Source organism: Aplidium turbinatum, chromosome 8 (assembly GCF_918807975.1).
Source record: "Aplidium turbinatum chromosome 8, kaAplTurb1.1, whole genome shotgun sequence".
Classification (NCBI taxonomy): Eukaryota; Metazoa; Chordata; class Ascidiacea; order Aplousobranchia; family Polyclinidae; genus Aplidium; species Aplidium turbinatum.
Window position 1 is genome coordinate 15,389,815 of NC_137479.1, and position 55,823 is coordinate 15,445,637.

The window sequence follows — 55,823 nt, forward strand, 5'->3', positions numbered from 1 at the left end:
TCTGTTGGAGCAAAATCTATGTCAGTGAAAATGTCTCTGTACACAGGATATATCCCTGTTGTTTCAAAACCGGTAGCAATATTTTTGTGGGAAAAAGCATTTTCATAGGCTTGGTTTGTAATGCCAGCCACATGATATATACTATAAACCTTTCCAGGGTTATTTATTTGCCAGGAACTCAATGCTCTGTTGTAGTAGGCCTTATCGGGCCATACACAGCCCTGTCCAAAGGCTGTAATTAATGAGATGTGTGAGGGTGTAAAACTAAACAGAAAAGTAGGCATAATGGATAATTTTTATCAAATAATAGCTCATTTTGTCCAAGTAACTGATTTAATAATGCACGTTTAGCAATTCAAATTCAGAAGTAAGATTTCAGCAGCCTGAAACTTGAGGTAGGGTTAGTTGAGTCACTGCCTCAACTAGCCCTGCAGCTATTGACTCAACCAACCCCAATCCTTCCTCGTGACTATTATTGAACATATTATCTATACGTAAAGCTTTAGCCTATAGGGCTTACACAAATCACAAATGTACTATGCTTAAGATAGCTATAAACTATATGAAACTTTGACGCTATCTTCGCTTACGCCTAGCATAGCTTCAGCATCCCAATACTATAACCTGTATAACTTGCACGGCTGCTAAAGCAAGATGGACGCAGTTACCCATAATGCTTATTGTTTTTAGCAATTAATCTTCACGAAGTCATGCTTGGTTAGTCAGAAAACAATGGTGACTCAACTAACCCACTGACTCAACTAACACCACCTTCCCCTACATCTGAATAAAATACAATGGTTAACTAAATCTATAAACAGAAAAAGACAAAAACTGCACAGTACTTCTGACTAGCTCAAACTCAACGATAGGCTCCACGAGAATCAAAGGCAACCAGCAGGCCCGTAGCCAGGGGGGTTCTCGGGTTCCCGGGAACCCCCCCCCCCTTGAGCCGAAACGGACCACATTTTGGAGAAGGTGTAGTGTACATACGATCACAGGATCAGCTACCTATGATCAGCTGAAACCTTCCAGATAGTTCTGAATAAACATGTTAATATATTGTTGCTTGTTTAGAACAGGGGTCCGCAAATATTTGTTGGCGCGACCCAAAAGACAATCGTTCGAAATCTTCGCTGCCCAAAGGTTTCAGAAGCATATAATTTTGCGCAAAATCTTTTGCAATTTAATATCAATTTCAATACGGTCGTCCCCGCTTATTAAGCCCACATCGGGACCGGACAATTTTGGGCTTATTGAGGGGGGGAGATTTTCTACCACTCCTATACTTTCAATAATTCAGGAATGGACCAAATTGGGCTTTATAAGCGAGTGGACCTACTAACTGTGGTCGTCGTCATGTAAGCCTCTGGGACCGAGGATCTACCCTTTTACCACCCCAGATTCACGATGTTCCAGGACTACACTGGAAGGCTGCTAGAGACCAGCCAGTCTTTGGTTTCATCATCCAAGACGCGCAGACCTTCCACTCCGTTCTACAGTCATTGATGATGTGGTCTGCGGTCTGCTCCTCGGCGCCACATTCACAGGAGGAGGAAGAGGCCATTCACCATTGGTGCATGGTTGAGCGGAAAAGCCCTACGCCCGTAAAAAGACTGTTGAGGCGCACCCATGCCTGTCTTTGTAGTGTCAGGCCTATGGAGCATGTGTCGGCGTAGGAAATGAACGAATGGAGTCTGGTAATAGGCTACTTGACTTCCGTTCAGAATTCAATAGATGGTCTGCCTAAGTAGCCGCAGAGATGTTTTGTTTATCAGCTTCGTTGATCAGAAGTTGAGCGGCTGGCACGAATGGGTGTCTTGATTTCAGTCGACGGGGTGCTCGTTTGGAGAGCAGAGATCTTGCGATGGAGAAGATGGTTAGGCTCCGGTGCCCGTCGACTGAGAGACAGAGTCGCTTTTTCACGACAAAGATCAGCGGATTGAATGCCAGCGAGAATGGGGAGATTGTCCAATGGTGTGGGATGCAGGCATCGGTCACTGTGCGCAAGGTGCTGTTTATGGCTGTGGCGATGTTTATGGCAGTGAGCACTGCGGCACCAAACAGGTGCATAGTAGCCTACTCTGCTGAAGAGTAGCTAGACAAGGAAAAAGGCTGCTATACGCAAAGTGTCAGCCCTCGCACCCCAGCTGGAGCCTGCCAGGCGCTTGAGTAGTTTAGTGCGGGATGTCAGTTTCTTGCGCAGTGACACTAAATAGTGGTGGTATGTCGTATGTGAGCGATCTGTCTAATGTCATCCTAAGATATTTTGGTTCGGGGCAGAAGGACAGAGGTTTTCCATTGTTCTGAACATGTAGCTCACGATCAACTTCCCGATGTTTTAGGTGGAAAGACGAAACTCAGTGCGTCAAAGAGTATATGATTGTATTTATTTTTGACATACAAGTGACATTCATAGTAAGTTTAAACCCTTTTGCGACCCACTGTGGATAGTCTCGCGATCCAAATTTGGGTCGCGACCCACTATTTGCGAATCCCTGGTTTAGAAGCTCGCATATTTTAGACAATTTAGGCTAAAAGCGAATAGCAGAAATTGTTATATTGCAAAATGTGCAATAGTTTACATGACCTTAAAAGGGCATCCGTCCCCTCTGCCCCTCGCTTACGGCGTCCCTGCAGATGTGAAGATGTGTTAATGTGAAAATTGTTTGTAGCCTATTTAGTTATTTTATTTTTGTAATGTTGATAATGTGAAGTTTCTTTTGTTTGTTGGTCTATATATTATGTACTGCCACTTCCTATGTTTGATTGCTTGCTTGGGGACAGGCAAAGAAGAAAGTGTTATCAAAAGGTCCATATTTTTGGATTTGGAAACCCCCCCTTGAAACTGTCTGGCTACGGGCCTGCAACCAGAGATGTACGTATAGCCTACGCGCAAATTCTACTCCGCATACTTGCGGCGTAAACTTTTTGTTCGCGCTAACGCTTGCGGACACATTTTTTTGGATAGTTTGCGCTTGAGGCTACGCCGTAAAGTTTTCGCGGTTTTTTAGCGCATAGCGTCAACGCATACTTTTTAATGTATTTTTTTCTCTACAACACGCCAATACCTTCCAGCGCTGCAGTTGAAAGAATGTTTTCAATGGGCAAATACACATTGGAACCAAAACACAGCAAAATGTCAGATGAACACTTTCAGATGCTTGTGTTTCTTCGTGGAAATTCAAAATAAGACTTGTGTGTTTCGAGTGGTTTATACCGTGTGAATGTTTGGCACCTAGCAAACAAAATTAGTTTACGCTAGTGTATGCGCTGATGTTGACGCCGCCAACTTTTTTACAAGTTGCGTTGACGCATACGGCGTATGTTTTTTTGAACGTTTGCGTTTACGCTGACGGCGTCAATATTTTATGTATGCGCGTACATCACTGAAGGCAACTGCATCAAAAGGTGTTAAACACTATAAACAGATCACATGATATAGTAGAAAGGCAAGGTGCGAAAAAACTAATATTATTTTAAAATACAGAGAGCAAGAAAGACGAGCCGCAAGCATACAATTGTCTGTTCAAAAGTGGATTGTGACGTTTTATGTACAAGTTTTCTTAACCATTGTTTTATTAACATATAGGATTACTTCAAATTTTTTCATTCTGACTTCTATTGTTTTATTCTAAATAGGCTACAGTAGATCATTCAACAAAGAAGTATTCAAAATAAATGTAGTTCTGCTTTTCAAAAACCTTCTGAACAGCCTTTTTTCACTTTGCTTTCAGGCTTGGTGGGTATTTCAAAAGGTTTTTATTCAAATAAAATGATATTTGAATTAAAAAAGAACTAAATAACATTTAAATAATCTTGTTTGAACTTAATCTAATTCAATCAAAAATCAGGGGTAACCTTATTCAAATAGAAAAATTTTGTACGAGATAATTACTGTTTTACCTAGTCCTAAACACTAGGTGCCGGTAGCACAAAACGTTTTTTCTCAGTTTTGGAATTAGCCACATACATCACGCTTAGATTGAAGGCCCTGGATGACGAGACTGTCGAGTGGCTAACAGGCTCGTAGCCAGCCGGGGGCCAAGGGCATCGCCCCCCCCTGAAAAACATTTTGCCAGCCTGGCAAAATTCCAACATTCTCGAGCAACAGCTACAATTATAATGATTCAATTTTTTCGGCCCCCCCTAAAAAAAGTCGGCCCCCTTGCTCTGCAGTCTGGCTACGGCCCTGGTGGCTAATGACTTCATGCCCAAACATAGTCCGAAAAAAGACAGCTCATACGACTAAGAAGAATGACTATGTCGAGTAGATTTTGTAAACTGGAGTTTGATGTGGCGATTAGTACCGTGTCGTCTGCGTATCTTATGTTGTTGAAACGTTGTCCGCCTACCGAGATGCCTTCTTCTTCTTCATCTAGATGTCGCAAGATCATTTTGCCGTATAGTGAGAAAAAGATCAGTTGAGACTACGCACCCCTGTCTAACACCTCTTTGAATTGGATGGTCATATTATTTTTTTGGATGCGAAACGTACATAAAACAAAAACGTACAGTGTGCATCCAATGAGAGAGTGCGAAAGACCGTAGCCCTGAAGGCGTAGGAGGTCGTCGAGTCTGCACTCTCTCACTCAAACAGTTATACGAAAGAAAGTAGGCTATTGCATTTTTTAATAGCAAATTGACACAAAAAAAGAGAAGGAAGGAAGAACAGAAAAAAACAATTACAGATAGGCCTACAAACGCAAGAAATAGCCTACAAAAATAATAACAATGAACATAAAGTCAGGTAGTGGATGTGGTTTCTATAGCTCTTGATTATTAAAGAAGTGTTTTTTGCACATTTTACTGAAACATTTGTAGCCTTTTTTCATGTTTTTTTTGGTTTGGTTTGGTTTTAAATCTTTATCTTCGGACTGACAAAGCCTTGATTGGTTATTTCTGGTAGTTTCGCATGCTTGTAGAGGCTCTTGACCAGGGGCGCCAGAAGCGGGGGACAGGGGGGCGGAAGCCCCCCTGCCCTCAATTTTTCTGTGGATGGAGAGGCAGGGGGGCAATGGTGCCCTTTTAAAGTCATGTAAGCTACTGCACATTTTGCAATACGATATAACCATTTCAGCTAGCCTACTCACTTTCAGTTTAATTATAATCTTTCATTTCTGCCTCAAAATAACATTCACGACACAAAATTCTATATCTCAGTAGGTCAACCTACATAATTTAGGGCTACCATATGTCCTCTTTTAAGAGGATTTGTCCTCTTTTATGAAGAAAAATAAATTGTCCTTCGAGGACACCCAAAAATGCTCAAATGTCCTCTTTTTTTACATTTTCAGTTTTCGTACTCATATTTTCAACAGGATTTCATTGTTATGTGACTTTTTAGTAATTTCCAACCATTTTTGTACCAATGCAACGTGTTGATTTATAGATTTTCAAAAAAACATTGGCGTACTATTTGATCTGTTGTTCTAAACAATTCTACACGTTCATTTAAACACTACATTTGCTTTGTCATTTGTACATTGGTTTGCCATTTGCCTACCTACGATTGTCGTAGGTAGGCAAATGGTGAGCGATGAGTGCGAGTGGAACTGCAAATTCACTTGTGAGGAAATTTCCTCATTTGAGGAGATCTGATCAACAAATTTATGAAAAAGAAAAATTGGGACAAAGTAAAAAAAAAATTGAGAAAAGCAAAAAATGAGTAGGCTAAATTACAAAGAAATAAAACATTAAAAACGCAAAAACTTGCAAAAGAGTTTGACGTGTTTACATTGCTTCTCACACTTTTACAATGAATTATTGTTTTACCCAGATCTATTTTATATTGATTCAGCGCTTGTAAACGTTGCTGATTACCAACTTAATAGTTTGGTTAATTTGTCAAGTGAAGCAAATCGAAAAAATAATCCAAAGTGCACTATGCAATGCATAATATATATAGGCTATACGGCAACCTATTTCAAAATATATCGTAGCATGCATATGTGGGTGCAAATGTAGAATGAATTTTATCTGCTGTGATGTAGCCACAATGGTATAAGGAGGGAATCAGCCTTTTAGTTGAGTCTGTCCTTAGCATCTCATTAACAGCTATAGGCTGTACAACTTCAATCATATTTCGTGCAAGTAATTTTATGATTTCGTTAAAGCTGATCCTTTTAGGCATGGCTACCTGCAGATACTGCTTGATTTGTCACATTTTTATTACATCATCACATCACATTTTTATTTTGTCACACAAATCGGCTTGCGAAAAACAAATTTGTCTGTTTTTTTGCTTTAACTTTTACTGCATAGGCTACGCGTATAATTACCCAAAAGGAAGTAAAAAAATTTTCATGCGTAACATTCTATTCCACGTATTTTGCTCGCTGGCGAAACGTGTCCTCTTTTTAGACGATGAAAATATGGTAGGCCTAACATAATTATAACATAGCAATAGCATGATGCCCTTCCGTCCTATTGTTCTTTGTATACCGAACACTTGTATCATTACTCGATGATGAGCTGATGGATGAGCATTATTGCTATATCTTATTCTAAAACTTAAAAAAAATTGGCCTTTCAGCAACAAAAGTGCCCTTTTTTCATAATCCAGCCCCCCCCCCCCCCCAGTAATAAACCGGTCCGGCGCCCCTGCTCTTGACGCAGGGCCGGTTACCGAGATTGACAGAGTGAAGTTTCCGATTGTTGAAGTGTTGTTGCCGGGGAATTATTCCATTCATTAGATACCGCTGAATGGAGAGCAGTCCTGAAATGCATTGCTCAAGCGCACACCCTGAGAGTCGAACCAGCGCCGCGTGATCTTGAGCCGGGCGCGTAACCACTGAGCTACCGGGCGGATAATTTTCATATTTTGGGGTAAACTGTCCCACACCTTGATTCCCATGTATTTTAAACTTTTTTGAAATAATTGGTATTTGTCTGTTTAGTATAAAGCGAATTGGAGCTTGAGCGTCGGGTGTTAAACGAATGAATAGCTGATACATGTGTAAAGAAAGTTTTGAAGTTTTCCTGTAGTTTGTTATTATAAAATTTGAACAAAAAATTTGCTTATTTTTAGTTTATAAGTGGAATTTACAGTTAGTATTTCATTTTCTTGATAGAGTGGCAGTAATTTTGTTTTCATTTCAAATGCTCCTGTAACGATTTTAATTATCTTATATTGTCTAACTTGGATTCTATTCGAGTATTTGTTTCCACCCTTTGAATTCCACTCTTTGAGTTTGTTTTCCTCTTTGAATTTGTTTCCACCTGCTCAGCTCGCCATCTATCCGGACTGCTGCAGATTGATTCCAGTAGCGATTTCTGTAAAGTCGGAGATCTTTACCACCTGTGTCTGTCAAGCATCTCCATAAGTGGCTCATGTCTAACACGGTCGAAGGCAAGGCCTATGAGAGGGGGGTTCGGAGGATACGGCGTACCCTTGAGGGCCCAGAACTGTGATTGTTGGCGGGCCCGAAATTGTGATTTTATAGTTTACGCGCAAAAATGTTTGGATAAAATCATCCTTAAACAACTAAATTCAAGTATAAACGTTGTTATTCTTTAGTCCCGGGGGGGGGAAGGGGCGTAATGTAGAAAAAGAGCCCGGAAAAGTAATTGAATGCATTGCGCGCAAATTAGGGGCCCAAAGTGTTGATTTCATGCTTTACGTGCAAAAATTTTTGTTAAAAACACCCTAAACTAAATCATAAAAGTTGGTTATTCTCCTGTCTGGGGGGGGGCATGGTGTAGAAAAAGCAGGGTTGAGAAAAAAACGATTTTTTTAAAAAGCACAACCCGCTAGATTTTTTTTAAAAAGCCCCGGCATTTTTGGGCTTTTGTGTTTTTTAAAAACTACTTGAAAAAGGTAGTTTTACGCTTACTGTATTTCACTTCAAAATGAATTTCGGAGCAGGGGCAGGAGTGAATACTTTTGGAGCAGGAGCGCAGCCGGAGTAAAAAAAAGTGACTTCGTTCACCTCCGCTAGGCCTAGGCATGTGGTGAATGCAAAAGTTAATGAAGAAAGGTTATTGGTCAGATGATTATTGATTAATTTGACTTCGTTCACCTCCGCTAGGCCTAGGCATGTGGTGAATGCAAAAGTTAATGAAGAAAGGTTATTGGTCAGATGATTATTGATTAATTTGACTATGTTTTAACAAAAAGTTATGTTTGAGCCTTGGTAGAGAGCTTGACTTGTTGTACTAGATACATATAACCCTCTGCTCAGTAACGTTTACGGATTTAACACTTTTCACTAAACACATACAAAAAAAAACCTTTTAAATCTAGCGTTTTTGACACCACATCAAAGAGAAATAAATAAATGAATTTGAAAATTTTACATCAAAGCTGTACAAGCGACACCTCTCAACAGCACCATCAACAACTGACACACGAATTTAATGCAGGATACCTACACAAATTGGCGAGGGACAGATCACATGATATGCACAACACAAAACACTAAATAATAGTTTTATTGTTGCCTAATACTATTATTGCGCACAAATGTCCAATTCTGCAGTAAAGTATTGTATGGTGTGCAATACGCCTAAGCAATCATCACTCGTTTTACCCCCGGTTTTACCCATTAAAAAGGGGGCCCGGAGTGAGAGGGAAGCCTAGAATGACTCTTCGTACCCCTAGTAAAAATTTCTCTCAGAAGCCCTGGTCGAAGGCTTTGCTGTAGTCCAGAAAACAGAGGTACAGGTCTTCCCTGCGTTCTATCGACCTCTCAGCAAGTGTCCTGATTAGGAATGTGGCGTTTCTAGTTCCTTTGTCTTTCACGAATCCACATTGTACATCTAAGACAGGGATTCATAAGGTATTACGAGTCTCTGATCTGAAATTTCGGGATTGATAGCCTACATTTTTCTACCTACCCTACAGTCCATGGAGTGTAACGGTCAGAAAATTTTTAATGACATGACTTATTATTAGACTGATTGTGCGATCTAGTTCGCAATCAATTAGACGACCTTTTGAGCTTCTTGGAGACACTTTTACCACTTGACCAGTTCTTAAACAAGACTGTTCGACCATACCAATACTTTCCGCACACAGGTTAGAAGTAAAAGATGTAAAATTTCATCAGAAACGCTTCAAAAAGAAGTAAGTTATTCGATAGTTTTGATGTGGAACAAGACAATTTCTTTCATTACGGTAATTAAAGTTTTACTTCGTAGTTAACGCAGATTTTAAAGATCCAGATCTACAGGTATCTGCGTTACTTATAGCCTGCAATTCTTACTGTTCTTGCTTGTGCTTTTCGCCATTAACCTATGAAAGTTCTCCGTGACATAAATCCTATACATCAGGGCTACTCAACTGGCGGACCGCGGTCCGAATCCGGACCTTCTGGGTGTTGAAGGTGGACCTCGGGCTTCTGGAAGAATAACCTCATTGCCACATTTTAGGGCCTCTTACAGATTTCCATTAGGGAAAAGCGATTTTTTGTGATTATCCAACGAGCTGGGCTCTTCGCCCCCAGACCCCCCAACGCATTGTCGTCTTCTCTGATGTGCGATCCACACAGCTACGCTACAAAGAAACACAATACATTTTTTCCTTTTTTATTTCTTTGTTTGTGTCAGACAAAAATCCACTGATTGTTTAATTTTTGTGGTTGCATATGAAACCGCCGGACAAATATTCACCGGACCGCAAAAATATTCAACTTGTAAAAATGGACCTTTGCTAACATTAGTTGAGTAGCCCTGCTATACATTATACAGTGTTTAATCTTGTACGCCTGGTCTGGACAGATGAGTAGCCTAATACACCATATAGACACCAAATCTATTTACCTGACTGATTTAATAATTAAAGTTAGCTTTATGTAAAAGACAGTTCGATAACTATTTTTAGTTAATTATATCTATGAAGATGAAAGTATTATGTTATTTTATAGTCTATGCTGGTTCTTTTATCAGTTAGCGTACGTCACCACAATGCCTACTGATGTTCATAAAGTGTTTTGTTTTTCAATAGTTTTTCGTCAAATACGAATTCACGTTTATTTTATGTCTTGAATATAAATCTAATCTTTGCAAGCTATGCAAACGTTGATACAGTGTGATTTGATAATTACAGTTAGTTTTAATAGATTGTAGGCCTATATTCCTTTGATCTTTACACGATTGCAATGCATCGTGTTATTTCTTCAGCTTTGGGGTGTTTTATCTCAGTTCTATCAACAATGATTATAAGGCTGGGAAGTGGAAGAGCCTTTCTATTGGTGTTTGTACCTGTTTTGTTCAAGATAATTGCCTTTGCCCAGACTGTCGGTCGCCCGATGCGCGACGTTAGGTGCTTATCTATATCCTCAAATGCGTTTGCTTGGTGAGCAGACCATACTGTGCAAGTTTAAACTTTGGGCAAGTGACCTCAAAACTACTTTGTGTTGCGATTCTGTTAAAAATTGATGTGTTTTCCTTCTATATAATGCCAGTTAATGTAAAATTGTTATGATAAACTTATCATTTTGTTGTTGTAAATAACATAGGTCGTTAGTATTTTTTCTCAAAACAAAAGCTCTTGTATAAACCTTCGAAATGCGCAGCTAACATTTAAATGTTTTTAAAAGCAAACGCAGTGAGCAACCGCTAACTCCTGATCGTAGATGTTGCTCGACTAATTGTTTATGCCATATCGACATAAACGACTCCTTTTCTTACATTTTATTGATGGACGGACAAGTTTGTTTATTTTTTAAGTACCGTGGGCTACGACTACTGGTGGGCTGATATCACTCTAGGATTCGAACAATCGTCATTCGGTCTTGCTATTTCCTTATGTAAAAGGTCAAGTGCTTTCCATTGAAATGAAATGCTCTGAAGGACCAGTGAGGTCAATTCAACTTACCTGCGTTGAAAAATCCATCCTTTGTAGTAGGCTTCATCTGACTTTTGAGGAGGAGAAAATTACAACTTAAAATACCAGCAAGATAAACTCACAAACATCGCCGAATGCGGCTTATGAGTTGAGGCAAAGCTGAGTGCATTGTGATACAAGTTTTTTAAGAAATCGTTTTTTGGGAAATGGATGAGTCATTTTTAAAAGTAGGTAAATTGGTGTGCTTGCTGAGTACATTATTTTCCCATTTCATTTGAAGCTGGTCGTTAAAGCACAGACAATAGAATAATACGGAAGCCGGATAGCAGAGAGCAAACCAATTGGCCAGATTGCTAAGCTATAGCGATTTTAGATAAAGAAAACAAACTCAAAGTAGACATTGGGTTCGTGGCCTGTTATTAAGAAATCGAAATGCATTTTCAATAAAAACAACTTTTCCCTCAAACTTGGTAAGGAAGCAATCCAATTTAACTCAAAATATACTTATCAGTGAAATTATTTGCACCAAAAAATAATAAGAACGGGAACTTTGCGCGTTTGAAATGATGCAGTACGCACTCTTCAAAAATATGAGCCAGTTGTGCGTTGAAAACGACTTGTTAATGCCATGTCAAGCGTATTTCAACATGCAAATGACTATTTTGCTTATTCAAGATAATCGCATTTAAAACCTTCTATTTGGCATCAGGTCATTGAGAGCCGCATGAAAACACAAGTTTATCCGACATTGCTTCGATATCAAATTGCGTAAGATTCATGCGTGAAAGCTAAATTGGCTACTCTTTTTATCACTAACTATTGCCTGCCAATTCTTTATGAAAATAACTAACTGCAGAACTTCAATGTGGCTTTTAATGACATATTACTTTGACAACAACAAAAACATTATAGCAACAATGAGAATTGGTTGACGTGATAAAATAATTAAAAAACAAAACAAAATTTTGATCCTGACGACCTGTGGCAGTCAGCAGTCAATAGCCAGACAGCAAATCAAACATTTTTTACATTGAACGAAAAAAAACGACAGATTTGCTATCTGAGTAGTTCCCACGTCTACTTGAAACTATCGCACAATAATGAAAACGACAAACTTAGGCTAAATGAAGACTGAAACAGGAATAACTTCAGAGAAAAACTGTAGAAGTAAACTTAGGCGAAAGCAAGCAAATATTACTTGCGAACTCAAGCAGAAAATACAAACGTCATAAAAAAGTTTTAAATTCCGTTCTGAAAGTCCGTCCCATGCCCAAGCAATGTGGTGTTTGGAATGGTGAAAGTATTGCAACGCTGTAGCTTTGTGGCTGCAAATGAAGAAGTGAAAACGACGAAAACAACACACACAGACTCGACATTGTGAAAAAGCGGTATAAAATACACCTTAAATAACTCTTGGATAACCAAGCCTAAAAAGCAGTTTTTTCATACAGTAAAAATTTTTGTATTAGGCTATTTTATAAAAAAACGGCTACGCAAAAACAATTTCCCATAAAAAATTAAAGATTACACTTCACTTTTTGCAGTGCAATCAAGTTAAACTGGTGATAGCCATGATAAGAAAATAAAACAAATTGAAAGAAAATATTTTGAAAGATATTTGTAGCGCCAACATTCCAAAAAAATCGTAAAAAGTTTGTTCGTTTTAATAACTGTAATGTAGCCCGTAACGATAAATAGCTGAACACCCCTGATCACAAGCAACGAAGGCTCAATAAACGAAGCACTCTATCGGATGGCCTTGTGTTCTTGTGAAGTGATGAAGATGTAACAAAGTTACATTGATTCAATATCAATAAAAAAAGAAATACGTTTGGAAGCGGAATCGCTTCGTTTGAGAAATATTACAAATTGGTATTGACTTGTATGAAAAACGAAAACGTCATCGAGATATTTATCAATGCAGAGAAGGCAACTTAAAACATGTAAAAAGTTATAGAATCATCAATAAGTTAAAGCACACATGACATTTCGAGTATAACAGTATAATTTAAGTTGAGAAGAAAAAAACCAACATAGCAACAACGTGCTACCGCAACGCCGCCCTGTTATTTAACATTAGAGTTCTTTCTTGTTGATGCTGAAAAGAAATCATACTACTTTGTGTTAATGGCTGTTTTGAAGGTGTCACAGTGTAAGCTGGCGAAAAAGATGTCAGCCACGAAATGGAGTTTATATAAACGCAACTGACCACAAGACATAAAATAACAGACCAGCACAACCTCGGGGTACCAGCTCCGCCGTTGTAGCTCTCTGTAGTGTCTTGTTTAGGTTCAGGTAGCATAGGTATACAGCCCGTTTCTCGAATGTTTTCAGGTTGCCATTGTTTTATTACCTCCAAGGACGCGCCTGGGGCTTGCTCACGTAACACATGGGTACGTTGCACATCTTCTAAGGCCGCTCTTGCAGCTAAAGTAAAATTGACGTCGCCTGTTGTCATGAGATCAAAAACGCAAGATTCAAAGTAGAAGTTGAAGGCAGGCATGTCATGTTTTGCTTTGCCGACACGCGGTGCTTCTTTTGTCGCTCTCGAATTAGCAGAGTCGCCACCAACTTCGGTATTTCGCTTATTCCGGTTTTTCTGCTTTCGTTTTCGGCGACTCTCAGCTCCGGGTTGTCGAGGTAAAGTGGCTACGGTTTCTTCTTCTTCGAAACCAAAGAGTTGTTTGAACGACGACTGGCTCATCTCGGCTTCTGGTCTCTTTGCTGCCGCCATGCGGTTTCTCTTTCTTCCCTTCCTGGAATTACGGCGAGTGGAAGGAATAAGCGACGAAAAAGCTTCGGAAGACTGCGAAGGAGCCAAACGACGCTGTTTATCGATATCATCAGAGTTTTTATCGTCAGTACTATCGACGTGTTCCTGAACTTCAGTTGTTCTTGCGAGCATAATTTGCTTACATTTTAGCCTAGCTTCCTTTTCTGTATAGCATCGTCGCGTTGGTTTGCTCAACGGGGATGCAGTTGGGGTAGAAAGTTCGTTTTGTAACATCTCTGGAGAGTTGATAAGGTCGTCAAGTGAATTAGGGACCTTATTAGTGGAAAAAGAATTCGTTTCATCGTTCTGACTTTGAAATGCAGTTTGCCGGTCGCTACTAAAAAGTGACTCCTTGTTGATATCAGTAGGAAGGATCTGATGCTTGGCTGGGCAACCGCCAGTACAAAGTTGAGTTTTTGCATCAAGGCCATTGATAAATTCTTCTGGCATTCGAATCGCAAATGTGAGGTAACGGCCGACTTTTCTGATGATGATAGTAGTTGCTATGAAACGAGCACGAATTTCAACTTGGCGGCCTGAGATGACTTCAACCACTGCAACGCTACCGGTAGTGGAACTTCCATCAGTGAACGCTCCAGAAAGTTGTTCACTGGTTGCGATGTAATGTTGCTGACCAGCACATTCTCCAGCTGGCTTTATCAGCACTGTGATCTGCAAAAAAATGCACAAATATTGCCATGCATGTTCAAGAAAAGGTTATTAATTGATAACCCCTGAGAAACATTCTACGGAGTTGTTTTTGGGGATCGAATTCAATTTGAAAACAACGGTACTGAAAATTGTGTTAAATTTTATACGAAGACTATGCTGACTTTACTAATTTGATTCATTCAGATGGTTAACTTTCCAATTTATTTTACATGTCAAGTCAACATCTTGATTTAAGCCTAAAATGGACATCTCGCTTGCAATTTGACGTAGTGTATCAATAAGGCGGTAAAAAAGTAGTGGGTTTGAAATTAAACAAAAACTGTTTTCTTGACATAATTCACGGTTGAGAGCATGAGAAACTTAAACACGGAAGTCGAACGTACGTCGTTCCCATTTGCGCAATAAAAGCGGGTATGCCAAGTAGCTGGCAGAGTACATGTTAAAATCACTGAGTGGTCTCTATGGATTCGGACGCACAAAATTAAGCCTTTCCACAAACAAAGCTTGTTAAAACACCAAACCTTGAAGTGGAATTTAATTCAAAAATACACCTGACCCTCAAATAAAAATGATATTCTTTTGAGTTCGCTCAATTCTTTATAAACGCCTTCAATTTTACATAAACCAAAATTTTTTTGTCATTTAAAGGACATTTGTCAGTCAGTCTCAACTCAACCATACAGAAGCCAGCTCAAAAAATCTGCAGTTTTAATGCTCATTCTTTCTCTCTAAACGTAAAATTAACAAAAACCTATGAATTGTCAGTTGAATCATTTTTAATTCATTCCAGCACCTGCCAATAGATTTCACAGGTGGTCAAAAGTAAATGATCACAAGCACGAAAAGCACAGCTGCTCTTTTTGCAAATAAATTCGCTGTTGAAAGATCCATTTCTTTTGTAGGCATTAAATCACTCGCAGTTGGTAGTTTTTTCAACCAGTTGGAAACCAATGTGGTATACCATTAGTCATTACTATCGAAAATATGTCTGCATTCAAGTTACAGACTTACAACAGGGGGCACTATTATGAACTTCCCGTGTACTGTTACATTTTTTAATACAGTTTATTCCACAAAAAACTTTTATTCGTGACTATACAGTAGGCCACTAAAATGACACTTGGCAGTTGGCACAAAACATGAAAAATACTCAAATCCAAAACCAGTTCTCAACAATTGAAACTACAAACAAAACTAAAGCTTTGAACGCTTCAAATCTTTTTATGCAGTTTAGCTACTACATTACGTCCAATTAATGAAGTGTAAGCATACATTTTTGTTGGGGCTTTCACGCGTTGGATCAAGTGCCATGACATTTCACCCAGCACTTGAGCCTCTTCTTATCGCCAACAAAACGCTGTGTGGTTCGAGAGGTGACAGACTGAAACACTCGAAAATGTCAGGCGTGAAGTGTTTTCACATCCACCATAGTCAGGTGCATATTATGCTCTAGTTTTCTTTGACGAACTTTTTCACGCGTTACACGGTTGCATAGGTCGCAATCATGAGCACAAAGAAAGGTTCGAAGATCGCAAAAGCTACAAGTAACCAATGATTTTACCAAACGTGGCTCGTGCTTGCAAGTAGGTACTGTTGAGACGTAAACCTACAGTAACCAACAATTTCGAAATCTCTTCGCTGTAAAAATTATACGTACCTAGTCGTAAACGTTTTGTTTGATTTGTGGGTATACAACCTTTGGGTGTTAAAGGTTCTAAATAGTTTTGAAATTGTTTAAAACAAACTGGAGTAGCACCCAATGCCATGCACGATAACACCCTTCTTACCCATCATTTACAGTAGGTACAATGAGCAAAGAAAAAACGCAATACCATCACAGACAAGCAAAACAACCTTTAATAAAAAAAACATTAAAAATGGTCAAGTATTGCCTGATCCTATGCTGCATACATAGTGTATATTTAAATCTCAGCAACTGATTTACGTAACAAGTTGTATGCAGTCAAAAGGGCTGTTAGATTATTACCAAGCTGTCGAACACGACATAAAAGTTGCTAACCCTCACCACTGCTTATTGACGAGTCATCCGTGTGCTATTTATAATACCAAAGGTAACGTAATGCACCGGATTTAACTTAGGTGGGCCTACAACTTTCTTCAACTTATGTCATCTTTTCGTTTTGACACAGAACAAAGTTAATTATATATACATGGAAAGATCACTTGTGCAACTTCAATGAAATGGCTTTTCACAGTTGTGCCAAGCACATGTAATACCACGATTTTATACCACGTCTTGCTCGTAATTAGATGAAATTAGAAAATGGAAACACCTGAACCACCGACTGAACAAAAAACAGAACGGCGCAGAAAAGCACCAAACCTGCATCAAGACAAAGCATTCTTTAGTACTTAAGACAACTTAACAGAAGATAGACCAAACCGTCTTGTAAAACCACAGCAGACATTATTCTTGAATATTGGAGTTAAGCCTTCATAATTAAAAACACCTGTTTTAAAACTAGCAATAAACTGCGATCAAGCCAGTGGTGAGACATTACGTCCAGTCGCTGTAAAGAAATGCGATTAATTACACAAGTCAACACACTTTTTGTGTCAGCATAGTAAATGTCATTCTAGGGTATATTTTGGGTGCTGAATTCAAAAATTACATCAAATTTTTTGTATCACATCAGGATTTTATGATATCTGAATGTTGTTTTGGTAAAAATGGGTAAAATCGACTCCTGATCTATATTGGTAGACTATGGCGTTTCATGGAATTTGAACTCTTTTTTGTCAACAAGGTCTGTGATAAAGTCTAAATTCATCATGATAAAGTCTAAAGTCTACACAAGAGATACAAACATAATATTAATAAAAACATTGAGGTATTTCAAGACCTGTTTTTTTTTTTTTTTAATTTTATTGAAGTGTGGTAACTTGAACCCAATTCTTCAAAGTTTATCTGCTAACACTAAACGTTCAACGTCATTTTTTTTACAAGAGTAGGCTACATTGTTATTTTTTTCGTGCTAAGAAGTAGGTTTGGTGGCTTTGCAATTCCCCAATCCATATTTTAAACCTTTTGGTTTTGCCATCTTTTCCTTTTGTTGGTGCTACAGTTGTGTGTTTGTAATGTCATTCGCTATTATGTTTGCGCCAGCAAAGAAAAATAAAATTGAAGAAATTGAATAGAATAGACACTTAAAAATAGGTTCAATTCTACAGAAAAAGGAAATTCACATGCACATTTAGGAAACATTACTCTGGACAAACTTTCGCTTGCATAATTTTTGTGAATGTTGTGAGTGGATTTCCATTGATCTATCGTCTTAGGTTTTCCACACAAGCTTTACATGCAGCATGTGTGGAGCCCATGATTTGTCCTGATCTACCAGGCGAATTTTAAAGTATGTAATCATGCTTGTTTCACAAAACTTGTTATGGTTTGCCTTTGGTTAGGAACAGTAGCCTATAAGAGCCACATATGTAACAAAGAACATCAGGGTCATTTTCACACTTTTTTGAAGATGTCATTCTGCTACTTATTCACACCACAAACAGAATTAACACTTTGCTAATATGAAAAAATCTGCATACATGAAAATTCAAATAAGAATGAGTCATAGACAAGTTTCACATAAGCTTAAATCTCCACGTTCAGCGAAAAAGATAAAACCGATGTTATATATCAAAAAGTAGAATGGTACTAAGCATTCAGGCGAAAGTGAATGTAACTCTGCCTGTAAGGGGTGGTTTATGGACAGTTCACATCTTACATTGCAGACACAAATTTTTTTATCTTTTTGGTTGGCCTGTGTTATCTATTTGGATAAAGTGACTTACTGTTTGCTCCTCAAAAGCTGAGCAGAAAAACGAAATGTGGAGTGTGGTTAAAGTTATTGCTATGTCAGCAGCCATATGAAACAGAAAACACTGAGAATGAAATCCAGCCAAGTTTTGAAGATGGAGACGATAGTGATATTGCCTTTAATAAGCTCGTTTCGACCATTGAAATTTGCCGTTTGGTTGCCAATTAAACTTTTAATTTAGTTTGTAATAAAAATAGAACCGTTCAAAAACTGACAAATGTTGAGTTTAGTATTGCTCCAACAGATATACAATAAACATCGTTCAAACACAACACGCTGTTGTAATTTACGCTTGTACTTACACAAAAAACACTATAATGAGAATATTGCTCTGAGAATCGATTGTTGGATGATGTGAAGAGATTCGGCTTGCAAATTTAGTCATGTTTATATCTTTTAAACGTTCGGTAACGTTGAACCAACGTAAAAAGAGAAACCATCTGATAGCTGAGAAAACACAGTTCTAATGCAAGGTCGCAAATGCATGACCGCTATTCCATTTATTCAACGTGCAGTTACGTTAGAGTAGCAAATACTGCTGATCTCAAAATGTGAAAAACTAATGAACACAAAAACCAAGGCATAGATGTAGGCGTGAATCTCCTGAGAGTACAAGCGGCTAAACTAACGTCTTACTTCCTTTCAATAATTAATTTCTCTGCTTCGGCAATATATCGGCAGATAAGTCCAAAACTTCACATCAATTCGGAATATTGCAACTTTAAACTTGCGCCAAAAACAACACCATTCGACAAAAGAATTTGAACACCAGCCAAAACAGCAGCAAAATTTTATTGAAGCAATGATTGGATTTGTTGTTTTCCTCTTTTTATTAGTACGGTATTGAAAACTTTTCTTATGGCAGCAAAGTTTTGACTTTCAACCATCCAATAGTAGTCTTTTTACATACATAACTAATTTCAAAACCAAACAAAAATACATGACCACTACATTTTCACTATTTTCTTACAATAGGCTACGTGGAAAGTACAACATCCAACGTTTGCCTTCAAACAGCGAAATGTTCAGTGTTTATTCGTTAATTTTCAACCAAGCGGCTTGTCAAATCATTGAAGGATAAAAGCAAATACCCGTTTGTCGAAATATTCTCGATGGTATTAAAATTCTTTTCAGTCTCGTGTAGTTTCCGCACCGCTAGGCGTGTAGTCAACGCAAATCGGTATTATCGAATTGCCCATGACAAAGTTTGTGAATGAAATACTGGCGCAAATTATTTCCAAAAAGTTGACATATAGTAAAGAGCTGTGTGTGTATGTTGCTTTGCAGACAACAAATCAGTCATTTTTGCATCATGTCCGCTGACGTTAAATCAATGTGCTGATTTTCTGCCTGGGTTGGTAATATTGTTGAAAAGATTGGCAAAATAACTAACACAACAATGGAAAATACGCCCAAAACTTCCAGAGATATGGAACACATTCAGCACGCTCAACCTCTTCCAGTAAATCCATGTCTCATACAGTGTGAATGCGAAGTTTGTCAAATCATAACTTCTAACAAGTTTCATCATCACCATTCTCTTCAATGATTCATGTTTCATACACGCGTTACATTTGTTACAAGACGTTAACTAACCTCATCCCAAGGGGCTGGCAGTTATAAGTGTGAAATTGTATTTCACCCTTCCAATTTATCAAATCAATCATCTTAAGATTGATTTAACGTCTGCAGACGTTGAGTCAATGTGAACAAGAACTGGTTTTTCAGGTCAGGTTACGACTGATCAAGAAGTGATCTTAAGTCAAGTCTTAACAAAAACTGTTCGTGCGTTACAAAAACACTCTGTTTTTAAAAACTGTTTGTGTGTAGTTCTAGTTTCAATGGAATCAGAATTTCACAAAACTTCTAGTTTACATACTTTTTTATTCAAAAATTAACGTTTTACAAGAATAAAACTCCAACTGGGCACGACCTACAAAGCAACAGTTATTTTAATCAATTTCACCTAAAACTTGCTTTCCATCAACGAAACTTATTTGAGTTTGTTTTATCAACTATGTCAATCATGCCTTCTACCCAAATGGCAAATACATCCTGTTTACGTTGATTCAATGCCTAAAAACTCAGATTTAGCTAGCTGGGACCGGTAAAGTATTGCTGTTATGAAATGTTGTTGCGGGAATGAGCAAACAAACCAGCGAGTTCTTGAGACGGCGGGAATTTTGATTTCCGTCGCCAAAGTTTATTGGTTTTGTGAAACATGTTAGTTTAAGGCACAAGAAAAACAACCAGTGGGCATCAACTTTTCACAAAGAAAAACATTTTAATCGAAAGCGTTTCGTAAACTACGACGTAAATTGGTCTGATGGGTAATCGCAGCAAAAGGCCTAAAGCTCAAGGCATGTGATTTTCAAGGTCGTAGTTGTTATTACGACTTCGTGCTGTAATTCATGCAACTCAATGATGTAGAGACATAGGCTAGCAGGACCATCTAACGGGCAAAATCAAGATTTAAAAAATCAAGTGTTTTTACTAAATAAATAAAAAATTAAACAAAGAGTTTTAAAAACTAGACACAGCCTTCGAAAAAGATCAACAATTTGGAAGAATTAATTTCAATGTTTTAACTACAAGATTGAATACTCAAAGCGTTAGTTTTGTGTTTAAAAAAAAAAAAAAAAAATCAGAGCAATTGGCCCTCTTCCAGCTCACTTTCGCAGTTAAGTATCTGCTACAAAGAATTAGGCTGAAAACGACTGTTATTTTAGCCTTAGCAATTCAATAAAGTTTTAGCTTACCTTGGTAGTTACAGTGGCGGAAGATCCTTCTCTGACAGGCACGTTGGTAACCATGACAACCATGTGGTCATTGTCGATGAGAGGCCAGGTTTTTTCGATTATGCACGTGAAAAACTTGTCGGAAAAAGTCCTCAAATGAGGATCGCCAAACATTCCGCAATGTTTGTAGTTTGGTTTGCCACTGAAGGCACAAGCTCCTCCTTCAGTCACTTCTCTTGGAAATGTAGTAGTTGAAACTGATGTAGAGTTGATGATTGGAAGTTCTGGGTCAGTTTTAGACGGGAAAAAGGACCCGACAATCGGAGAAATTTTCTTGGGTTTTGCCGAACAGTTGTAGGTGTCGAGGTCCCGGTCGGTCATGTGTTTCATGGCATGAAACGTCAGGTCACCCCGACAGGCTTTGCGCATCTTTTGTAAACAGCGATGCAGACGACTAAGGATTCGGCAACGTCTTCTTGGAATGTCGGCTGTAGCCGATGATCTTTCCTCCGCGACTTCCAATCGGTGATTTGCTCGTTTGTAAGGATTGATACAATTGTCCACTCTACAATTCGCACTCAGTCGACCAGTCGCTGAAAGAAAAAAAAAGAATGCATTAGCAATTATTCATCGTCACTCACAATAAATCCATTCCTCACACACATTAACAAAAACAGCTTATCACGTTGATTCAGTGTGTTCTCTGTGTTTAGCAAAACAGAAACCCAAAGAGGTCTGACAGTTCACAATACAACTATGAACTTTGTACAATCTATCTCTGTTGAAATGTTGACATAATCTAATTAAACTATGTGCACGCAACTACGTGGACGTAATTATGTTTTGCTGTAAAAAAAGATCTGTCTCATCACATGTACGTAATATTTGCTGGCGTTGAAAGAAAACAATTGATATTGCAGGCAGTGCCTTTTGGTTTGAAGTGAAGTGATCCATGAACTGGGATCAGTCGCTCGGAGTCAACATACGAAACGTGCTCGATGTGGGGTTGAAGGCACGAATCAAAACTTTAATAAACGCGGCTGAAAACCACTCAAGTGTGCGCAAAGTGACGATGTATTGCGCAAACAGGGAGCCCAGGTTTGTCTGTTTTAATTCAGACATAAAACTCGTAAAATTTGTTCCCCTACAGAGCTGTTTATCACAATGTGACTGGCATCCGGGAATGGTCGGTAAATATGTGACCTGGCGATTCGTCACACTGACGTGTGTGTGTTCGTTGTGTGATCTAAACGGGAAAAAAAAAATTAGGAGGCGGCAATAAAGGAAAAGTTAAGCTTTTTTAAACATTTGTAAAACTGTTGGGAAAGAATTACCCAATCACGTACCGTTTGACAACTTTAAAAACACTTGCCCTAATCTCACGTGGTTCGGACTTCTATACGATTTCGCGACGAAACTTGAAAACGATCCTATCGAAAGACGGTTAATCTTTCAAAACTAACTTCTCAGCGAGTAAACTAGTCCTTTTTACATTGATTCAAAGTCGGTAGACGTTAAACTAATGTAAAAAACTAATTAAAGAACTTGTTTGTCTGGCATTTGCAGTAGTACACTAACTTTTTACACCGGGTATATTCTGTCTACAACCAATCAACACATCAGATACAAGTTAAGAGGCCAGCATGGTTATCTGAAGCTTTAAGTGTCTGTGTGCTTGAGATGCCTTAGCAGCGATGACATTCGACTTAATGTCAGCTTGCAACTTAAGCCTAACGTTAAGATAAGGCAAGAGATAATGACAAGTGACAAACCCATTCAGCGACCTCCTTTTTGAAGCTATACAAGGCAACTTCTTAGTGTTATATCTTCAAGAAAGGTTGGGTAACGCTCAATCCCCTTCGTACGGGAGTGTGATATAATAAGTTTCAATGCAGGCTTGCTGAATCGCCATCTTATGTATGACGAGTGGCGACACATACTCCCAGACCGCACAACATTCACCACTGCTCTTGCCTAATGCTTGGTCGTGCGACACACGAAGAAGACTGCCTCATCTACCAACCTCAAGATGGATTTGTAATTTGGCAGCGCTTGGCTGCAGCGCCTGAATGGAATAGCGTGGGTGCTGCAACCGCATACGCAAGTATACGAAAAAACACACGTTGCTTCTGAAACACTAATCTCTCCTATCAACATTGCAAGTTTTACCTTGATGACCAACCTTCAAAGTAAAAGAATCAACAAACTCTTCGTCATTTCACAACTTTTAAACGTTGCTGTAATCGTAAAATTGTGACTCTGAAGCTCGAACACAAGAACAGAATCAACAATCGACTAACAGTTATACCCTGTCACTCAACAGAATCTAAACCCTTTCAGACATCAACAGAAAAGAAATTTTTAAGAAAATACCATCCATACTTTCAGAACCGCGCCACCTGGCAAGTGGCAAGTGCAATAAGTAACTGCCATTTTTACTTTTTATGAAATGTCCACACTGTACATCTGATAAATTTGAAAGTGAAAGCATAAACATTTATTCGCTTTTATTGCTTTACTGACGTTTGCGTACCATCACAATGCACATCTCAAACTGCCTATAACGTAACCGAACAATAACCAACTGATATGCAATTTTGAAACCATTTCGAAGAAATGAAGAAAAGTTACGTCAAAGTCAGAACACATTTACAATGGGGTGTGTAAGATGTGTGTGAAGATATCTGGAAACAACACTGATATTCTTAATATTTTCAAGAACTGTTCCACTGTCGTTGATATTGGATTGGTGCAAGCGGAAAACCCGTAATTAACCAAAGCGTCATCCACGGCATACGTTATCTTTTTTGATTGGTTTCACAATTATAAACTTTAGTAAGATAACGCCCAATTTTGTTAAAAGTTTCAAATATATGCTGCATCTGTAAAGCAGCCTCTCGGTGCTCCGAAAAAAAGATAAAGGGTAGTGTTTCTCAGTTTACAATAGCACTCCTAGTTCATTTATTGCTTTGACACGGCTTTAAGTGCTAACAGATAAAGCATTTTACTGGTGAATGGTAACTTGATTCAATAGTTGTAGAGGGAAACCAATTTTCAAAAGCAAAGCTTAAACAACAAAATATACCATCAACTACTAGTTGTGTCCCATATTACTCGGAGTGTTACAAAACACAAGTAATTCAGTCTAGTTGACGTTATCTAATGTCAATAACCTGTAAAAGTAAGATTTGTGCGGAACGATCAGGCATAATCTTTGTAACGTATTGATACGGCTATTTCAAAAGTATTGAACAAGAGCTTTTTTATATTATTGAAACTGTTGGAGAGAATTGAATTGTATCGTCATGCTTTGAAGCTGCCAATAAAAACTGTGACGTGCTATCTTTACAGCACCGTCCATCAATCATCACGTGAGTAATATTACAATAAGTGTGAAATTTTCTTTGTTCAGGCGACGCCCCGAAAGGTTCCCTGGTAAAATATTAAAACAAGCTTGGTACATAACGTTATTATATGACATCATATTTTGGCTGGACTCATTTCACTTCAGTGTGAAAGTGAATACGTTTGTATTAAAACGGTTGAATCAAAAACCGTATCATATAGTAAGTTGTTAATCGACAGTTTAGGAAATCAGCCATCTCTATCCTTAGTTAAACCATCGGTTTGCTGTTAAATTAGAAATTTCTAGAACGCGTCCACATCTCAATAAAAGTTCGTTGCACAAATGCAACAGGTGAAGTCCTGACTATGGAAATGCATCGTGAAATATTTTTACACCTGGGCATTTGTTTGCTTTTGCTTACAAACGACAGCGAACTAATTTCAAGCTAAATTCAAAGTCGAAAACGAGTAAACATTCCATTCCCTACGAAAAGACTATCAGTCAATTTACCTGCATTGATACAAAGTGATTGGTCAACTTGCTTGCCACAATACAAAGCTAAACGAAGAACGATGAGGCATACGAAGCAACGTCAGAAGAGAATGATAAAACATTCCCTAACAGTGGTAGACCGTCACGTGGTTAGTAAGTGTATTTACACAAGCTTTATGCTCCAAAGTTTACGTCATCAACAAATTACTTTTCAAAGTTGTTTTGCAATGCTCACTGAAAACGAATTCAAAGTGGAGACGAGGTTGCACAGTTAGCTTTATGGACTTAACACAACCAGGAAGGAAAACAATTTTCGGCACATCATGATTAACACTGCTCTAAACCAACTCATTAAAAATCGATAATACTATAACCCACAAAATTCACGAGCTGAACGTAGAGGGTGACACGTACAAGATACAAACACTAAAAATCTATTGATCCTTTTTGGGGCCCTTCTGTCAGATTATCCTACAACAGGTGAAATACATGTTTCTACACTTACCGGAGTGCAGAAGCAAGGATACGGTGAGGAGATAAAGGATTGAAGCAAAGCTCAGAGAAGCCAGTGTATTTGACGTCACTTTAAAGAGGAGTCGGCCAAACCCCATCACCATCCATTTAGGCCGGTCTTGCGACGACTTCGTTTGACGTGGGAAGATCGGATGACGTAAATAAGAGACGCAATACAAACTTGTGATGTAATTACGCGAATACGTGCTTAAAAATCTTTGATTTGAAGATCTGAAAAATAACAAAATACAGTAAATGTCAGTTGCACAAAATGGCAGTCAGTCTAGTGGTCATAAATCGATCATCTGAGGGTTCGCCTTAGTTAGAATATAAAATAGCACATTGTTAGTTCAATAGTTAGTTACGTGCATTTTGCAGGCAGCTGCTTTGGTTGCTTTAAAACTATTTTATCTCGATGTAGTGGGCAGTAAGCATGGTTTCAATCAAAGCTTTTGGACAAACAAAACTTTCGCCCCAATTCAACGAACATACACATCATATAATGGCAAGATTAAAACATTTTTCTTGGTCGTTTTTCCATGTTGTCACAGGCATATAAATAAGCTATCGTACGCCAGCAATGTTTATTTTAGAGCTCTGAAATATACTATTTTGAGCATCGTAATCGCCAAGTGGTTAAACACTGTAATTCACTTGATAGCTAATTACACTAGCTTTACACATTCTTGTCGCATCACATCAGACTGAGAGGCTGTTATCCTACAACAATACCAGCAGTTCATCACCACAAAGAAATATGTGCAAAACTGAAACAGTTGTGCCGTAAACTATCCGTTGAATTTATTTTTTGCCCTTCGAAGTAAGTTGCGATTTCAAAGAGAACGATCAAAGTACCGGTAATCTAAAGTTCCAGGCCCTTGCGCGAAATCAGTATTGGTGTGAATTACAAAACTACATGTCAATACGCGATTGAGCACGAGATGCACAGTTTGTACACATGTAAGCATTTTTTTAATAATCTTTCATATTCGCAGTGTTCGCTCTATGTTGTGGACTGTGGTGAAAAAACATCAGTTTGCTTTCCCAAGACCGCAAATTTAGATAATTTCAGTCACAACCCTGGCTCACTTATGAAGTGCCCATTGATGTGCCCTGAAAGCGAAAACAACAACCCTGGGGCTATAGCGTTGTCATTATAAAGTATCGTATCAGGTCAAACCATCTGCAACAAATAACTGAAATGCACAGGTTAAGTCCTTTGATATTAAATTGCTCAAAGAAATTGTTGTTTACCGCCATGCGATGTTGCTGAATCAAATCTGAACAAGTCAGGCTGCGCATTAAGATCTTGGCCTCACTGAAGATTACACACTTTAATCATTATATCAATTGCGCCCGTTAGTTAGATGATATTCAACACATGACGCTCGTGCCACTAAGTGTTACCTTTAAAAGTTTAAACCGACCAGTAATATTTCATGTATAACTCACAAGCATAATGGCTTAAAGTCTCCTTCAATTCGGTTTTATAAAAGGAAACTATTTCAATTTGAATAGTCGAGAAAATTATTCTCTCGAATGTTTAGCAAACAAGCTTAAACCGCAGACCGCGATTCACTGTCGCAAGCGATCAATATTAATTCTCTTCTAAGAACCAAATCTGCTGAAGAGCGAAGGATTACGACGGAAACCGGAAAGCAAAGGATTGAACTGGGATAATGTTTATGATTCTTTGCTAGTGGAAAAGCAAAGTTTTGTTTTTCAAACTCAAACGTTTTGTTAAATTTTTCATATAGATCAGTTAATCAAAGCAGTTCGATGTGCAACTTGTTGACTTTGTTGACAAGTTCGATGTGCAACTTGTTGACTTGCCGAATTATGCACCTGGGAAGTTATACCACACTAAAACAAGACACGCACTATCAGTGATTGACAGTTATACTATCGAAGTTTATTCAAGAAAAAGTAGGCTATATATTCCTTTTTCGTAAATGCAAAAATCTTTTTGTTTTGTCTTTCAAACTAGTCAATATTGTATAACGTAGCCTATATAGTCAATACTGTGTTATTTTAAACCTGATGGGCTAATACCGCTCTTGTAATTCGCCTTGGTTTATTAAAAAATCATCCTTACTTCATCACACAAGTTCTGCTGCCTGTAACTGCTCTTGTGACTGAACACAAAAATGTATTACTCTTTCAAATCTCACAGCTTGCTTTGCGGCTTGCGCAGGCCATACACATTACACACGACTGTGCTCTTTTAAATCTGCTTAGTGCAACGTACCACATGCCCGGAGGTTATATGCTTCACACCTAATAGTTTACAGGCAATAAACAGAAGACCACCAGCACCTGCAGACCAGTCGACATGATTGGGCTGTCCTGGACATGGGAGAACTTTGGCCACAGCTGTCGACAATTTTAAGGCAAATTAAGTCTGAAAAGGTTAATTAATGATCTCAGCAACCGATCATTATGAGCCCTGTATCTATTATAATCAAACTATTGTGGAAATAGATCACATAATTGGAAAATGACGGTGTCCGCTTCTGGTCAAAGAGTGCAATTTTTTCCCAATTGCATTACCTTCATACAAAAGTAACTAATGAATGTGTTGTCTGTAAATTGCAAAAAAATGCATTTTAGTATTGCAGTACTTTTAAATTTGGTACAAGGTCAACTTTTGATATTAAATGTATCAAATAAATTGAACAAAATGACTCAAATAACTTGTTTCTATCAATGAAAAACCAACAAGAATAGGAAGTAAAAGTTCTTTTCAACACTGAACTTAACAAAGCATGAAAAATCCATCATTTACAAAAACATAACATTAAAGCCATTTTAAATGAGTAGGCGGCGGCCTCATAAAAAGCAGAAAATGACAGCCCTTTTAACTTTTAATCTTGATGTTGCTCAAATGAGCAAATTGTTAAGACTGATATTAGAGCACCTGCGCTCTCTGATACTGTATATGCAGTGCATACATCATACAAAAATGGGTAGAAAAGCTGTTTGTAGATTAAAAATCTTAAGAGTAAAATGTCGAAATTATGTGGCTTCAAAATCGTATAACCGCAACAAGTTTTTATTCCAATTCTTGAAAAAATCACACCGAAGAAACTCTTATTAATAAAAAGATTGATTACAGTTACACGATATTATTCTAGTCGATAAGTCACAGAACAGACTTACTGTAGAGGAAACGTAACAAATTACACTAAGAGGTGAGATTGCTGTGCAAATGTCAGCATTTGATGATTGCAAAATAGCAGTACCATCTCTGTGAAGACTGTAGACTAGAGGAAATGTATTTAAATTCTCCTGTTCCATCATATTAGCCCAAGAATAAATAGAAAATAATTGCTGAAGCGTGCAAAATTCCGTCATGCTCAGTAACTTCTTATATGTGTCAAAAATGGAAATTATAATAAGCAACGCGATATGATAAGAATGGAACCTACTAAAGACAAGCCTAACGCCAGTGACGTTTCTATAATCTTTGCATAGATAAGACGTTTGAAGACGTTGATATCATCAACGAAACAACAAGGAGTAGGAAACTGGGTGTGACTGGTTATTTGAGAATTTTCTGGTTCGGTTGTTCAAGATAAAAGTCCAGGTGCAAGGCTGGCTTCGCCATATTTCATTTGTTCTTGGGAGCTTTATTCTTATAAATAATTTCTGAGGTGTACTGATAGCATATTTTTTTGAAATGTTAAATTTTAAGGCTAAAAATACGCTACCGACTCTTGGCAGCGATATTTTGCAAGCAGGCTACTGTGCTTCAAGAGAAATTTAGATTTTTTTTCAAATGTTTTTCTTCGAGCAGATATAATCCAATTACAAGCATGGTAACGCTAAAACTGGCATAATGCTATTTTCATAATAAACTTTTTAATTCAATTTTCTCAAGCAGCTATTGCACCCGTGGGAGCAACATAGGTTGCAATGTTTTCACACTCAGCCAGAAACCTATTGATGGTATTTTGCCAATAAACCAAGCACGCTTCCCTGTTTGAATTCGCATAAATTTTTGTGAAAGCTTTTCGCTTTTCAAAACACGAGACTTTGTCAAAAACTTTTAAAAAAATGTTTTCATTTTTTCCAGTACAAATAGAATTGAATCAGAATCTTAAATACCTTCAGATCACCCATGCAACAACACAACGCACCGTGCATATGGCAGTACTCTGCCATTTGCGTACGAGCACAGAGCTGATACGGCAACTGGCACAAGTACACGTCTCATGAGTGCCAAATTTAAATGGCTGAAGATATTGATATGCAACTCTACACAGATTAGAAAATCCTTGTTTCATGTGATATATCAGAGAAATAATTGTAAGAAGAACTAATGTACATCTTTGTTGATTGTACCTTGAAAACGATTTATTGCCAACGTTGTCAACGTCTTATAAACAACAGATTTACATATATTGTCAATCACATTTTGTGATAAACATAAAATTGATTAGCAACGAATAAATTTGATTAACTTTTACGTGGTGTAACAAATTTGCAAGTTTTTCGCATGTCAGTTAATCAAGAGGATTTAAAGCTGGACAATTTCATGCCCATATGCCTTTGCGTGGTCACTTCTTCGTGGAAAGAGAAACATCATGAAAAAGAAAGCGTCCCGACTTTAAATTGGATCGTACAGCTGAAGATTGTGGATCAGTTGCATAAATGTAAGATCACTAACTGATCGATAGGGTGATGAAAATATATGTTGACGACACATACTTTCTGCAAAACGCTCTGACAAAAATTTTTAACATAACATTGGTGACGATCGTTTGGTCTTCCGTAAATTTAACGTCTCACCGACGAAATTTTAACATAACATTGGTGACGATCGTTTGGTCTTCCGTGAATTTAACGTCTCACCGACGCATTATATTGAGTATCGACACGCTCTTTAAAGAACACGTGGGTAAGCTTGATCATTTATTCTTTTTCCAGTCTGAATGGAAAGGTTACTTGAATTACTGAGAGCGATCGTTCACTGAAAACGTTGTCTTGTAACTTCATCCCCATCAATTGTATGCGAATTGAATTCAATCTTCGCTTGTTATTTAGATTCCGGTTTAAAAACACTCAAAAAAGACAAGATATTCAAAACTGCTTTACAAATCCATCAAAGTCAAAAAGTTTTGGTGAGCATCTTAATCATAAACAATGCCAAATAACCATGGCTTAAAACTAATTGCAAAAGTCATTAGAAAGGCATTGGAAAAGATGAGATCAATTAATATGGATTATGATCAAGCACCTTCTAACGCCCTTTTCGTGTTTGTGAACAGTCGATCGCATTAAAAAATATTAACAAGGAAATTATCAACATTCCTAATTTTTCTTCAACGCAAAGCCGTCTGTTGTCAAACCTTCACAAAATTAGGTTCATAAATATAATCGGTTTGCAAAGAAATTGCGATAACTAATGAAAATTTATTCAACTTACGCGAACATGCATTGGTGACGTACCAGGTGTAAAATTCGTCATGATTAGCGCGCTGATCTATTAACTTGGTACTATATGCAAAACCTCTTCGGATTAAGGAAAACTTACACAAGCTCAACCTCGAGCTCTTATCAACAGCCATGGAGTCATTAACCAACTACAACCAAACAAACGCAGGTTATGAAGCAAACATAATATGTACACTACTATAGTTCAATCCAATTGAAGCTGCATTATTTTATTTTCGTGTCATTTAAATTGTAGCAAGGCAAATCGTTTATGTTTGTTGAATGGTGGAGATGGTTTGTTGCTATTAATGATACCAGAGCTTCGTCGGACATAAGATTCATACCAGAAGTTCGAAAAAATGTTTCTGTAGAATTCAAGAATTTACTCTATTTGCATCGGTTTTTGTGACATGTAATCTTACCTTTTACATGCAAAGTAACATGGAAATAGCAGGCAACATTGTTCAAAAGGTAACGAAAAAATATTGTGAGAAATTGGTCCACACTCGACAGACAACTAAGAAATTTGGAGTGTCTTTATTCCATTTCCAATATTTCTTCCAACAGACATGATTTCGAAAGTGCCAACGATACAGTTGCAAAGTTTAGAAGAAATTAAGTTTTTGTAATAGGATAAAATGAAATTGATATGCTCATTTATTTTTGAAGAATCAATACACGCCTAAGAACTAATGCTGTGGTAAGTCGGTAAGTCAGTTGTTTTCTCATATTAATACCAATTACAAATGGCGTGAGTGTAGCAACTTGAAGAAATGACTGACATCGGTATTCAAACTATCCATTTAATTGCTAACCTTTGCTGACAAGTGTTCAGTATCGACTTTAAACCTAATATTCTCTGTTAAAATCCTGACTTGAAAATGCAATATTGACACAGTTGAGCTTCATTACTTCAAAGCAATTTAAAGAGCAACAAAACATCTAACAATGAGGTTGTCTTTTTACATGAATATCCAAATGCCCTCTTTTGATTGATTCAACGTTTGCAGACGTTGTCTCATTGAAAAGGGGCCAATTTTGTTAAGTGAGGAGCTAAACTGACACTGCTGGCATAAATCACTTGTCAAACATGTTCTAGATTGACATGCATTTCTACTTGTAATTGAATCACTCAGAAGTTCAATGGAAATCGTTTTTCAACAATATTAACACTACGTACAGACCACAAAGCGTATATCATTGTAATGATTTTCAAACTTGTTGATATTCCAAGCATTAAATTCAGTGCAATGTCAGCTGTTCTCTTGGCTGGCTGCAAATACGTTCTTTTAAATCAAGGGTTCCCAACCTGGGGGCCACGGCCCCCTAGTGGGCCATGAGCCTTTTTCAAGGGAGCCATGGAAAAATTTGAAAAATGATACCGTAATTTTTTTGAAGTTATAATCTCTAAGTCCACTCCAAGAACACTATTTAACAAAAGAAATACATTAAAATTTAATAAAAATACTAGTACCGGTTACTGTATAAGCAATTTTTTTAATTAAAAAAACGTTTCTTAGTTTTTCAAGAGGTTGAAAAAAATAAAGAGGCCGTTGATTTTTCAAAATTTTCATAGGGGCCATGGTGTAAAAAAGGATGGAAACCCCTGTTTAAATCATGTCAACTGGAAAATTGGAGCTTACAAATGATCTTCCTATTCTTCCAAACAACCGCTTTACTAGTCATTTACGCTGCGAACATCACAGCACTTCAGATTCTTGAACATTTATGGCATGTAAAATGCATTTAAATAAAGTAGTTGTTGTTTTGTGTTGGCTTGAAACTGCTTTGCAAACCGATTGTGTTTTCGACCAATTGCCTCAAGCTGTACCCATACACTTTGGGTTCATAATCAAATCATTTCAACAACTAAGCGAATTGTAGCTTAATTAACAGGCTGTCTCCTACAGCCAACGAACTGCTTCATTTAAAAAGTCCTCATGCTGTATCTGCTATGACTCATCACAGTACCACAGTAGTTTGCTTCCTCGCATTCATTAAATCTGCGGCAATAGAACAACTCGCTCTCAGCAGATCTCCGAACACTGTCGCGATGGTAAAGCGCATTGGCGTTTGCCGCTCAAGACTGAAACAAACAAAATTTAAGTTTCTCAGCAAACTTTCATCAACAGCAGATTACATCATCACTGTACTTATTTTTTGGCAAACTATACGATATCGTATAGGCCAAACAAAGGAAGACCTGTTTTGTCATCGATGATATGATTGTGAAATACTGTCTAAATCTAAGAAGTGTTAGTAGTCTCTACAAAGCAGCTGCCATTTAAACATAGTATAATATTTTCTGCTGAGATACACACAGCACACGGTTAGCTTGTTGATAACCAATCTCGAAAAAATGTTTGGGATTACTTTATAATTTTACAAAACAATCTTGTAGTTGACTACGGTATGTACTGTAAATTCTGATTTTTCTTAAGACACTGATTGGGTTCTCTACCACAAGTTAAGTCCACTACTGATTTTCTCAACACAGTTCAGTGCACATATTTCATGAATAGGTCTTCTCGTGCAACGCTAAAGCTTCCGAAATGAGAACGACTGCGGTTTACATCACACTGCGAAGATCACCTGAAAAACACTTGCGATTTGCGAATATCGAACTGTTCTCTCCGCTATTTCGCGTCAATAGCTCGCTCTCTTTCATTCAACTCTCTTTATTATTCCACTGCTCTTCGCAAGTTTTACGGCAAACATAGCGAGTTAAAAGAAATAAGAACGAATCAACAAACCACCTGAAAGAAAGCAAAACCCAAGCTTGCGTTTGTTTACTTTGGATGAGCGCTATCTCTCGCCATCTCGAGAAGTATGATGTTAGCAGGTAAGCAAAGGGAAGCTAACACGCCCGCTGCATACCTGACAGCCACTGCTTTCATTGTTCAATTCAATTCAAACGCTAATAAAAAATTCCAGGATTTTTATCAAACATGCCGCTTTCCATCAATTTTACTGATCAATCTTGTACTGACGCAAATCAATTACGATCTTCCACACAAAAATGGCAGTTCCGCACAGGTGTTGCGGAATTGAAGAGTGGTTTTGGTGAGGATACAGCATGTGGATGTACTAGGGTACAAGCACTCGGTCAATGCTTTGTCGCAGTTTTGGAATGTTTTTTCTTCCCTTTATTGCATTTCCTTGTATGTATATTCAGACCCAACAATGTTAAACACTATGGAAAACCTGTTTTATCACGGCCTATTTGTGGCTATTCACAAAAGATTGGGCTGCTTGCTTGTGAATGTGTTCGAAACTAGGATACGACGAGAATATTTTCTTAGTTCAGAACATGTTCCCTTTGACTTGTTTTTGTTCCATTTTGAATTAAATATTTCTCAGAGCAGAATTTCGTTCCGTTTTCTGAAAATACAATTTATTCGAACAATCCCGACCACTGTTCTAAAATTATCCCAAGTGTTGCATTTTCGGTTGTGCATAAAAACACAGCCTCAAAAACCTTCCATCTTATGCACATTTTTCTTGGTCAATCCGAGACACATTCCTCACTCTGGGACTAGATTAACTAAAACTAATGTTGTGTTTTTCTGGTTGTCTAAGCAAATGCTTCCATTTTTTTTTCAGGAAAATTGTCCGCAATAGCGAAAGGCCACAATAAAGGGTGGGTACTGGGTAATAAACGGAAACTTCTGTCCATTGGATTCAACATCTGGCAACTTTGTACTCAAGATAATTTCTTTTATATGTAATGACAAAACATTAGGATGAACTGCAATTCAAACAAAACCAAATCTGCTGTCCGTTGCAAAATTGCAGCTGTGTAACAAATGGCCTTCAGTAAATACCAATCGAATTTCGATAACGTGCCTACCAAGAAGCTGATTAAACCAAAGTAAAGTGTATCACATATGCAATTCAAGTTTGCGGAAAATCAGTCTTAAAATTTAAACCATGACAACTGGACATCACACAGTTCCATAACGTTCATAAAAACAAACCAAAAGTCAATTTGTCGTTGTGTTATTTATCAAAAATTTTGACAGAAGCAGCTTTTAATTAATGTTAACATAAGATTATTTCGATTTTGGAAAGTTCATTCTTAAGCTAAAAGGTCTCATTTGAAGTTTAACCTCAGAAGTTGTGCAAACTTGGACGAAGTGCCTCTGATAAAGATCGAATCAGTGAAGACTTCAATTTCAAGACTTAAAAATAAAACAAAACTCTTGTGTTTTGATTGGGTTATACGACAATGCTAAGTGTTGACAAAGAAGAACGCACATAAGACTGAAAAATCAATATTTAAACACCTGCTGCTGGAGAAGTGTTGCGTGACATTTCCTAAATTAAAAGCAACCATCAAATGAAATTAAAAATAAAACAAAGCCATTAATGTGTAGAAATAATAAATTGCTAAAAATCTGAATAAATTTGGGTCTTCAATTTTTCTTCAAATGCAAAATCTATTTTGCAATGTCAAATAACAAATAAAAAATGCTACGCATTAGTTTAATTTTACCCTTTAAATGTACAAGCGTAAAAAACGAAATTTCAATGACAAAATATTTTAAACCAGCTGTGTTCTTCAAGTGAGGAAACTATCAGTCCTATCGAACTTTTATGAAACTTGTGTAGGTGTGCTCATTGCAACTGTATCAGCTCCTCTTGTTTCTTCTTCAGTTCCAAGGGAAAGCGATCGCAACCATCATCTTTACTAACGATTCCGGCTTCGCATAAAATGTTCCTGTTGCTGCGACCATAAAGTATTTAACATCCTATTCTCTCACTTGTGCAAGGCAGACAGCCTGTCCTCCGTTACATATAGCCTACAGATCTATTTTTTCTCTCTTGGTACCATAGCGAATGCAGCTTTCGATGTACAACAATGCTTGATTTTGATCAATCTGGTACGTTTTGCTAAAGTTGATTAGAATGTTTGATGTGTGGGTAACAGTTTTACAAAAGTATAGGTCTAATTTTTTTAACTCCTCTTGGTCGCTCAGATCTATTGACGATATGTTTAAAGTTTTAAACAATACCTAATATCTACATCTAAGCCAGCGTGGTCCAACTACAGGCCCGCGGGCCGCATGCGGCCCGCGGATAGAATTTTTGCGGCCCGCGAGCTTTCCCAGTTTTGATTTAATTTGTATTCATGTTATAGAAAGTAATTTCAATTAGAACAAGTATAGCATTTGGATAAAAAGTGTCAAAAATTTAATTCAAAGTTGTAGACAGCAGGGCTTATACTGTTTCAACCTATCAGGTCTCGTCAGTAGCCTACAACTGGGCTTCTTAAAGGCTGATATGAACCTAGTGTTCCGGACGTTTTTGTTTCCTTTAAATATTCCACAGTTTTCATGTTATGTATCTTTTAAATTGGAACCCTAATACTGGCTATTGCGCAACAGTCAGAAATTTGGCATAATCCAATAATTGCGACAGCACCATTGCATCGCATCATCCATTTCTTTCCAGAGGAAACTGCACTTTTTTGCTATATGCTTGAAAAATAACGATCTTTCACACTTTGATTCTTTGCATGCACTTGTGGTAGATGATTATGAAGTGGAATGCTCCGTTTTGTGAAAGATATTAAGGATTTATCTTGTGAATTTGAGAATAGATTTAAAGATTTTGACAGATTAAAACCTAATCTCCATTTGTATAACAATCCTATGGATGTTAATGTGGAAACACAGCTACCAGAACTTCAGCTCGAACTCCGCGAGCTTCAGTGCAACCAATTCTTGCTGTTAAGGGAAAATGAAACCTCAGAGTGCTTCTGGAAATTAGTCAGCAAGGATAGATTTCCCAAACTGAAAAATGTTGCATTAAAAATGCACTCAATGTTTGGAAGCACAAACATGTGTGAGAGTACATTTTCTAGAATGAAGCAAGTCAAGTCGAAAAACAGAAATTGAATGATAGAAGAAACACTGGAAGATAGTCTCCGACTTGCTACCACTAACATTGAAATTGATGTAGAAACGATAGTATCAGAGAAACCTCGACCACAGGCATCTCACTGATAGAGATTTGCAATAAATTTCTATTTGCTATTGTTTAACAATTTCGATTACGCACTCACTATTATTTTATTGGAAATGGCCCGCAAGTTGTCACGTTTTTGTAAAGTGGCCCGTAAGTCAAAAGTAGTTGGACCACGCTGATCTAAGCTATAACATTTGAGTTAAATGCATTTATACCATACTTTTTCAGCCGAATATTTTTAAACACAAACTACAAGTCAGTTGAAGCCATCGACTAAACTTCAGTAAAAACAGCAACTGCCCGATGCAACACACATTTAAAACCCGAAGCAAAATTGGTCATTTTTGACTGAGTCAAAGTCTGTAAATATATTTTTCGTAAATTTTAATTTGCATCCACATCTAACCAATAATGCAATAAATAATAATCAGCTCCTTTAAAATCAGTGTTAGACGACAAAAGTAATAGTAAAAGAAAACTAAGTAGCTAGCTTTGAAGTAACGCCCGTTTTGAATAAAAAGCACAATTAAACTTAATGGCAAATAACAAGACACGTTTTTCTGGTGCAACTAGATTCTAGAATGTTCTTTTGCACCAGAAGAACGTATCTTGTTATTTAAAAAATGTAGATATCAGTTATTTTTCTATACATTAATGGCAATGCGACAGGGCACATGCACACGAACACCTAATTTTCTTCATGGCTTATTTTCCTCACTCTACCCATTCTCATAAATTAATACTATCGTCGATGTAAAAGTTTTTTTTTAAATCAAAGCAAACTCTGTGTATTGTAGAAGTAATAACACTAACAATAAAAGTTTCTTGTGTATGTTGCTTTTTGTAGGATATTTGAGGGCCACTGTGGCTTGAAAATGTTGATTTTCAACTAAACACATGTGACTAGATGACCTCATCAAGATCAGGACCCAATGGATCAGAACATTAAAATTTCGGTTTCCGGATAAGCCGATCGCATTAGCTGTAAATGATTTTCTTATTAAGGTTGCGAAATTTGGCTGGCATCCACTCCATGAGGAGGCTTGTTTGTTTGCAATGTTACAGTTGTCTGATGTCACTTAAGGTTACACAAACATTGCAAAAAAGGTTTACGATGACGAAAATCCAGTAAAAATTAACGGCGATCCAGCAATGCAATATCTGAATTTTACGATTTTATTTTGAACATTTTGATGATGTGCCATAAACTGAATCACCATTAAACATCCTTTTAATGATCACATTTCGAGGTTTTTGGCATGTTTTAAATGCACTTAAACGTCTAATCATGGTACTATAGAATATAGATTATTAACAAGCCAACTCTGCAGGAGTCCTCTCATTAATTGGAATCGTTGAATGTTTGACATTGGTCTCAAAATTCTTTTCAGAAGTTCTTGTGCTGGCAAATTGTTTTCGCCTGTTGGACCATTTTGAAAGTAAAAAAAAATAGGAAAAATTTGTTTGATTTTAAATTCGCGCATTAAAAACAGAAAACAAAAAGAATCGCTTTGTACAAATATTGTGAAATACTTTAATATAATGTGATACTGTAAAAATGGTGTCTCATTGTGTCAAAAGAATCTTTGGTGACGAGCCATGTTGCTGCGTTTCTCCTTTCATTCTTGTCTTTGAACGAATATTGGAAAAGCTCATCACGGCTAAGAAAAGATAGCTTTTCACTTACATAATGTAGCTAACATGAAGGATCAACTTGTGCTGGGCGCTTAAAAAATAGATGTTCATCGCAACTTGCAATTACAATCGATGACATCTTGAAATAGTGTTTGACGCTGTTTCTGATCTCCCTTTTTGGTTGTTTTTGCTTAAATTATCAAACTTTGTTTACAAATAAGGCCGAGACTTGTTCTCTAATGATGCAACAGTAAATTCAACTTACCGATGATTCGTTGTGAGATCCATGTCGATTTTATGTACTTTCTTGATTACCCTTACGGCTTTCAAAGATTTGATGAAGATAAATTCTTACATTACTGCAACGTAGAATAAAAAGTTACAAAGCAAAATACTTCTCTCCTACAAAACAAGTCAATATTAGTTGTTGTTGCTTGCTGCTGTGCATTTCATATTTTCTGCATTAGACTCGATCGTAACACTTTTGTTTTACGCTAATTTTGCATCTCCTTGTATCTTATTTTTGGGAAGGATCGGTTTGCAAATAAATCTAGGTAAATCTCCTTACGGAAAAAATCCACCCTAATAAATATCGCCCCGGATAAAGTCCCTCGGGTAAATAGCCCTTTGGTAAAAAAATTAAAACTATTCAGTGGAAAGATGTGAACATTTTCGGGGGTAGAATTTTACCCATTACCTTTACATAATTAACCAAAGCTAGCAATAAAGTTTAAAAAATTAGGTGGTTGGAAATAAAACAAAATGAAATACTTCAGTTCAAAACATAAAACTGTTGTTTTAAATAATTGCAAGACTTGGTAATTGGCATTTCCTCGGAAGAACATAATTCTAGCTTCGCTACCTACTTTAATTTTCTGGGTGCTATGCAGACATGTTCATGCTTTTTGTTTCAAGTCGACAACAAAACGAAATTGTTTCTATTTTAAAACACAACATCACCAAAACAAAGACTTTTGGCATTGAAGCCAAATATTCTAAAAATCTACATCTGTCCTTTGGAAAGCAATGATGCCGTTTCGACTGATGTTCAATCAGTTTGCCTTAAACTGACTTTCTAACTCATGACAGCATAGAACACATCTGCAAATGTCTTCTACTATGATTATAAACTCGAACCAGGAGGGTTTGGACCTATTCTGTGACCTTGAATCAATAGAAGCGCCCGGTACGTGTAGGTAATCATTTATCTCGATATGAAAAATAAAGAGAGTAGACGCAGTGATTATCCAGGTGCAACGCAAAATGTTCTTTCAAATTAAACATTCTTTGGCCTTTCATCACGTACTTTCATTGTACTTTGCGACTCGCGATAAGAATAGCAGCCGACCATTTCTATTTGTTCTTATCACAGCTATCATTGTATTTCTCGATATCCATAAAGAAATCCTCTATTTGGTGAAGATAAGAATGTCAACTTAGCAAGTTTTGTTTTGCAGTCAGGTCCAGAATTAGAGCCGTCAACAGAATCAATGGGCAAATATAGTACCTAATTGGCATTATCCATAGCTTTTCATACAATCGCTGGAATGAAACCAGATCATCATTCATCAATCACCAAGAAGGTAGGTGATAATCTGGATATTCGTCAAAACATTCTTTCTCAATATTGTTTTAACGTTTTTAGGGCATTACAGCGCAAACTAGGATATGTGGTTGGATTATTATCAATAATGAAAACATATTTGTTTTTTGTGCTTTTGTTTTTATCTTTCATGGTTTTGTTTAAACCATTTAGATCAGTATTTTCAACAATGGTGGCAATGCCAAAATACCAAAGAGGAAAATTTAGCTTTTGCAAAAACAATCTTTTTAAAAAATACTTGACTCACCATTATTTCGTTGGACAGATTTTTTCCTGCTTGCAACGCTATATAAAACATTTATACGGTAGCCTACTGCAGTTTCTATTTTTCGTTGTAAATCTTCATTATATTTAAAGTCTTTGTTGATCATAACAGTGCTGTGTCATAAAAACTGTGCGACCAAACTCGCCGATTTAGGTCACTTGACAGACAGCAAAATCCGTCATTTCGTCTGCAGACGTTGAAGCAATGTAAAAAACGATTGATTTGTTGTCTGGGATAGGATATAGGTTACCATTATTTCGTTGAGCATGAATCAACAACGGTCTGGCGAAATATTATTTAGGAGTTAACTACAATAAGCTTGACTTTGTACAATTTTGTTTTAGCTTGACTTTAATGTTGAAATTTAGATGAAGTACGATTATACTCTATTTATATTTCGTCATGGGCAATTCAATAACAAATTTTATTCAATTGCGTGACATCACATAACAATGCATCCACCAAGTGACATATTTCAAGTCAATTATACAGTTTCGTGGTACTGATGATGATGCATCATTTCTGCAGAATTTTAAATCGGAAAACTTATCAAAAAGATGCCTACAACAGAATATTTAAAGCTTTGGTAAAGAGTTTGCTTTTTTGAACTATAGACAAGCAAAACAAAGCAACCTTAGCGGGTTTAACATTATGTATTACACAAAAAACAAAATATATAACGTAATAACCCAAACGTTTTCGACACTTACGTGTGTCCTCATCAGAAATTAAATCTACAATATACATAAAATGAAAATTTTTATGTTTATTGCAGAATATTTCAATGCTAACTTTACAACTGCTTAAAAACATTCTATGGTACAACAAATTAGTTTTTGTCTATCAATTTTGATAAAATGATGAAAAACATTTTGTTAAAAGTATATTGTGTGGTTGACCGATGTGCTGTGGACTTGGTGGAGTTCTTTTCTGAAGAGTGAAGGCCAACTCATTTAAAACTGAAGTTACGAGACCTAAAATGCAGGAGGCGACCTAATTTCTCATATGAAACCTTTCTATTGCTAATACAAGGAGGGTTGCAATCCATGAAATTAAATTAATGTTCATAGTGATTGATAACTTGTTTGCTCCTGTGCAAATTTAGCTTCCATCCCAAGATAACCATCTGATCGTTGCTAACTTTCCGAATAAGCCATGAAGTACGTTATAAATTCTTCAAGTTGATCTCATTCCATGCTGTTTCGTGCAATAACTTTTGTGATTAAACAACACCAAACTATCGAGTTCGCACTGACAATTTGCAAAATGCATTTCCTTCAAGAAACTGCTCGACAGAGCTTTCAATCGTCATCATGCTACGCTTGCTTCGACTAATTTTTCTCTGCACAAATCCGCTGAAATGAGCTCGAAGCAACACTCCCTCATGATGATTTCGCAACAATGTTTATTGTGACACAGGCGTGTGAAAATCTTGACTTAACGTCAAGAAAGAAAAACATCAGTTCAAAAGAATCAAAAGGGTTAGAAAGCCACCCACATTTACAAGCATTTTTATTGACAAAACGCCGCCTATTCTATCAAAAACTGATGTTCGAAAATACAAAACAACAAGAATAAAACACCTGCTTTGTTTATATGGTTGTAGCATCAACAAAAGGAACTAACCTGCAGCTGACAACAATATACTCCTGAACACGCAAATGAAAAATGATCTACATCGAACATAAGATGTGCTAGTAAACTATTTTACTTTAAAACAACAAGTACATTAAATCAACGTTCACAAATGCGGCAGCAACGTACATGGAAATATTATGAGAACGCTTATTCAGATTGCCTGATCAGAAAGGAAGCATACTAAATGTGACACAAGCCTGGTGTGACATGCTATCAGTCCTACATCCGACAAGATAAAATGCCGAAAGTGTCACCAGCTTGAAAATTCACCTGTTAACTATTTATTTAATGTTTCACAACGTCAAACTACTGAGGCCGCATTAGGTTTGCAACCTGAGCCCATAGTAATCAACTAAAACGTGGTAGGCTATTCGTGTTTTACTAAAACCATGTCATACATCTTGTCTTATGCAATAAAAGTAATTAGGATGTAACATTAAAAACATTGGCGCAGCATTTTTAGTTGCCGCTATTTTGTTAATCTAAAAACCTCTTTCGTAGGCTAGCAAACCACAACAATTTGCATTTCTGTTCAAATTAATTGAAAATACGTATCTTTGCTGCAAAGTGACATGTTCTTTGTCACAAAATGAAATCATCACGATTTCAGGCGATTTTTCGTTTTTTTTACAACATTACGTCGATTAAAGATCAAATATTTATCGAGTATTACGCCTTTGCATGACTTCTCCAACTTTCTATTATGACTGCAATAACTAAAATACCATTACCATTGGAACCCTTCAATAACTTAGCACCATGCTTCAACTTTCAAAGTAAAATGAAGTGGGCATTCCATGGGCCATCTAGACTAGTGTGAAATGAAATACAATAGGCAATAAACTGTGCAACAAGCGTTGCTTGAATAAATAAACAATCAGCACACAAAAATATTTTGCATAATTTACGATCTGGTTTCACGTTTTTTAAAAGGCCCTGCAACTTTTTTGGGAGTCTTTGCTCAGTTTGGAGCAGTTCAGTGACTGACTTTATCAAAATCTTTATGAAACAAAATTATTTTATTGCTGGAATTTGTAAACGTCATTAACAAAATTAAGCTTTGGTTTTTATCTTGTATTCACGACGCGCCACTTCGTCTGGAAGATCAAATGATTTTAAGTGGGAGGAGTATTGAATATGTCGAATGGAAAAAAATCGTTTCTTTTGCATTTTTCCAACTCTACTTCACAGAGATTGGCCAACAAACAAGATGGAAATTTTCGTCAGACACACTGCCTCTGCACCAGCGAATACAAGGCTTAGCTTTGTGTTCATCCATTCAAGATCTAACGATGTTCAAAGAAATAAAGCGATGGAGCAGAAAATTTAATGACTTTATTGAAAGGATCGGAAGAACAATTAATGCAAAGGAACAATTAGAGCATAGATCACTCGATTGTATCTTAAAATGGATCGCTGTGAAACCAGCGGAAGAAGACCCTAACCAATTGTCGTGTTAACTGTAGAGCTTGCGGAATCCGTTGCTTATGATTTCAAGCGTTTTGATCACTTGTGTCGTAGATACGGCTTTGTAAAGTGATGTATTTGTATGTGGGTTGCATGGGCTGCATCCAAGGGGGGGGGAGGGTGAGGGGGTGATCACCCTCCCACTTATTGGAGTGGTTTGGAATGACTAAGACGATTTTAGCCCACTGTCTAAAAACACCCCCCCCCCTCAAATTCTAAAAGTGGATAGAGCCCCTGGTGGGTTGTATTGATGCAAGAAATACTTTATCAAGCTGTGGCAATCTATATGATAATAATACATAACTAGACTGCATCTTTGTGTAGTAGAAACGTTCGCGTTCTTTTTTAGTAACTCTAACCAAAAACTATTCAAATATCTCTGCCACATCCGCAACATCTGTTCAACTCTCTGAGGATGGACCAGCAAATAACAAATAGAAGGCTTCTGCTGCACACTTTTAATTCTTTAACAAGAGAATAAAGAAGGTTATCACACAAGTTTATGCGCAGACTTATAGGCCTGTGGAATATTAGCTTGTAGATGCTAAAATTTATAATTTACAACTTAAATTCAGTTTGAAATTGGACAAAGCAAATGTGAAATCGAGAATTACTGCTCTTACGTCTCGCTCATAACCACAATTTCAAAAATACTATTTAAAAATAATGCAGAAAAATAGCTTACAAGTTCAACTCAATTATTGTTACAGCGTTATAATGGCCCAGAGAGATGAAAGTCTTATCTTATTGCCTAATCTGCAATTTAAACTGGGAAAGTTTCTACAGCATCTGTGATAAGCTATGTATCTTCTTCGTCAAAACCAAACTGTCTTTTTTAACAGAAATTAAATAGCGTTATGGCAAATTTGAAAAGTCGTCCGTGACTCTCAAAAGTTGCAAACAGTCGGTATTAGTTTTACGTAGCAGAAAACAAAATATTTAATTTTAAAGGTTAGATTTGTAGCTGCTTTCTCCACCTCCTGCTTCCACGTGTTCTTCTTTCAAAGCTGAAGAACATCGAAATGCACTTTATGACCAGAACGCGCGTGAAAGGATGACAGCAGGACACCCATTCATTACTGTCAGTCAATGAAATAAACGGAGCTGGTCGAAATAGCTTCTTAATTCAGAAACAGCAGGAATTCGTTGAAAAAAAAGCAAATTAGAACAGGTTTAGAAAAAACAATTTCCTGAACTATTGCAAGATATGAAAACTTTAGGTTTTAGGCCTACATTTAATTTTCCGTTGAAATTTGAGCAACTATTGGAAGACCGTTTTTCAGGTTCGAGAAAACTTTTTGTACATATTTGCAAGTTTTTGCATTTAGGCGCTTGTAAAAAATCACGAATGATTTTCGCAACTGTGCATCTCTAGCAGTCGTGTGAAATAGAGCACCATTAGAAGCCGTAAAATCTAATCATAGACATCCCATGGCGTAGAGAAGCGTAAACCCTCTTTCAGACCATTTCAACAATATCTCAGCAGGGCAAAGTGATGACAAGTGTCTTGACCCAGTTTAACCTCAGAAAATGGCATAGGATTTGAAAATCATTCAAAGAAAATAGTTGTGAAAACATTTCAGGCTTCTGCCGTTGTGGCTGACACATTTTTGTTTTGAAACTCAAAAACTAATAACACTTCGCCATGATAGCAACTTTTTTGGCTACTTCTTTGGTCATCACTAAGTTAAATAATGAAATTTTGTAGCAGGAAGAGTTGACATATCTGATAAAATTTAAAAAATATACAGTAGCAAATTGAAAAAATTTAAAGATATTTACTTCAAAGTTTGGAAAAGGCTAAATTGTTTGATTCGTAAAGTGGCGCTTTTAAAATTGGAACAGGGTCTGGGAACAACGCTTATTGCGTCCAAGCCAAATGCTTTGTAATGTTTCATATTGTGAGATCACATGTTTACGTCAAAAGGTAAGAAAATTATAGAAATATTTGCACTAGCCCTTGGGTAGAATGTTTGCCATCACGCAATCTGACATGCATTTCTCGAGAGCTCATGACATAAAAGACCTTTTTTGCTCAAATAAATACCTTGCACCAATTAGATACGTGTAGCTTTCAAGCTCAACAAATTGTCCTCAATATAAGGATAAAATCAGTTTGTAGTGAGTGTTTGTAATAATGGGATGCGTCACTACTCCATTATATCTCATCATGGGAAATTATCGGATTGTACGTTATTGTGATTTCTAAGATGAAAATAAATATTCAATTTAACCTCTTTATTGCACGTCAGCAAACAAAAAAACAACTTTCAACCAGTGGCTTTATGTTTAGGAAAACCCAAAATAGCATTGACCGCAGTTTCCTTTGTTTTTCACTTCATCTTTCGCTCATTACTGGTTACATTTCTTCTGTTGTAAAGCCGAAACGAAAGTTGCTGTTGAAAGTATAAGTTGATAATTTTCCAGAAACCTTGTCCCCATATTATTAATCGAGTTGTAGAGTTCGCAAATCGTAGCGAAATGGCTCTGTAACTTGAGCACCGCGTTAGCCAGCAAACGTTGCTATTTTTACATTGTTTACAGTACATTGCATTGACTATAATATAACTTTTGTTAGCTCCACAAAACCAATGTGGTAAACAAACCTCAATGGCTCTTTTTTTGCAACACCACAAGAAACAAACACACATGAAAAACAACCCTCAATCTTCTGTGTTTGTCACACGTTCGGTAACATTTTATCAACATGATTTTATTTGCAGGAATAACAGTAGCTGTTGCAAAAGTCAGCAGATGATTTGCTTGCAAATTTAAATGTAAAAATTGATTTTCGAATTAATATAATTTCGCAACACATGCTAACCGGATTCCCAGCCATGGAAACCATTTAGGTTAATAGACAGCATTCAGCCCGCAGGAGCGTAACCAACTGGCAAAATGAGACTTTAATTCTTGAATTTAGAAGAAAAAACGAAACCTTTGTAAATGACTAACAAATTATTTGGCTGATGATGATGATAATGACTAAAAGGTAAATGACTGTTGTGTGGTGCTCGTTGCAATTTGTTTCCTATTAGTACGTCATACGTCATCATGAAGAGAATGACAATATTGAAGCATGAAAAGGTAGAAAAGCTTTCTTTTCAAAATGCTTTTACATCACATGTATAATCAGCAGAAATCGTCAAATTTAAAATTCCTGTGTAAAAACATATATCTGATGAGGAGAAACTATACCATGCTGCGCACTGTGTGCAGATCACATCAAAACGTACGATAGCTGCAGAAGCAGGTTAGCTGTACACAACCTTTACAATCCAGTCCTAATAACAATGTTATGGTTTTATTTATTGTCGCTCTACAACAGCTAAGGTCTTTTAGCGACAGGGCTCATTTTTAATTTGTATCAGGTTTACGATGTTATCACATTATTACCCGACTCATTCTCACTGCGCTATGCAGGATAGAACACAATCGGTACCGTTTTTAAAGTCTTCGGTTTGACCCGACCTGGAATCGATCTCAGATCTACCAGCACCAGAGCCGAAGGCGAAACCACTCGGCCACTGAGCTGGTTACACACAATCCAGCCCTGTAACTTGGCTTACTACAAAGGACTCCATATTTGCCTAAGTCAAGCAATTCAATTTAGCAATTATGCTTTAAAGACACAAAATTGCTGTTGTTTTCTGCAATGACGACTCCTTCGGCAAGGTTACAATAACACGCCGTTGTGCTCTTTAGCTTGGAGGAAAAAGCTGTAGATATCACGAAACAGCGTTTGTATTCATGCTCCAGTAATGCTTCATTCACAATAGAATAAGTTCGAGCGATATCCTAGCATATGCTAAATTTTTACGCAAAGTAAGTTTACAGCAGGTGCAATACTCTCAGAAATTTTAAATTCCACAAAAAAAAACTTAAACAAAAAGTTTTCAACCAAATCACAAGATTAAGTTAAAACATTTGTTATTTTTTATCATTTTTACATTCATTGATGTTAAAACGATGCGAAAAAGCACAAACAGGCAACCTTGGTTGACTGGAATCATCTTAAGAACTGCTTCAGCTCACAAATCTTTGTCTTTTTTACATTGATTAAACGTCTACAAACTATGAATCTATGTAAAAAAATGATTTTACTTCCTAGGGCGTTGGAGTGAAGCACAGTTCGACTTAGCGTCAATGGAATACGATTAATGGAATGTTTATGAACATCAAGTTATCATCATCCAGGTAGTGTGGTAGCCCATTTTGAGTGTTCATCAGCTTTCTCTTCTTGCTTATGTGGCAGAAATTCAGGCAACATCCCCAACTGCTACAACCCGTGCACTGTCTCAGTGTTAGGGTATATGGAGTCCACGTGTCCTGTAGATTCAGCAAGTAAAACTTTTTTTTATTAATTGATTTAACGTTTGGGAAGGTTAATCAGCGTAAAAGGAACTAATTTCGCTAGATAGAATTGTATCCATGACATAAAGCAAGCCCTCAAATGTGGAAAGACAATATCAGGTCTGAATGATGCAATCTACAATTCTGCAGAGTGAAACACTTTGTCAAGCATTACTGTATACCGAATCCACATTGCATTCTTGACTTGGCATTTATTTTACCACATCAGCAACATCATCATCAGCAACAATAGGCCTATATACCAACTTCTTCCATTTGCAATTCCCGGTCGTTACTGAATGTTTAAATTCTTTCCGTAAAGTAACGACACAGGCAGTAAAAATCGCACGTTCAATGATGTCTAGAGGGGGAGATAGGGAATTGTGGTAAGCGCAAAGAAAAGGAAGCATCCGTGTGCACTGTGCATTCCCATCAGTTGGTCATATTGAAACGATTGCACATCAGTTGTGAATTCATGTTCATAAAGAGTTTGTGTTTTTTCTCATTTTCTTCGAGCTCATTAATTTAATTTTGTAACTTGATCCAAAGTACGTAACAAGGATGAATGAATTTTCTCTAAAATAAGACACGACGTATTTAGTAAAGAAATGACTCGCGCAGGTTTCTTTTATTCAAAGCTGCGCCAGCAAACAGCTTATGAAACCAGGAGTTTGAGTTATTTAACCACTTTGTGCAAAACTCTTTTCTGCTGCAATTTGTCTGGTTCTGAGGTAGTTTTAGACAACTGTAAATTTGTTAATTTTTACTCAAATGCTTTTTACTGTCAGTTTATTGGCTGTACTACTAGGACGTTACAAATGAACACATTTTGAGCTTCTGGTTGTCGTTTTCGTTTGAGTTTTTGGGACAGAGATATTTTCTACTTTATAGTGTTGATAATTTTGAAAGTAAGAGTTATTTAATTAATGACGCATTAAAAAACAGCATAATTTCACACGGCATAGAAGCAAGTCAATGCCATAAGAGTGCAAACTTCTTGCGTTCATTAAACAAAAAAGAAAACTTTTCACCTTTTTGCCTTTTCTTTGAAGTAATGAGAAAAGCGATATTATTTTACAGCTCCGTACAGCACCTTTGGACATGTTGTGAAACGCATTTTAAAGCATGAGTCAAAATTTTTCGGCTTTCACTGCAAGCACGTGTTTGTGTGAGACTTTAACAAAGTAGTTTCACTTTGCTTTCAGCAGTCAGTTTAACTCTTATCCTTGTAAAAAGAAAAGAGCCAACAAAACCAGCAAGCGCCAACAACTGACTGGTAAAAGCAAAGCGATGGTAAAACACCCTTGTGGCATGAATTAGTGGTGCGATACTGACGAGCCCAGCCTTATGGGCGAAACGCGATGTCTATCGCTATCAATTCTTGCTACAATCAGATGCCGAGAAACATATACGGTAGTTGATTGGATAATCTAAATTCTAAATGGCTAGCGTGGAAGCTACACCGTTATGGTTAGCGAATCGCAACTGCTCACTGTACCAGTGAGTGCTCACTGTACCAGTGAGTGCTCACTGTACCAGTGAGTGCTCACTGTACCAGTGAGTGCTCACTGCTCAGCCTAGTGCTGACAGCCAGAAAGAAAGCTCCCTTCTTTAAAAAGCTTTAAGCTGAAATCATGGAAAACAAGGATTGCTACCAGTTCTTGTTTCAATCAGAAGCTTTATATTGCACTCTTCAAAACGACAAATATGAAAATAACTGTGCCATTAATCTCTGTTCAATATATTTGGCAAGCTTATCTGTGCTGGCTGTTGAAAAAAGGTTTAAAATATCTAAAAGGAAAGAATTTTTTGTCAATAAAATTCACTCAAATATTGTTATGTTTAATTTAATGCAATACCTTTACTGCTTGAAAATTGGTACCAAGCAGTCAAGCACAGAGGGAAGGTTTTGTCAGTTGATGACTTTAGTCAGCTGTTATGCTAAAAAAACAGCTTGCTCTTCATCATTCTCAGTGTTTCTTGACTGTATATTTGCACAAGGATAAGGTTTCTGACGTCATGATGCGTGATGCATCGAATAACATAAAGCTGAGTGCACACTCAGTCAGTGACCTCATGCACCGCAAACGCAAAAATCGTTACAAATCACGTTTGGGAAGTGCGTAGGAAATGATTTTATGTGATAATTTTTTGCTTGTCAACGAGTCAAGTTGTTTTCACGGCTTTTGTTTGTTTCTAGATAAAATCAAACAAAAAGGTTTCATACTTCTGCGTTGGTGGATTGTGATGAAAAGTAGACGTCATCGATTGCATCATTGGTCCGTCGAAAACAGTTGCTGACTTACAGACGCTACTGAAATTTTTCAAGTAAACTATTCCATTGAAACTTTAAAAAAGGCTTTAGCCTGCATATTTAGCCTGCTCGCTATTTCGCCAAACATGTAGGCCTAATTAATTTGACCAAACTAACCTGCTATAAAATCAAGTAAGAATAGTTGATGTGCAGGAGCAAATACGTTTATAGATTAAAGAACAGTTTGTTTATTTTTTCAAAGGACCAATAAAACGCAAGTAGACTGAAATAGCCTCATAGCTTTTTTGCTCCAGCTTTAGTTTTCATTTTGTAAAAAGGTATTGCTATGACAACAAACTGGTGGTGCAACGTTGATTTCAAAACTGTACGATATTTGTCTTTACGATTGTAGTATTCCAACAGAAAATCACTTTGTTGCATCAATTCAACGTCATGAGAGGTTAAATCTGTTAAAAACTACAACTTTTACAGTCGAGGCCAGCTTTTAAAGTACAGCAATCACCATGTAATCGCTCCAAACAAAGCGCAAGCATTTGTCGTCAATGTTTGGATGTGAATTTTCTGAACAGACTCAGCAAACTTTTGATCAACACTCGCTGCTGTTGCTTACTCATGCGTTACTTTTTGAGTAAACCGAAATGAACGACTCAATACAAAAGGAACAATCACTAAGAAAGCGATGCAATTATTGTTAATCTTTTTTATATAAAAAATAAAGTGAATGATATTGCAATTTACCTTCCTTAGTGTTGTGGTTTGCTTGTTTTGTTTCATAAAAAATGGAATTTACGTAAATGCAGCAATTTCAATGCACTTTAATGTTTAATCAATGTAGGGCTGTTAGAAATTAAACGAAGAAAGTATTTCGGTTTGTTCCATTAAGACGTAAAAGTTTTTGTTTTGATTTTGTTTCGAATTAAATTTTCTTCAACAACAGATAAATTTTGTTTTAAAGCTCCATTTTGTTTTGCACATAAAGAAAACAACATTGCTTATCTCAGCTTTTAAACAAAATTTTCATTAGTAACCTAAACCCTCAATCTATTTTTTGAATCATCTCATAAAGTCATATGTGTAATCAAAATACAATGTAAGCAGGCAGTAGGCCTAGTAACAGATAGGTATGAGCCGTCTCTGTTTAATATGCAGAATAACTTTTGCTTGCACGCTAGTTAGTTTGAAAATATCTTCATTTTTAGACTTCAAATTGCGTGGCAGCAACGCAGTAAAGTTTTGTCTTTTGGCCTGTATCTTTGAAAATAAAATCTTTGATCTTGGATTAGAGATAAACCTCATGGAGATAATTCTCAAGTGATGACGTCATTGCAACGTGTAAGTTAGCATTACCTGTACAGACAACTTATCAAAACAACTGTTAAAAGCCTGAGAAAATTTTGTTCCTAAAAACGAGCAGAAAAAATGCATTGTCCGTAATGATCTTCTTGAAGTAGAACAACCAGCAATATAAATCGGACATCGGGTTTACTGTGATTGATTTCATGAGAACCACAGCACTTCAAAATTGCCACTCTGAAACAAGATCTGCCGGGGCGAAAGGCCGTTTCGCCAGACAACCGCGGTTGAATATCATGTCACAATGTCTGGCCGTGTGGTTGGCTGCAACTTGTGCAATCTAAATTCAATCCTACCGGCACAGTGGCGGTTTTCCTGTAGTGAAATCTTCTTCCTTGCAGTGTTTACTAATAATAGATCTCTTATCAAACCTAGGCTACTCAAACCTTTCGATCAATAGCTTGACCCAGGCTCCACTTTTGTTTTCAAAAATCGCAGTCTCCACCAAAAAAAACAAGGCATCGTGAAAGTATTTGATTTCGCTAAGTCATTGCAATGCTTATGGTTATTGCAATGCTATGGACCAAACGGTCACAGTGAATTGACGCACTAACTTTATTGAAACTTATTGATACCGTATACTCAAAAATACTGTCAACGGGAGCTCTGTGGTTGATGTTGGTTACATATTAGTTTGATTCGAAGTTTCAGTTAAGTCAGCAACATTAAATAAACATTTGAGTAAAGAAGAAGGTGACGGAAAACTTATGTTTTTGCTTTGCCAAAGTACTCGGAGGAAAGTTCTTTTCACATTTCTCTGACAGCCTAATCAAGGTTTTTATGATCTTGAACACTTTTTCATGATCTCAAGCCTCTACGCTCCTCTATAATTTTGCCACACCCGAGGTTGAGAACCGCTGGGTTAATTAGATAAGTCTAGCAAGAGCCGCTATCAAAAAAACAATAAGCATTCAGCCTTATCGATTATAACTTCAAAGTAAGTGCAAAAGCCGAGGTCATGTTATGCCAATAACTGTTTGCAACCGGCAGTGTATGTTGATAACATGAAAGAAAAATGCCTTGCCAATTAGCATAAAAAATCGTTTTGTAAACAACAGTTGCTAAATTAACAAACATGCAAGTCACTTTTATCCCCTTTTTGTCAGAAATGTCGCAAACTTTTTACTGTTATTAGGCTACTTAGGTCACGTAATAATAGGCCAATATGCTAATTTGCCCTCTCTCAGTAGCGAATCCATGAAGGCACGTGACCAAGTGGGCACGTGATCATGCGGCACGTGGTCAAAAACAGAGAAAAATATGTAATTTGTTACAGCTTTGCAAATCTGCTTGTTTGCTTTGCTCGCTCGATCCTATTCAAATCAGTTTTTTGGTGGTGACAGAACAATTTGTTTAAAATGAAAGCTAAATTTGTTTTAAACCGACTTTAAAACCAAACCTTGTAACTCAAACTTGGAAAAGTGTGCGCCTTGGTAAAAAAAAAAACGTCACTAGGCCTAAACACTTACAAAAATCGACCAAAAGAACCTTAATTTTGTCAAAAATTGTTGGAGGCTTGCCCCCCTGACCACTTATCGAACTATTTCATTTTTTGGAACTTAACATTTGCATTGCGTCAGACTAATAAAATAATGGCGTAACTCACTTTTTGATGAAATTGAGATATTAGTGTTTTGTGGGTCCCTAACATGTAGCGCATCTGCCATATAAATTTCTAAGACCTACGTTAAAGAGAAAGTGGTGTTTTCGTAAAATTGTCAAATGGCCTAACTCAAACGCATGACTTAGGCCATTTTACAAACCTTTTTAATCGTTTGCTGGATATTAAGCTTTCCATAAACAGACATAACTCAGCAACAACACTACATTTAACATTATAAAAACAAAAAACAAAAAGCGAACGTTTTCGGCTAGTCATATAGCCTTTTTCAAGCCAATAAGAAAATACATTTTTAAAAGAAATGCTAAAGAATCATATAGTATCACAGCAAAAATATGGTCAAATCTAAACATTTGAGAAACTGCCTCGCTCACACAAAATGATAACTGAAAATTACACAGCACAACGGGTCAAGTATTTCAGAGGTAAAATTAATTGATTGTTCAGACAAGGACTCAGGCAGATTACGCAAGAAGGACAGAAGCACAAGAGATACTTGACCCGTTGTGCTGTGTAATTTTCAGTTATCATTTTGTGTGAGCGAGGCAGTTTCTCAAATGTTTAGATTTGACCAGTATTTTCATGGACAGAAGCACATGAAATACTTGACCCGTTGTGCTGTGTAATTTTCAGTTATCATTTTGTGTGAGCGAGGCAGTTTCTCAAATGTTTAGATTTGACCATATTTTTGCTGTGATACTATATGATTCTTTAGCATTTCTTTCAAAAATGTATTTTCTTATAGGCTTGAAAAGGGCTATATGACTAGCCGAAAACGTTCGCTTTTTGTTTTTTGTTTTTTGTAATGTTAAATGTAGTGTTGTTGCTGAGTTATGTCTGTTTATGGTTTAAAAGAGTTACCTCTCTACCCAAATTGTATTATTAAGCTTTCATCCAACAGAGCAGATGGTCAGAAGACCACGATCTAAATTGTACAGAAATAGAGCTTCCACTTCATCACAAGTCTAGACGATTAATTTAGCACAAAATAATTATGTTTTTTTCTATTCTATGTATCGTGATCTTGGCCATTTCCAAGTAACTACCGGTACCCTACTTAAATCAATCTGTTTTTTTTTCTGTTCCTTTGAGAAGCTTCATTTTCCTAGCACTCTGGTAGCGCGACTTATCACCTCACACTGTGATACAGGTGTTCCCGACAATTTTCACCAAATCAAACGTCATATAAAAACCGTTATGGTCTACTTAACCTAGCTGGCATCTTACGTCATGGAAATTGCTAGAAAATGTCCAAATATTGCACCATCGTTCGTAAGACCTTATGAAATATTGCACCAGCCGCTTTGAACACCTGTTTGAATGACTTCATAATTGTCTTTCATTATTGCGTCACAGTACTGCGTACGTGAGTTTGAGATATTGCAAATCATTCTGGTTATTCGTAAAATTGTTTGTTGGAAGTCAGTCGCATATTTAACTGTTTGCTTGGTGCTTACTAGCTGGACAAATTTTCCGTCTTTTATCCAAGTAATCTGTTCTGTAGTAACAAGTTTTAGTGGTGTACGGCGTAGCATCCCATTTTCGACAGCCAGGTGGCTAATTTTACAGAAATACAATTTTGAATAGACGTTTCAAAGGAGTGTTTCTTTTTCGGTCATTACATACAGACGAACGGATTCGGGAATCTTATGTTACAATTTTCCCACGAAGAGATTATGGTTTACCGTTGTGACCAACAGGTCAGATCTTCTCAATGCACCGTTTCTCGGAGTCTTCTTGCACCCAAGGCAGGTTTTTGTAGAAAGCCATTGTTGGATACTTAATTAATTCTCAGCTTAATATCACACTTAGCAACTTTATAAGCTCATTGCTGGTTCTTCGCCATCATTCTTGAGTTTCACTGATGGGAGAAGGAAAATATAGATTTCAAAACGTTAGAATTGACTTTTATGTGTAGGTAAATGTGCTAAAATGGGAAAAGAGGAAAATCACTTTTTGGTGAAATTTCTCAATGACTTGCCTACTGTAGATTCCCATTACTGTAGAAAGGTCACGACGTACAGAAAGAAGAAATTCTTGTACCCTGAAACTACCATAATCCAACTTCATCGGCAAGACAAAGAGCTTGCTGAATAATCAGGAATACGATAATTGAGCACAGCCTATTTTAGTGAAGTATTTCATGATGAGAGCTTCTCCGTCTTCATGGTCGCCTCCAGCTCGTGTCCGAGTAGTGGTTTGTCTTCAAATTGAATTTGGCTTTGGATGGTAATGTCGTATCATGTGGCTTTGGAGGCCCCATGTCCCCGGGAGGCCCAGTCTTATGATGGAAAAGACGTGGGCAAAAGGCACTGGGAGACGATCATCATAGATCCGCCGCCAATGTGTGAAACCGGGCTGGAAGCTTCCAACTCTTCCAAGCTTGCCCAAGTTACCCGTGATATCATCGCCGTTGGGCTTTGTTTGGTCCAAGTCTAAATTGAGACAAAGGCCATTCGCTTGTATGGTTGTTTAAGGTGGTCGTATCTACGCGAGGGTTACGCACACACTCTTGGCCAGATCCATGTCTACTGCGGTTCAATAAGATCGAAACGTGCAGCTTCAGAGGAACTGGTTGCAACGGGCTGCCGGGTGGTCTGTTTATACCACGTAAGGATCAGTGCGACGTGTGTGTTTCATTCAAACACAGTAATATTACCAAGGAACAATACGATAACCATATCAAGTTGAAGAATTAAGCTTGAGATAAGAAGACGGAAGACAAAGAGTCTGCTAGCACAGTAAAATCTGTATGGACAATGGATTCACAGGCTGTACTTTTGTGTCCCAAAACTAAGGCAAGCAGTATGTACTATAAAACCAAGCTGCAGGTACACAATTTTACACTATTCAATCTTGAATCAAAAGATGCTTATTGCTCTATTTGGAATGAAACAGAAGGTGACTTACGCAGTGAAGTATTCGCTTTCTTGCAGTTTAATCATTTCGAACGGATAATTTCTGGAAGCCCCGGTCTGGAGGAGATAGTTATTTGGAGTGATGGGTGTCAGGGGCGCCGGAACGATTTTTGACTGGGGGGGCAAGATT

General features: G+C 37.2%; 1 protein-coding gene across 1 annotated transcript; it reads right to left on the reverse strand.

Annotated features, from left to right (window-relative positions):
- Positions 1 to 11,645: 11,645 nt before the first annotated feature.
- On the reverse strand, positions 11,646 to 38,591 carry LOC145775857 (uncharacterized). The gene is made up of 4 exons (XM_082587239.1): positions 38,466 to 38,591; positions 25,152 to 25,390; positions 20,830 to 21,401; positions 11,646 to 14,234 (listed from the first exon to the last, which is right to left on the reverse strand). The coding sequence occupies exons 1-4, from the start codon at positions 38,486 to 38,488 to the stop codon at positions 12,837 to 12,839; spliced, it is 2,232 nt and encodes a 743-aa protein (XP_082443365.1). The 5' UTR covers positions 38,489 to 38,591; the 3' UTR covers positions 11,646 to 12,836.
- Positions 38,592 to 55,823: the final 17,232 nt, after the last annotated feature.

What these genes read in the sequence shown, in the direction of transcription:
- LOC145775857 (XM_082587239.1), bottom strand. Translation starts at nt 38,488, where the DNA reads ATGGATCTCACAACGAATCATCG. An exon ending in GATCTCACAACGAATCATCG is followed by an intron (nt 25,391 to 38,465) that starts GTAAGTTGAATT and finishes GTTATTTTTCAG; the next exon opens with ATCTTCAAATCAAAGATTTT. An exon ending in ATCCTTGCTTCTGCACTCCG is followed by an intron (nt 21,402 to 25,151) that starts GTAAGTGTAGAA and finishes TTTTTCTTTCAG; the next exon opens with CGACTGGTCGACTGAGTGCG.